The 71,083-nt window shown below is 34.3% G+C and overlaps 8 protein-coding genes across 11 annotated transcripts in view; 5 read left to right on the forward strand and 3 right to left on the reverse strand.

Annotated features, from left to right (window-relative positions):
* The first annotated feature begins 8,550 nt into the window (after positions 1–8,550).
* On the forward strand, positions 8,551–11,080 carry LOC111887459 (eukaryotic translation initiation factor 3 subunit H). Of its 2 annotated transcripts, none has more exons than XM_023883635.3 (12): positions 8,551–8,707; positions 9,020–9,197; positions 9,271–9,387; positions 9,489–9,592; positions 9,676–9,742; positions 9,825–9,958; positions 10,038–10,086; positions 10,171–10,242; positions 10,319–10,420; positions 10,514–10,581; positions 10,651–10,803; positions 10,898–11,080. In XM_023883635.3, exons 2-12 carry the CDS (start codon positions 9,105–9,107, stop codon positions 10,950–10,952), a joined length of 1,014 nt encoding a protein of 337 aa, XP_023739403.1. In that variant the 5' UTR covers positions 8,551–8,707; positions 9,020–9,104; the 3' UTR covers positions 10,953–11,080. The 2 variants fall into 2 exon arrangements, with proteins under 2 accessions (XP_023739403.1, XP_023739402.1); XM_023883634.3 differs by having other exon boundaries at positions 8,571–8,707; positions 9,008–9,197.
* A 13,892-nt stretch (positions 11,081–24,972) lies between these two features.
* On the reverse strand, positions 24,973–25,748 carry LOC111887460 (heavy metal-associated isoprenylated plant protein 45). Its single transcript, XM_023883636.3, has 2 exons — positions 25,547–25,748; positions 24,973–25,411 (listed from the first exon to the last, which is right to left on the reverse strand). Exons 1-2 carry the CDS (start codon positions 25,686–25,688, stop codon positions 25,140–25,142), a joined length of 414 nt encoding a protein of 137 aa, XP_023739404.1. The 5' UTR covers positions 25,689–25,748; the 3' UTR covers positions 24,973–25,139.
* Positions 25,749–27,599: 1,851 nt separating this feature from the next.
* On the forward strand, positions 27,600–29,967 carry LOC111887461 (probable E3 ubiquitin-protein ligase BAH1-like). The gene is made up of 6 exons (XM_023883637.3): positions 27,600–28,364; positions 28,482–28,723; positions 28,831–29,085; positions 29,176–29,313; positions 29,402–29,460; positions 29,739–29,967. The coding sequence occupies exons 1-6, from the start codon at positions 28,154–28,156 to the stop codon at positions 29,842–29,844; spliced, it is 1,011 nt and encodes a 336-aa protein (XP_023739405.1). The 5' UTR covers positions 27,600–28,153; the 3' UTR covers positions 29,845–29,967.
* Positions 29,968–34,511: 4,544 nt separating this feature from the next.
* Positions 34,512–35,329, forward strand: LOC111887477 (blue copper protein 1b). The gene is made up of 2 exons (XM_023883651.3): positions 34,512–34,747; positions 35,019–35,329. Exons 1-2 carry the CDS (start codon positions 34,579–34,581, stop codon positions 35,327–35,329), a joined length of 480 nt encoding a protein of 159 aa, XP_023739419.1. The 5' UTR covers positions 34,512–34,578.
* Positions 35,330–35,625: 296 nt separating this feature from the next.
* Positions 35,626–37,399, reverse strand: LOC111887455 (annexin D8). The gene is made up of 4 exons (XM_023883630.3): positions 36,921–37,399; positions 36,428–36,652; positions 36,241–36,330; positions 35,626–35,981 (listed from the first exon to the last, which is right to left on the reverse strand). The coding sequence occupies exons 1-4, from the start codon at positions 37,359–37,361 to the stop codon at positions 35,766–35,768; spliced, it is 972 nt and encodes a 323-aa protein (XP_023739398.1). The 5' UTR covers positions 37,362–37,399; the 3' UTR covers positions 35,626–35,765.
* Positions 37,400–39,616: 2,217 nt separating this feature from the next.
* On the reverse strand, positions 39,617–42,823 carry LOC111887464 (putative pentatricopeptide repeat-containing protein At1g13630). Of its 2 annotated transcripts, none has more exons than XM_023883641.3 (2): positions 42,032–42,823; positions 39,617–41,685 (listed from the first exon to the last, which is right to left on the reverse strand). In XM_023883641.3, the coding sequence occupies exons 1-2, from the start codon at positions 42,489–42,491 to the stop codon at positions 39,644–39,646; spliced, it is 2,502 nt and encodes an 833-aa protein (XP_023739409.1). In that variant the 5' UTR covers positions 42,492–42,823; the 3' UTR covers positions 39,617–39,643. The 2 variants fall into 2 exon arrangements, with proteins under 2 accessions (XP_023739409.1, XP_023739408.1); XM_023883640.3 differs by having other exon boundaries at positions 39,617–41,724; positions 42,032–42,668.
* Positions 42,824–60,022: 17,199 nt separating this feature from the next.
* Positions 60,023–69,428, forward strand: LOC111887443 (uncharacterized). Of its 2 annotated transcripts, XM_023883613.3 has the most exons (10): positions 60,023–60,173; positions 60,642–60,902; positions 60,977–61,181; positions 61,290–61,380; positions 61,457–61,602; positions 61,688–61,752; positions 67,858–68,036; positions 68,119–68,223; positions 68,318–68,500; positions 68,621–69,428. In XM_023883613.3, exons 2-10 carry the CDS (start codon positions 60,674–60,676, stop codon positions 69,299–69,301), a joined length of 1,884 nt encoding a protein of 627 aa, XP_023739381.2. In that variant the 5' UTR covers positions 60,023–60,173; positions 60,642–60,673; the 3' UTR covers positions 69,302–69,428. The 2 variants fall into 2 exon arrangements, with proteins under 2 accessions (XP_023739381.2, XP_042751650.1); XM_042895716.2 differs by lacking the exon at positions 60,023–60,173 and having other exon boundaries at positions 60,577–60,902.
* A 431-nt stretch (positions 69,429–69,859) lies between these two features.
* LOC111887475 (syntaxin-132) overlaps positions 69,860–71,083 on the forward strand; it is a 2,052-nt gene continuing 828 nt past the window's right edge. Inside the window, exons 1-7 of the mRNA XM_023883650.1 lie at positions 69,860–69,877; positions 70,127–70,279; positions 70,380–70,428; positions 70,498–70,586; positions 70,676–70,749; positions 70,822–70,925; positions 71,005–71,030. Of these exons, the coding sequence (XP_023739418.1) occupies positions 69,860–69,877; positions 70,127–70,279; positions 70,380–70,428; positions 70,498–70,586; positions 70,676–70,749; positions 70,822–70,925; positions 71,005–71,030 (513 nt within the window). The remainder of the gene's footprint in view (positions 69,878–70,126; positions 70,280–70,379; positions 70,429–70,497; positions 70,587–70,675; positions 70,750–70,821; positions 70,926–71,004; positions 71,031–71,083) is intronic.

The raw sequence follows: 71,083 nt of genomic DNA on the forward strand, positions 1-71,083 counted from the left end.
TACGTTAGAGTGTAATTTAGCCTTAGCAATCTAAATGAAAGTTGTATAATACGTTAAACCATGAGCATGCATAAAAAGAACGCCCAAATCTGACTTCGTATGAGGAAGTTATGATTTTTCTAAGTTTCGACTCAGCGCTATGCAGCCCGAAATACTCGATTTGAGATCGAGCGGTTTTTAGCGGAAACAATTTAAACGAGAATCAAAGATCTCGTTGTTGGTATCGAAGCGATGAAAAGTTAGGCGAGAACGGACGTCAAAAGAAGAAGTTATGAATTTATAACGAAGTTTTCCTGTCCGGGCATACTAAAATAAATAATAAAAATAAAGTCAAAATTAGCCGACGAAGTCTAAACAAAAGTTGTAGAGCGTAGTCTCACCTTCGCGTGGATATAAAGAACGTCGAAAATGGAGTTCGTATGAAGAAGATATGAATTTCCGAAGTTTATTAAATAATTAATATTTAAATTTAATTATAAACCCCGGTATTATCCGAAGGGGGAGTCACCGGGCATATCCGAAGTACGCCCAGCGTACTGCTTTACGCCCAGCGTACAGCGAAGCATGACGACCTTCGCACTCGAGTTCTTCGGATGACGAACGCAATGACGATTTCGGACCAGTACGTCCTGCGTACTCCGAGGCTCCAGCCTCCTATAAATAGGATGCGAGGGTTCCGGGCTTATTTGCTCATTTCTCCTCGTTTTTGTGCCGAAGCTCTGCGTGTAAACCCCCGAAGCCATCCCGACACCCCGGATCTCATATCCAAGTTAAGAAGGAAGTTTTACGCTCCCGAGATCCCGAGAAGTGCGATTCCCGAGCCGAAGCTCTGCCCACGAGAAGTTCGATTTTTGTGGAGATCTTCCAGATCTGCCGAAGAATACTACTTCTGCAAGTCGTAGTGCTATCCGATCATCTTCTAATCAAGTGAGCGTGTGGTCACTTTCTTCTAACACATAAATATTAAGTATTTGCTATGAAATACGTGCTACGTGTATAATATTTTGTTGTTTATTTGAGATGATTGTGGAACGGGTGAATTATATAAGTTTTAATGAGTTAAACTATATACGTATTTTGTATCTAAAGATATGTTGGGTAGAACATGAGTAGATGAGGTTGTTGGTAGGTGATAAAATATGGGTTGGACCATGAGATAAAAGAATAAAGAGATAAACTTGTTTTAGATCTGGATGTACGGATCAGATCAAAAGGTTAGTTTTAGATCCGAGAGTATGGATCAGATCAAGAGATTAGTTTTAGATCCGAGAGTAGGGATCGGATCAAGAGGTTAGTTTTAGATCCGGGAGTACGGATTATTTATTTTTGAATTACGTGTTCATTCGATAAGGTATCATGTGTATAGTCCCTTTTAGGAACGTGATTTTAAAACAAGAATTGATTAAAGTATGAAATATACATATGTATGTGAAGTATTTGTTATTTTCTGAAATACGTGTTAGATATATTTGATGATATACAACGTACGAATCATATATGGTTCAATATGTGTTAAGATGTATATATATGATATTATTACTTAAATCCTTGTGTTAAGTATACACTAGTTAGTCTTTTTCCTAAACGGAGATAGTATCGGGAATTGATTATAAGTATTGTAGGTTTGCCTAGTGATGGGTTAAGACCTAAATGGGATGTTTAGTTCAATTAAGTTTGGACATTGGGTAGTCTCTTATTAAGAGTACATGCGTTGCGAGATTGATGATCGGTGGAGTACGTCCTACGTACAGAAGTACATTTTATGTACGAAGTCTTTTTCAAAGCTCTGTGTCTTGGGTGCTGCTTGTGCCAGGGTACTATTATGTTCTCGGGTACGATTCTTTCGCATACCAAAGTACTATAATGTGCCAGAAGTACTATCATGTACAAAGTCTTTTTGACAATTTTGTGTGTCGGTTACGGGAGCGTACGGGAGTACTCTAGTAGTATTTCCCAATACTTTTATTTTGAGAGAGCTTTGGAGTCAGCGTTTCTTTTATGAAGTGATCGACCGAGCTTCATATGTTAGCGTTTTCTTTCACGAAGTAATTAAGGGAACTTTGTAGACTGCCTAATAAAGTGTGTCAGTTATAGACCACTGCTAGGTATGTTTGGTGTTATATTGCTGGATAGGGTGCGTCTGGGGGTTAAATACCTCATGTATTCAGGCCACTGCTATGCAAAGTTCGATGCTGGGATAGGTAAAGTCTGGGGGTATAATACCTCATGATAGTCAGACCACGCCTAGGCATTGTTATCTAGATAACTACCCCTGACTTAAAATGTCTTGTGGTTCTTTGTTTTACTAATGAAAGTTCGTGGTGAAACTCATTATGTTCCCCTCATTTGATGTCTTTATTGATCCTCGTTTGCTGCTAGGGAATTTCCGAAGCAGCTTCGTCAATTTGTTGTTCATACTGATTCCTTAGGCTAGATCTCGTAAGATCATAGTATAGGGTCAGTATGTGGGGATCGACGGGATGGGATATATTGTTTTAGAAATATAATTTATATGTGTTTATAATATTAGTGATTTTGCAGGATCGAGATATACTTTATTATCACGTTGTTTGAACTAAGAGCTTTCATACTCCGTGTTCCTTAGGTGATTGGGTTCACCAGGGATATTCGAACTAAGTATTCATTAGATATTTGAATTTAGTGTTCATCAGAGATAATTGAACTAAGTGTTCATTAAGTGTTTGTGAACTAGGTGTTCATTGGGTAATATTGGAACTAAATGTTCATTAAGTGTTTGTGAACTAGGTGTTCATTGGGTAATATTGGAACTAAGTGTTCATTAGGTGTTCTTGAACTAGGTGTTCATTAATTATTGTGAATTGCGTGTTCACTAGAGGTAATCTAAGAACCTTGGCAGCACTAGACATTGTGTCAGTTCCTTAGGGCAATCCTTAGGAATGAATGTGAGAAGGGTAATTGGTTCTTAGGATAAATCTTTAAGAAATAAATGGAGATAATGGAGGTGGGTATTTGAATTGATTGTTTGATAACTAAATATAATAATTATATTATTGTGGGTTGAAAACCCTATATGCTCACCAGGCTCCCAAGCCTGACCCACTCAGTTTTCTTTGTATCACAGGTATCGATACGAAGATATATTTCACAGAGAGATTAAAGGAGATGTAAAATCTTTAGTGTAAATAATGTAAGTTATGTTTATGCTTATGTGTATGTATCGGAACATGACATCCCGAGATTTTGTTATATAATGAAAATACATTTCTCTAAAGAAATGCTTTGATAAATCTTTATCATATTTTGGGAACAAATTCCGCAACTGTTTTCATTAAAAGATTACTCTGATTTTAAAAACAAAGCATAAACAAATCGGTCTTTTCTGGCCGTGAAATTGTGGATGTCACACCTCTTCATCCCCGTTGTCCAGCAACACAAAACCTAAAAGTCACTCAATGACGGAGGGATAGGTATTATAGACGGAGAGTTCCATCGACCAACGCCAAAATAAGATCGCCACCACCATCGATCAACCCAACTTCCTTCTCCTTCTTCTTCACCGCCGACCACTTCTGCCTCCTTCCTATCACCATAGATTGAGTTTTTTTCTGGTGATTCTGGATTGCTTAGAGTTGCTAGGAATCTGGAAACTGATTTCCTTTATTGAATATTTGTCGATTTTGGGTTTTAGTTGACTGGAGATTGGGGGGAGACATTATTTTCTGCATTGAGCAAAGCAGGTGGAAAAGCTTTCAGCAACATAGTTATGGGTTACAACAATGTTGATGTCAATGTAACAACCAAGTACGGTGTTGCTATTGGAAACACTCCTATGAGTTCATGTAACGTCTGTGTTTCTGGGCTTGCCATTTTTAGCAATGTAATAGTCTAGGTTAACCTTTGTAACTAATTTTGAAATAATAAAAATGTATTATTTGTGAATTATGTGAATTATGTGATTTATGTGTTTATTTTCTTGATTTTTATAATTTAATGAATTAAGAATAAAATAAGCGTCAAAATTAAAGTGTAAGATAAGCCCGATATCTTTGCATAAAGTTGTAGTGGTCGAAACAAGGATTCCGGAGATATAAGGAATGCCAAAATCCGAGTTATAACGAAGAAGTTATGACCTGTCAAAGTTTCGCGACCGAACCGACACGACGCCGAGTGACGTAAAATATGAATTTAAGATAAAGCGATATTTAGCCTTAGCGATCTAAACGAAAGTCGTAGATTTCGTTAAACCGAGAGTGTGCATAAAAGGAACGCCCAAATCTGACTTCGTATGAGGAAGTTATGATTTTTCTAAGTTTCGACTTAGCAATATGCGGCCCGAATACTCGATTTGAGATTGAACGGTTTTTAGCCGAAACAATCTAAATGAGAATCGAATATCTCGTTGTTAGTAGCGAAACGATGAAAAGATAGGCGAGAACGGACGTCGGACGAAGAAGTTATGATTTTATAACGAAATTTTCCTGTCCGGGCCTTCTAAAAATAAATAATAAAAAATAAAGTCAAAGTTAGCCGACGGAGTCTAAACGAAAGTTGTAGTGCGTAGTCTCACCTACGCGTGGATATAAAGAACGTCGAAAACAGAGCTCATATGCGAAAGTTACGGAATTTAGAAGTTTGACGAGTCAAATTACGCCCAGCGTAATTTGAGTACGCCCCACGTACTCAGGCGGATGCAAGCTGCCTGACCAATACTCGAGTGCCACAGATCGACACATGCAGTGACGTCAAAGTACGCCCCGCGTAACCAAGTTACGCACCACGTACTGAGTACGCCCTGCATAATTTGATATTACGCCCCGCGTAATCCCATACCCTTAGCCTATAAATAGAACTCGAAATCAACCATTTTCTCTTGTTCAAACTCTTCCCTCTCTCTAAGTTTTGCCTCGATTTGCGTGCCAATCATATCCCGAAGCCCCGATATCATTCCCGAGCCCCGAAGCAAGATCCGAAGCCTCGAGGATCCCGAAGAGCGTTATTCCCGAGCCGAAGCTCTACCCGCAAGGAGTTCGATTTTGGTGAAGATCTTCCAGATCTATCGAAGTATACTACTTCTATAAGCCGTAGTGCTGTCGGATCATCTTCTGATCAAGTGAGTGTGTAGTTACCTTCTTCCAACACATTATTATAAAGTATTTTATATAAAATACGTGTTATCTGTATATATTTTGTTGTTATATGTGTGAATGTATATTCACTCTCTTCTATCTCATAGATCTGAGTTATTCTCTATGAAATACGTGTTATGTGTGTGTGCCTCATCTGTTATGTGGAATATGTATTGATTAAAGCATGCTATACAGGTTTTAAACTATGTATAAAAATGTATATTTTTATCTACTAATATGTTGGGTAGAACATGGGTAGATAGTTGGTGTGTAATAAACAGATGAGAGGCCTCGATGTTGTTTTGATTTAGTCATCTAGCGGAGTTTAAATGACGACCACAGACTTTTCTAGACAGTCATGTGGAACACTAGCAGGTTCGCCACCTGTAGGTGTTAATGAACTTGGGTGTTCATTCGCTGTACTCCATCCCCCCACGGTTGCCTTATTTGACATATATTGCCGGGGAAACCCCCGAATGCATGTGTTGTCGCCCCGATGAAATATTCTTAGACTAGGTCCCTTGTGTTAGTTATTTTAGGGACATAAAGTGAGAATAACGGGAATGGGTAATTGGGTTATCGTTGGTTGATGAAAAAATTAATTTAATTATTTATTGTGGGTTGAAAACCCTATATGCTCACCAGGCTCCCAAGCCTGACCCACTCAGTTTCTTTGTATTACAGGAAGTGGCGCAAGGGCATGAGATGGATAATCATCAAGTTGTTTTTGTTTACAAGTCTGTATATGTGTATATTTGTTGAATGACTTGTAATGTTTATCGTTTATGCTTTATGGTCTGTATCGGAACATGACATCCCGAGTTTTGGTTATATAATGAAAATACATTTCTTTATGAAATGCTTTGGTAAATATTATTTTATCATACTTTGTTTTTGGGAACAAATTCCTCATCTCTTTTAAAATCAAAAGGATTTACTCTGAAAATGTTTAAAAAGCATAAATAAAACCGGTCTTTTCTGGCCGAGATTTTGGGGATGTCACAGTTCATACTTCATAATCATATCAATAATATAAGTATAAGTTTTTATTATCTTCACAAAAACAACAATCGAAATTAAAACTTCAAAAATTATGATTTATGCATATGGTGTACTTGCAGAAACCACAACAGAGTTAGCAACATCACTTTCACTTGCTGCTTCAAGATGGATAGTTGAAGCTGATGGGTTCATGAGATCTGTCCTATACGATGGATGGCTTCTCTATTTATAAAATCCCATATTTACCCTTCACCAAAACCAAAACATTTTCTCCTGTATTGAATTGTTTAAACAATTACTCTTTATTAATTTTCTGCAGGTTTTTGGGGAATTTGCTTAAAGGACAAATTGTTGGTGTGATTGGAGCAGGTCGTATTGTATCTGCATATGCTAGAACGATGGTAAGGGTTGGAATTTACCATCTTACCCTTTTGTGATTAAACTAAACTTGAAAAAGTAAAACATTTGGTTAATTATCAGATTGAAGGATTTAAGATGAACTTAATTTATTATGATTTCTACCAAGCAACACGTCTAGAGAAGTTTGTTACAGCTTATGATCAATTCTTGAAAGAACCTGTCACATGGAAACACACATCATTAATGGATGAGGTTCTTCAAGAAGCTGATGTCGTAAGTTTTCCATAATTACTCCATCATATTTATTTTAATATTTAGATCTATTTGATGTTTCGTTTTGCTATGATCAAAGGGTATCTAACCTGGTTAAACCCAAATCAAGTAGATGCGTTTTGGGATGAGAACTCACCATCTCCATCAGCATGCCCAAGCATTGTCAATGCAAAACAACTAGGTAAGTAGAAAGAGTATATAAAAATTTATAAAAAATGCTACTTTTTATATATAATTATTATTAAATACGTACACGAATTTCGATTATGTAGTAATTAAATGTTGATATTTCCTTTGTGATTTGTGTATTTTCTACAATTCTTGGTTATGAGTTTCGGTGCAATTCACAAGTCCGCAAATTTGTACAATGGACTTTAGTTTTTTCTTTTTCATTTTGTAATGACTTATTCTTTCAGAATTACTTAAATAATGAATCAATGATTGATCATACAAGAGAAGGACTTAGAATTGAGTTCAGTAACAAGTTAAATTGGAGAAGAGTAACAAGTTACATTGGAGAAGATTAAGTATAAACAAGTCGATTATTTGAACAATTGAAGACGATTAAGTGTATTTGTTCAATAATTATATATTTGAGAATGTTATTCTTAAGAATCATATTCATTTTGATAACATTATGTTTGAATATTGACAATCATATTAAAATGTATCAGTATGTAAGATTATTTATAAATTTGTATTTAAGTTCGGATGTGTATGAATATATTAGAATGTTGTTATTTTTCAATTTTAGATTCAAGAATTTTTTTTATTCTTTTTTAATATTCTAATAATAACATTCTAAAAAACAATATAATAGAACAACATTCTAACAGAATAACATGCTGACAATTAAAATTGAATTAATTAAAAAATCAGAATTCAAAATTTTGATAATAAAAAAACTATTAAAATCCGAGAATTTCCTTTTTATATTCGTGTTTCTTAATTTGAAAGTAATGAAAATGTACATTTTTACCATTCTTTTAATTAAATGGTATTATTCTGTTTTTTTTATAAATTTAATAATATGGATAAATGTCTTTTTTAAAATAACTAAAATAATTGGTCTACAATCATTCCGACATCCATATAATATTCAGTTAGAATACAATAAATTATATATATATATATATATATATATATATATATATATATATATATATATATATATATATATATATATATATATATATGAGAAAAGTGAATATACCCTTAAGGGTATATAAGCTTAGGTACCCAAACTCACCATACTACGTTGTTTTGTATCATATAATACATTCTAATTGTCTAATGTTCTTATAATTTAACTTCTAACTTGATTTACTTCTAAGATTTTTATAAATTACACATTTATCTTTCTCTTACATAATTTTCATTTTCATTTACAATATATATAGCCTAATAAGTGTTCGCCAAAAAGATGTGATGTAAGAGAAAGATTATACGGAAATTTCGAATATCTTGAAAGTAAATCAACTTAAGATTGAAGTTTATGAACATTATAATGAATATATCAAACAAAACGACGTATTATGATGTGTTCGGGTACCTAAGCTTATATACCCTTAAGGGTATATTCACTTTTCCATATATATATATATATATATATATATATATATATATATATATATATATATATATATATACACACACGAAACCTGCAATTTTTTATAACAACCTGAAAAACGAACCAAAATGCAAAGAATAGTATTTTCAATAGTTTCCTAAAAATATATATATGTATTTTTTTGTCATAGAACAAAAATATGTTATTTTTTTTTTTTTAATTTTAATTTTTTTTAATTATGTATTTCCTTTTCGAAAATTGACCAATATACCCCTTTTAACCTAATGACACAAACATACGCAACCCTTCTCTCCATCGACAAATCGCCTCTTTCCTGTGAAGCCACCGTCGAAGCGCCGCACCCTACCGGAGACCTTCGACACCATATCTACAGGTGCGTTTCTTCTCGATGCTGTCGCTCTTTCTTCTTTTCTGATGTCTCCTTTTTTTTCATTTCCTGGTTTCGTTTTTCTTCAATTTCCTATTTGGAATCATGTTTCTTCACTTTCTACATTTTTTTTTTCTGTTATGTAATCTTATGCTTTCAGTTCAACCTTCGTTTTTTTCTACTTTCTACACTGATTATTAGTTGGTTTGTATCAGATTTTTTGAAACAAATTGCTTGTTTGTTTATATTAGATCATCAGATTAGCCTATGAAACTTTATCAAAATATCTCAAACTTTATCGATTAGGGTTTTTTTCAGAATCCAAAGGAGCAAGGTCTCTCACTACAAAAGAGGTCTTTACACTGTATCCCGCGGCTATATTCGTTGATACAACATCATATCAATGGCAGCAGCTCCATCTCGTTCCTTCTTGCAAGTAGCAGCCACCGAGGAGGCAGTTGCTCCGCCTCTAAGAGTTGTCCAGATCGAAGGACTGGTATAATTGCATTACAACTCTTTTCTAGGAGTATAATTGTAGATCAGACGATGATATTATCGTGAACAAACAGGTTGTATTGAAGATCATCAAACACTGCACAGAGTTTTCACCTTCTCTTGTGACTGGTCAACTTCTTGGCTTAGATGTTGGCAGTGTTCTTGAAGTAACCAACTGCTTCCCCTTTCCAGTATGTAACATGAAACAGTTGCTAATTTCTTTACTAAAATTCTTCCATAATACCATTATTTAACTAACACATAGTAGAATTACATTAAATTAAATTAATAGATGAGGGAGGAAGATGAGGAGATTGAAGCAGATGGTGCTAACTATCAACTTGAGATGATGAGATGCCTGAGGGAAGTCAATGTTGACAATAACACTGTAGGCTGGTAACTTCTTTTTTCTTGACACATTTGAATTCTTTCTTTCTTCAATAAACCTGCTAAAAAATGTAAGATGTGTATCTTTAAAGGTACCAATCAACTTTATTAGGCTCTTTCCAGACTGTGGAACTAATTGAGACCTTCATGAATTATCAGGTACACACACAGCTACACTTTGTGATTTTTATTTGGTTGCAATTGCATAAAATATTCAAACACAGGTATTTTATAATTTTAGGAGAATATCAGACGATGTGTGTGCATTATTTATGATCCTTCTAAATCCAACCAAGGTGTCCTGGCTTTGAAGGCCTTGAAGCTTTCTGATTCTTTCATGGAGCTTTATCGCAACAATGAATTCAATGGAGAAAAGTATGTCCATTTTTATTATCTTTTTATTATTCTTATGTTGTAAATTTAGACTCACTTATTATTATTATTTTTTTTGAAGGTTGCGGGAGAAGAATCTCACATGGGTGGATATCTTTGAGGAGATACCCGTATGTTCATTTTATTATCTACTTTACTTTAATAATTAATATTAAATATTAAATTAAATGTTGTTTGTTATGATATGTAAACAGATCAAGGTTTCAAATTCAGCCCTTGTGAGTGCATTCATGACTGAACTGGAACCAGATTCACCTGTTACTCAGGTATTTTATATTTATATAATTATATTTAAAATATAAAGAAAGAGTAATTAATTTAACATTTATATTTATATGGTAGTGTGATTATGATAGACTACAATTGTCAACAAATCCGTTTATGGAAAGGAACATGGAGTTTTTGATTGAATGCATGGATGATCTCTCAATGGAACAACAAAAGGTTGTCTTTTCTTTTTTCTTTTTCATTTCTTTATTTATGTAATAATATTAGCAAAAGTGACACGTGGAAAGTTTTGTATTTTTTATTTCTCAGTTCCAATTTTACTATCGGAATTTGTCACGTCAGCAAGCCCAACAGCAAACATGGCTTCAAAAGAGAAGGTAGGTTTTTATTTATTTATTTATTATTTTTTTTGAATATTTTGAAAAATGTAAAATGTTATTTTGAAGGTCTGAAAATATGGCTAGAAAAGCTGCGGGAGAGGAGGCGTTGCCAGAGGAGGACCCGTCGAACCCTATTTTTAAACCGCTTCCCGAGCCATCAAGATTGGATAGCTTTTTGATAACAAATCAAGTTTCCAATTACTGCAATCAAATCAATAGGTATTTAATTTAATTTAATTTAATTTTTTTTAATATTATTTGATTTGAATGTAATAAGTTTGAAAATTTCATATTATTTTTATGCACTATGCAGCGTTGCAGGGCAGAGTTTCAGCAGATTATATTTGATGAAGGCGTTACATGAGTGACAACAACTCATGGATAATCAATCAATCATCAAATGAGTTAATTACTTTTTTATGTAGGAGAATTTTGAAATGTAAAAACTACTTGGAAATATTCTATTCGCAATTTCAATCCCTACTTGGTTTATTTATGACTATTTGTTCTCAAGAATTTGGTATGATATGATATATTGATGGTAGGAAGCTTCGCATTTTACGTGTGCTTAGGTAGCTAGGCCTTTTTGATAAATCTGTTGATCCATTTTTTTAAATAAAATTATTGTTGCATCTGTGGTACCATGTTCTTGATGAGTTCTATACATAAGAGTATTGTAACAAAAAATTGCAATGTATAAGTAAAGTTATGCCAAAGATAATGTTAAACTTCTAATGCTGGTGCTAATTTTTTTTTTTTTTTTTTTTTTTTTTTTTTTTTTTTTTTTTTTTTTTTTTAATTTAAAACAACGGAATTTATCTAAAATTACCAATTAATTAATATTGATTTCAACAATAATTTGTTTTATATTATTATCAAAAGTAGGGGTGCAAACGAGTCGAGCTGAGCCCAAGCCTGCCCAGGCTCGGCTCGGGCTCATTTAAGTTATACGAGGCTCGATTCGAGCTTTCTTTTACTGAGCTTAACTCGAGCTCGTAAAAATTATACAAGCTCGGCTTGGGCTTGGGCTCGGCTCGTTTGTCGGTTGATGTGCCTAAATAAGCTTAAGCTCAACTCAAGCTCGTTAAGAAGCTCGTTTACTAATACCTGAAATCCATAATTTTCCAAATATGCTTTTATTTTAATATAAGAAAATAATAATAAATTATATTATATAAAGGCTCGTTTAGGCTCGCGAGCCTAATCGAGCTTAGTGACATAGGCTCAAGCTCGAGCTCGGCTCGGGCTCGTTTAAAATCGGTTTCGAGTCGAACTTTTAACGAGCCGATCCCGTGTAGCTCGCGAGTAGCTTGGCTCGTTTGCACCCTAATCAAAAGTTACCTTTAATTTTTTTTTGTGGGTAGTAAATTGGTAAATTCTATATGCAGAAAATGTGAAAATAGTCTAATAAAATAAACTTAATTTAAATTATAAATTTTGTTTTAAATTTATAAATCCTAACAAAATAAATTGATTATCAGCACTAGATAGTGTAACTAATCAAATATAGTATTAATTAAAATAAGTAAAAGTGTCGAACTCAAGAAAATCGAGGTGTACTAAATAAATATATAAAACAAAATAATTATGAAATAAACAAAATACTAAACTTGTCGAACAAATAAATAAAAGTACTTTCATTTACAATTTGAATCTCCTCATCATTATGTGCAATTCATTCAAATGTAATGAAATTTAATAGACGTTTACGAATTTCTAAAGTGATTAACTCAATGCTAATATCATTATGATTTTAAGTTATCTACGAGCAATATTCTTAAAGGTAACCCTAAAAAGTGAGAATCATATCTCAAAAAAAGATTTACTTTCTGCAGTGAAAAGACTTACCATTATGTATTTGATTATGTAACTACTAATCATAAAAGGGTATGTCCATGTATGATTAGACGAGTAGAAAAAAACCATGTAGTCAATGTTATTTGTTCATTCTCGTAATTGTGAAGTGATATCTATGAGCCCCTCGATGATTTGGTGCTAACATCTGAAGTGATTGACCCAACCCTGACTAAATTGATGTGTTTGATTTAGAAGTCAGATGTGACCGTCGGAAATCATTAATTGTGAAACAAAATGTTGAGCATTGAGATTGACCATTATCCATGTCTCATGTTCACAAATATATTTAGAATGAAGGAATAGTTGATTAATTGTCTTAAGGACTGAATTTTGACTCTAATCAGAGTTTGACTGCTGCATTGTATGACTACTCTTGGTTGATTGTTAGTGAAATATTTTGATTTAAAAAGTTAACGATTTGTCCAAATCGAAAACTGTTGGAAATAATGTCAAAATAAAAATTATTTGGAAATGAAGGATCTATAACAACAGATACGAAATCAAAAGAGACTAGAATATAGAATCAGAAGTATGTCGATATAATAGTCAAACCATAGGTTAAAAATTATATCTTTTGGTATTTTTTTTTTAAATTATACAATCCTAAAAGATAAGAAATCTCATGTAAATAGATATGGTTAAAGTTTTTTTAAAATTAAATTTCTTAAAAACTCAAATCCTTTATATTATTGCTAATATAAGTGGAAAAATGAAGTAATAAAAAAATTTGGAAGGTGTTTGAGATAGAATCTCGTTCTATGAAGTTTTTGTCACTTTTATTTTTTTAATAATATACATGGGATGTCATTAAATGACTATAAGAACATTATAAAAGTACTTAAGAAAATACTAAGAGAATTTATGTGAGTTAATCAGGTTAGAAGAAGATCTTTACGTAAAGGAGCTACATAAAAAGCTAACTTCAAAACACACACACACACACACACACACATATATATATATATATATATATATATATATATATCTTATAATTGGATTATGATTTCATTATGAATAAAGAATGAATTTTATTGGAATAAGCTCCAAACAAAATGTTATTGCACATTCTACTAAAAAATAAAAATACAGTGCTACTTCAGAAACTGCAATTAAATATGATTGGATGAATGACTTCATTGAAAAACTAAGCTGAGTCCTTCCATTCAAGGATAACCTAGAAATTTTTTGTGACTTCAAGAGTGTACTTAATCAAGCTAAGAGACTCTTAGTCACATCAAAACACCAATAATATTCTCTAAGAAATTTTACTATATTTAGAATAAAGTTATATATGGAGATGATCGTATTCACAAAATTCACAAAAATTAAATTTAGTCAAACTCACTAATAAAGTTTTTCTTTAAGCTAAGCATGAAAGGTCATGCTTGAGTTGTAAGATTTCGTTATTCTAGAAATAAGATTAGATTTGGATTTAGTATTTGGATATTGAAAGATTGTGACAAAAACTATTGTATTGTTTTGATATATTGGGATATTATTTTCACATTAATACTTGTTGTGTTTTATATTAACATGTTTAATCAATGGATAATCTAATTATTCTAAAGGTTGATAGTGTTGGATTGAGGTGTCTAAGTCAGTAACTAAATTAGTATATTCTTGTAATTATAAACAAAGTCAATTTTGGGTTGCCGTCATAACTAGAACATTGTTAGAATGACATTTGTAAAGAAAGGATAATTTATTAGATTAACTAAATGGAAATTATGAGGAAATAATTTGTTAATATATTATATGATTAATATATTAATAGGAAATAGAAAATTGATTTGTTAATTTATATCATTAATAAATTAATATGAAATCAACTAGAAATAACTAATTATTAATCAGAATTAACCTAGAATTAATTTGAGATTAATTGGAATTAAATAAAGCTCTATTGGTTGAATTATAAGTGTTCATAATTGTGCAAGGAATGAAGATTCTGTTGAATAAGGTCTCTAAGTTAGTAACTAAATTGATATATTTTTGAAATTAGAAGAAAAGTTCTTTTTGGGTTGCCTTCATAACTAGAACTTGATTAGAATAACATTTATAAAGAGAGCATAATTTATTAGATTATTATATGATTAATAAACTAATTAGAAATTATGAAGAAATAATTTGTTGATATATTATGTGATTAATATATTATTTGGAAATAGAAAATTGATTGGTAATTTATTCTGATACTCTTCCTTGAAGGATTCTCTGGCCAAAAATCTCCTCTCTCCCTTATCCTCTTGTCTTCTAGTTCTAGGGTTTGGGTGTGAGCCATTAGAGGCACCATCCTTTTGGTGCTAAGCTTTCCAAGACCTACACTACAAGGAGATTGAAGTGGTTTGTTTACTACAACAAATCAATAGGTATGTAACTCTACAATTTCTAATTTTGAATTACATTAGGGTTATAGTAAGTTTAGTTGTTCATTGTATGTTGCTATCAATGTGTATGTCATAGATCTTTTATAGGATGCATGTACTCTATCAAAATATTAATTATTTTCCGCATTGTACAATTTTTGTATCCTATAAAACCCATCAGATTCTAGAAGCCATATAAGTGGTGAATGGAATTAGGAGGGATTCTAGGGTTTCCAGAAGCCTACTGGTAGTAAATAAGGAAAAGGTTTCAATTGAGATTAAATATATTATTTAATTATTCAAATATTTCTTTGTCCTTAAGTTATCTAAACTATAAATAGGGCCCATTGGGACCTTAATTTCGTTCATACTCTTCAAAGAAGGATATTTTGGCTAAAATTCTCCTCTCTCCTCTTGTCTTCTAGTTCTAGGGTTTGGTGTGAGCCATTAGAGGCATCATCATTTTGATGCTAAGCTTTCCAAGACCTACACTACAAGATGATTGAAGTGATTTGTTTTCTACAACAAATCAAGAGGTATGTAACCCTACACTTGATAATTTCGAATTAGACTATGGTTATAATAGGTTTAGTTATCCATTGTATGTTAAACTGTGACAACCCGAAACTTTTATCTTGTGTACTTAGCTAAATTCAATTAATGTTAAACTTGTTCTGTTGACTTCTCGTGATGTTGATTGGTTCATTTTAGAGTTCTAAGCTTGAGTAAGTCCAGAGTTGAGTTTAGGAATGAGTCAGCAAGCCATAGGGTGACAAAACCGGGCCATACACACCCTTAGGGGGAGTGTACGACCGTACACATGGGTGTGCGGCTGCACACTCACCTCTTGGCCGCACAATCACTTCTAGGCAGCACACCCACCCCTATATAAAGGGTAGACCCCTTTCCTTTCATTCCTTTAACACCTTGACAGCACACAACGCCATTTCTCTCAAGCTTCTTCAACCACAAACCCTCCAAAGCTTCAAGAACGTGAGTAATTCATCCTCTAACTTGATATCCATGAAAGACCACTCTATCTAAGCCATAAGGGTGCAATATTCGTCATGTTCTTCGTGTTTGGAAGTGAGTGCGGCCGCACATCTCCTTTAAAGTGGCCGCACACTCTTAAAACACCCTCCAAAGTGAGAGTTTGACTTCCATACTCGAGATAGACATGACCCTACATGGTATACAACTATTTATAGTGAACTAAGTATACCGAACCTTACATGGTATACAACTATAAACATTAAGGGGCTGAAGTGCTCTAAACTAAAAGTATACTTTTAAAATATAAGTATTTTTACAAAAAGCATACAAGTATACCTACATACCATAAACATTATCATAAGTCGAAAAAAACAAAAGTATATGGATGTTGGACATTGCGGTTAAACCTAGGCAGTTATGTAATCATGTCTAGGGTCAATATAGCCTGATCAACTATATTCATTCGAGACATGACCAACATGTTCTTGGGAGTGACTGTGACGTTGCAGCAGGCCTAAAACTTACCAAGAACAAAAACATTCAACATAAAATACTATAGGAGTATTTTAGCTAGAGCCACATTCAATATATAGATTCACTCCAAGTTTTGCTACCACTTCCTTCTTAAGCGATAACTTACTTGCATTAGTAACCTTTTTGTGCTTATCGCTTGGTAGAACGCTTTTATTTTCAAGATGAGATATATCTTGTTTCATATATCTTAAGGACTTACCATCCTCTTCTTCCTGATTGTTTCTAGAACAAGATGCCTCCCCGAAGAAGACCCATCAGAAGGAACAACGACATCCCACCACCGCCACCTCCACAATTCGATCCTACCATGTTCCAGGCAGCAGTTACCGCCGTCATGGCTGCAGCAATCGCACAAGTGAACTCTGGTGGGGCTGGAGGTGGAACCGACCCCCAACGACAAGACGGAAGTCAGGGACATCAAAAGGAGTGTTCCTACAAGGACTTCATGACCGTAAAACCCAAGTCCTTCGACGGAAATGGAGGTGTTATCGCTCCGACTCGATAGTTCGAGAAGATCGAATCCATCTTCGAAATTTGCGCCTGTTCTGATGTAAACAAGGTGAAGTTTTCCGCCTGTACTTTCACCGTCAAAGCTTTGACCTGGTGGAATGGTCAAGTCAAAACCCTAACCCTACCAGCGGCTAATGTCATGGGTTGGGAAAGACTGAAGGAACTCATGCTTGTGGAATACTGCTCGAGGGGCGAAGTACAAAAGTTAGAGCATGGACTCTGGAATTTGAAGATGAAGGGTTCCGACATCGCTGCCTACACCGCTAGATTCTGTGATCTGGCTCTCCTCTGTCCGGGAATGGTCACCCCAGAAAGCAAGAAAATCGAGAGGTACATTTGGGGACTGACACAACCAACCAAAGAAAATGTCTTGGCTGCTAGACTGACTAAATTTGAAAGTGCCAAGGATCTGGCGCAGACTCTGATCGATCATGGAGTTGATCTAGATGAGGCATCAACGGTCGCCGAGCCACAAAAGGAGAGAGGTGAGAAGAAGAAGAAATTTTGGAACAAACGTAAGGGTCAGTCACCACAAGATCCCTCCAAGAAGCAACAAACAGTGGCCGTCTACGTTGCTACTACTCATACTGTTGCTCCAACCACCCAAGTTCCTACTGGTGGTTATTAAGGGAAATCACCTCTATGCAACAAGTGTACCCTTCATCATCACAGACCCTGTCGTGAATTGAACTGCAACAACTGTGGAAGGAAGGGACACACGACCTGATACTGCAGGGCACCAGCCCAACCAACTAATCTGACTCTTGGAGCGGGTGCCAGCCAAGCCTGCTATGGATGTAGGGAAGTTGGACACTTCAAAAGAAACTACCCCAAGGTGGCACCGGGCGGCAATACAGGAAGGGTGCTGGTGATGGGACAGGAGGAAGCGGTCGTTGATCCTACCGTTGTTATGGGTACGTTCCTCCTTGACAACTCTTATGCATGCATTCTTTTCGATTCGGGCGCGGAGAGGAGTTTTGTTAGTCCTGCATTAAAACACCTAATCAAATGTAAATCTCAACCTTTAACTGAAACACTCACCGTCAAGATGGATAACGGAAAGAAAGAGAGCACTAACAACATATTTATAGGTTGTACTCTTACTCTAGGAAATCATTCCTTTCCCATTGATCTTATGCCTGTATCCATTAAGAGTTTTGATGTCATTATCGGCATGGATTGGTTGAGCCCCAATCGTGCTGATATCCTTTGCTACGAGAAAGCCATCCATCTCAATCTTCCCTCTGGTGAAGCTCTCGTGATTTACGGTGATAAGCCCAGTTCGAACCTTCGTATCATTTCATGCATCAAAGCTCAGAAGTATCTGCAGAAGGAATGTCATGCATTCCTAGCTCATGTTGTTGATGAAACAAAAAAAGTTAAAGAACTCGAGAGCATCCCCGAAGTCTGTAACTTTCCTGATGTCTTTCCTAAAGACCTCCTGGGAATTCCTCCTGAGCGCCAAGTCGAGTTTCGCATCGACTTAATCCCCGGAGCTACTCCTATAGCTAAGTCTCCTTATCGTTTAGCACTGGCGGAAATGCAAGAGTTATCCAGCCAACTCAATGAGCTGATCAACAAAGGATTCATATGACCGAGTCCCTCACCCTGGGGAGCTCCGATCCTATTCGTGAAAAAGAAAGACGGATCCTTCCGAATGTGCATCGACTACCGAGAATTGAACAAGCTGACTATCAAGAACCGTTATCCCCTACCCAGAATCGACGACCTCTTCGATCAACTTCAGGGAGCCAGTTACTTTTCGAAGATAGATCTAAGGTCAGGGTATCATCAGTTGCGGGTTCACAAGAATGATGTACCCAAGACAGCTTTCCGAACTTGCTATGGACACTACGGGTTTGTAGTAATGCCCTTTGGTCTAACCAACACGCCGACCATATTCATGGACCTGATGAATTGGGTGTGCCGCCCTTTCCTAGACAAGTTCGTGATCGTGTTCATTGACGACATACTTGTCTATTCACGGAGCGAAGATGATCATAAACAACACCTGAGACTAGTGCTAGAAACACTAAGGGCGGAGAAACTATAAGCGAAATTCTCAAAGTGTGAGTTTTGGATCAGGAAAGTAACTTTCCTTGGTCATGTGGTTAGCGAGGAAGGCATACACGTAGCCCCTTCCAAGATCAAAGCGATTGAGAATTGGTCACCACCAAAGACACCCACAGAAATCCGCCAATTCTTGGGTCTCGCTGGCTACTATTGCATGTTTATGCAAAATTTTTCCAAAATCGCTAAGCCTTTAACCACCCGGACACAGAAAGGTGTAACCTTTAGTTGGGGAGTCAAGCAAGACACTTCATTTCAAACATTGAAGCAGACCCTATGCAGCGCACCTGTCTTGTCCCTGCCCGAGGGGACAGAATACTTCGCTGTCTACTGTGATGCATCCAATCATGGCCTAGGCTGTGTGCTCATGCGGCAAGGAAAGGTTATCGCCTATGCCTCAAGTCCGTTTAAAACACATGAAGTTAATTACACAACTCACGATCTAAAGTTGGGAGCAATGGTCTTCGCGTTAAAGATCTAGAGACATTATCTCTACAGAATCAAGTGCACTGTATTCACCGACCATAAAAGCCTACAACATATCTTTGATCAGAAAGAGTTAAACATGAGACAACGGCGATGGGTAGAACTACTCAGTGATTATGAGTGCGAAATACGCTACCATCCGGCAAGGCCAATGTGGTAGCAGACGCCCTTAGCCGAAAGGAGTATTCAGGGCGTAAGGTGAAAGCACTAACAATGACCATTCATTCCTATCTATCCGCACAAATCAAAAAGGCTAAGCTAGAAGCCTTGAAACCAGAGAAAGTGGCAGATGAAGCATTGCGGGGAATGGACAAGAACTTAGGGGTCAAGGGAGACGGAGTGTAATATTTCATGAATCGGATCTGGACCCCAAAGTACGGTGGGTACAGAGAGCTTGTCATGAATGAGGCTCACAAGACAAGATACTCCCTTCACCCAGGTTCAGATAAGATGTATCTGGATCTCAAACAACTCTATTGGTGGCCAAACATGAAAGCGGAAATTGCAACCTTTGTGGGCAAGTGCTTAACTTGAGCCAAGATGAAGGTGGAGTATCAAAAGTCATCATGTTTACTTCAGAAGCCAGAAATACCTGAGTGGAAGTGGGAAAGGATAACAATGGATTTTATCACTAAGTTACCCAGATCTCCGAGTGGGCACGTCGCCATGTGGGTAATTTTCGATCGGTTGAAAAAATCCGCCCACTTCCTGCCAATCAAAGAAAACTTCAAAATGGAGAGACTCACGCAAATCTACATTCGAGAGATAGTCCACCTTCACAGGGTACCTGTATCCATTATCTCCGACCGAGATAGCAGGTTCACCTCGAGATTTTGGCAATCGCTACAGAAGGCTCTTGGAACTAAGTTGGATATGAGCACGACTTATCATCCACAAATAGATGGATAGAGTGAGAGGACAATTCAGACATTGGAAGATATGTTGAGAGCCTGTATCATTGACTTCGGCATCTCATGGGACGCTCATCTCCCTCTGGTTGAGTTTTCTTACAACAACAGCTACCATACCAGCATCAAGACTGCGCCATTAGAAGCCCTATATGGCCGTAAGTGCAGATCCCCTCTGTGTTGGGCTGAAGTGGGTGACACGCAGCTAGCCAAGGGTCAAGTCCCTGACAACACGCTCACTGGTCCTGAGATCATCCGAGAGACAATTGAAAAGATCGTGCAAATCCAAGAACGACTGAAAGCCTCACGAGATAGACAAAAGAGCTACGTCGATAAGAGACGAAAACCCTTGGAATTCCAGGTTGGTGACCGTGTCCTTTTGAAGGTCTCACCATGGAAAGACATGATACGTTTCGGGAAACGTGGAAAGCTAAACCCTAGGTACATTGGGCCATTCGAGATCATTGCTAGGATCGGTCCCGTAGCATACAAACTTCAGTTACCCTGAGAGCTCAGCAACGTCCATCCTGTCTTCCACGTGTCGAACCTAAAGAAGTGTCTGTCCGACGAGACACTTGTGACTCCTCTCGACGAGATCGAGCTAGACGAAAGTCTACATTTCGTGGAAGAACCTGTCGAAATCATGGTCCGAAAGGTCAAACGCATGAAGCAAAGTCGCATCCCTATAGTGAAGGTCCGCTGGATTGCTAAGTGGGGTCCTGAATTCACTTAGGAGCGCGAGGATTCGATGAAGCAGAAGTACCCTCATCTCTTTCAAAGTTCATGATTGTACTCTATTCTTGAATTTCTGGACGAAATTCCCTCTAACGGAGGGATGATGTGACAACCCGAAACTTTTATCTTGTGCACTTAGCCAACTTCAATCAATGTTAAACTTGTTCTGTTGACTTCTCGTGCTGTTGAAGGGTTCATTTGAGAGTTCTAAGCTTGAGTAAGACCAAGGTTGAGTTTAGGAATGAGTCAGCAAGCCATAGGGTGACAAAATTGGGCCATACACACCCTTAGGGGAGTGTACGGCCGTACACATGGGTGTGCGGCCGCACACTCACCTCTTGGCCGCACACTCACTTCTAGGCAGCACACCCACCCCTATATAAAGGGTAGACCCCTTTCCTTTCATTCCTTTAACACCTTGGCAACACACAACACCATTTCTTTCAAGCTTCTTCAACCACAAACCCTCCAAGGCTTCAAGAACGTGAGTAATTCATCCTCTAACTTGATATCCATGAAAGACCACTCTATCTAAGCCATAAAGGTGCAATATTCGTCATGTTCTTCGTGTTTGGAAGTGAGTGCGGCCCCACACCTCCTTTAAGGTGGCCGCACACTCTTTAAACACCCTCTAAAGTGAGAGTTTGACTTCCACACTCGAGATAGACATGACCCTAGCCTTATTGCACCTTGGAATTGACATTTGGACATCTTCATGTGGGGTGTATGACCGCACACACCCTTGTACGGCAGCACACTCCCGTGTGCGACCACACACTCATCCTAGGGCCGCAAACCCACATCTAGAACCCTTAACTTGCACTACAATTGAGTACAGACCTAGAACACTACGTGGATACAAGTATGGACCTTGAGAACACTTCAAAGGCACCATCTTTCATGAGTGTACGGCCGCATACCCTTGGGCCGCACACCCATGGCCACACACACACTCAAGATGGCCATACACTCCCCTCATGCAACCCTACAAGGTCCTATCACTTAGTGCAAGTAGTTCCAAGTCTCTAGAGTGGTTTTCCATCACATCTAGTGGTGAAATACCTTTATTTGACTCTTTTATGTGTCATTACATGTTAATTAGGATCAAATCGTGTTCAAGGCTTCACTTGAACACCCAACTTTCCGTATCGATCCTTCAATCAAACCACTTACCTGAGGTGAGTTCATACCCCTACATTTTCCGTGTTTTTAATGTTTTCAAGGGGGAATACAAGTCAAACTCAAAGTATTTTATTAAATTTTAAACTTATTAATACAGTCCAACGATTTCCACGTTCAATGACATATTCGGATACTTTATCCCTTTTTGTAATATGTTGAGCATAAGGGAAACTTTTAATTGGGAATCTAACTTCATAGCTTTCAGGAAGGTTTTTACAAAGCATTTTCCACATCAACTCTAATAAACTATAATGGGTATAGTTTGGGAGAACCCTCTAGGCAGTTTCTACCAAATCATATTTCATGGATGAATATGTATAAACTATATATGGCAGATTTAGTTTATGTTATATATTTTCTCAGGAGTATAAAGTACATTTATTTAAGGATAATTACTATTTTATACTGTCTCTAGCTTGTAAACTAGATTATACAGAATTGAGGCTCTACTTCAACACTATACCCTTAGGTGTACAGGGATAAATCCTTTTACTATAACTAGAGTCTCCTGGAGGGAGAATGTGAGATTTGTGAATAGATCTATTTGAGACTGACAATCCCACACCTGAACTGCTAGCTACAGTTAGGCGGGCACGCCTGGAGTGAACAAATGCCATTTATCCGAACGCCTAAAGAACGTTATAAAGGTCTCTAGGTCATATCAAGTATGGTTATACGACTCGCAAATAAGTATAAACTAACTTTGGTTTACGGACTCTACTCCTCGTGGTTTTATTTTGAGTAATAAAACTACTTTCATAAATACACTGATAGTAATCAGGGATTTCTAAACTTGCATCTCTACCTCTAGGACGGTTAACCTGTTTTTAGGGAAAATATGGGATTTTCCCAGGATAACACCAACATTTCTAAAACTGATGGTTTATTTCCTACTAATAGATACTCTTTCAACACTACTTTTCATAAGAAAATATGGGATTTTCTTGAAGAACATTTTTCAAAAGAATCAAAGAACATTTTCCACCAAAACTAAATACTTATGAACTCACCAGCTTTATGTTGATATTCTTTCAAACTGCTTGTATTCTCAAGAAATCAGTAGACAGGTACTTCTTGGATTTAGAGGAGCCGGAGCAATAAGAGTCATTTTTTTTTGTTTTATATTCTACATACTTTTGGTGTAACTAAAACAAGTTTCAGACTTATGTAAACATTTTTCATATATATATATATATATATATATATATATATATATATATATATATATATATATTCATTGTAATGGTTGTGTTACAATGATTGTTATTGTACGTTGGTTGTGATGCTAAACATGACGTCCTCCACCCCGGAACGATTCCATCGTCCTGGTTTCGGGGTGTGACATAAACTGATACCACTCTCAAGCTCACCTAAAATAAATCACATAAGAATTGAATTAGTCAAACAATTAGCATAAACAACTGAAAATAAACCACATAAAGTATACCTTCAACCAATGTTGCGATAACTTTACCTGCTTGTTTTTTTTTCTTAAGTTATCTCGTCATTTGTTAGAAGATCCAGTAATATTTAACAAATGAGAAACCACATCAAAGAAATCATTAATCGCCATTTTATTCTTTGCAACAAACACTAGGTCTAACTATAACTGATGAGCAAAAAAATGAACAAAGTGTGCAGATTTTGTGACATTCATAATCAAAGTGTTCAATCCATTGAATGCATCACTCATGTTACTAGCTCCATCATACCCTTTTCCTCTAATCCTAGTAGGACTTAAATTCCATTTTGAAAGCATATCATAAATGGTAGCCTTTAGTGACAAAGCTGAAGTGTCATTAACATTTCTAAGGCCAACAAACCTTTCTACAACTTCAACTTTTCTGTTAACAAAATGCAAAACCAATGCCATTTGTTCTTTACATGACATATCACGTGACTCGTCTACTAAAATTGAAAAAAATGATTTTCAGGATCTCTCCGTAATAACATTTAAAATTACATATGAACATGCTTGCACAATATCTTTTTGGATTTCACTGCATTTCATTTGAGTATTTTTTGAGGCATTCTTTAACACAACACGATCTACAACATCACATTGATCAGCTAACCACTGTAATAGTTCAAGAAAGTTACCTTTATTATTCGAGTAGTCCTCGTTATGACCACAAAATGCTAACCCTTGTTGGAGTAGGAACCTAACACAATCAATTGAAGCATTCAAACGAGTATGTTATTCTTTTTCTGTTACAGTAGTTTGTTTCCCAAAAGCAGACCTGATGGATTGTATTTGGTTCATCAAACTTTGAAACTTTTGGACAACAATAGTGTGTGGAGTTCCTTCTTTGTGTTTATCTATTCCTGATTTTCTATTCCAAGCTTTGAATCCAGATTACAAAATGATCTGATCTACCTTGATTTGGTATACTTGATTTGAATCGATAACAATATAAACAAAAGCATCATTCTCTTTTATACTATATTCTAACAAATATTTATTATCATCAAACCAAGATAAATCTTTGTGTTTTACCTCCAAAATCATGTGGTTGCACCTTATGATTTAGAGGTTGGAAAGGCCCTTTTGCAAGTCTTTTAATTTGGTCTCTTTGGTTAACATAATAAAATTCTATAATTGGTCGTTCAAATGGATCAAGGTGTGGGTAAGTTTCGTTTTCTAACGCTGTCTATCAAAAACCATTTGTACTCTTGAGTTTAAATCAAGGTGTGGGTAAGTTTCGTTTTCTAACGCTGTCTATCAAAAACCATTTGTACTCCTTCAATTCCAAATTTCCAATGATGCTAATTATAAATTTATGAAGATTACTTAGGAACATATCCAACATCCAAACAAGTACCTATATAGCATGCTAGTTGCTACCCTCGATAATAAAAAACAACTAATGTTTGCATTATATATGGCTCCCATGATCAATTAATTCACAGCAAATTAGAAGGAATATGATCTGTTGAAGACCTTCTTCCATGCGGCTTTCCAGTTTATGGAGAAAGATGTATGTCCCTTGATGATACTAAGAGGAGAGGGTGGTGCTGTGTGTGATTGGATTTGGAGCCCAGCGCCATTAATGCCATCCTGCTGCTGCTTCCAGAATCGAGCTCCTTTTCTCTTGGCTCTAATGGTGGATAGCACATCCTTCTTGTTGCAAATGCCCCATACTGTCACCTTTTGCTGATCATAATCCACATTTACCGAGTAAATACCTGTACGCATATCGATCAATTATTACTTCAAAATCAAACAATAAAAACGTGCATGCATGACCACGTATTTGGCCCATTACATTTGCATGCATTTAATAGTAAATATCGATTGGTAGCTAACCCAATATCACCTACCTTTGAAATGAGCCAAGGCTTTCTTGATCTTTTTGCCGCATCCATAAGAATAAAGCGGCACCATGATCTCTACAAATTGCGCCTCCACATCCTTAACCATCATCGGGACTATTTGAAGCTCCTCTTGCATCTCCATCTCCATTGTCCCCAGTTTAATTTCTTTGCTCAAGACTTTACTACTTATGTGTGTGTTTTTACACTCACTATATATGTATATATATATATTATAACATGCATCATGAGATGCAGATCCAACATGTGTATCAGAAATTAAAGAACAAATAGAATAATCTTTTTCACTTTTGGTGGGTGGATGAGTAGGATGAGTGTGTGGATATGTCATCTGCTAACCTTTTGATGTGTGCATTGTATTGGACATTTAGGCTGATTGTCAATCCATGAGAAATTGCAAAATGCTCCCCATGTGATGTTACTATTAACTAGTTAATTACCCAACTATATCTAATTCTAACGCAAACCTTTTAGGCTTTAGTTAACCTTAGCTAAACATCATAGCTACTAACCTTAATGAATTAAATGAGAATGTTTCAAAAATTAATATCGGTAAAATGGAGTGTCTATATGGTTTAATTATTTATAAGTAATGCAATTTCAACCAAAAAAAAAAAAAATTAGATTTTATGTATCTGATCAAATGTACACCTAGTAAATAAAGTAGGGCAACTCCAGTTGAATCCAACTAAATAGCTTATTAGTGAATCAACTAGCATATTAGGTGAACCAATTGCTCAATGTCTATGAACCAATTACTTAAAAAACAACGCAAATGGCATACCCAACTCTCCAACAACAAATTAGAAAAAAAAACAGTTTTTCTGCCTCTTGCTTTACGACATTACAAATCGTAAAAGCTTGGCTTCTTCTCCCACTAGCATAAATGTTAATCTTTAATGCTCTGATTGTTTTAGTTTAATTTAGTCGTTCAAATTGAGAACCTAAAGTTAGTCAATTAGTTCTTTAATCTTATATATTTTATTAGGATTTTTTTGTGTTACCCCTAACAAAATTTTCTGGGTCCGCCCCTAACCACCACACCACTTTAAAAATGAAAAAATAATAAAATAAAAAATGATTTGTTTCTTCTTTTCTTAATCAAAGTTGAGCAATGTTGAGAGGGTACGTAGCTTGAAGGCGGGTGGTGTTCAATGGGCCATTACGACGTTAAAAAGCTCCACTTGGGCCAAGAGGCCCATAGCGACTAGTGTTTATGGATCTTCTTAGCCCATTTAAGAACTTGCTTTAAGAACTTTTCCTAAGCCAACGACATACACTTTTTTATTTTTTATTTTTTCGTTTTCCTAAAACCTTAATTATAACCAATATGTTGGCTTTTTTTAGCATATATTGATCAACTTTTTTCAAAACCACAAATCGATTTTAATTGTCCCTTTCATATTATCCTTTTTTTTTTTTTTTTTCAGTTTTTTATATGTCAGTTTTATTTTATTCCGGCATATATATCAGTTTTTTAATCGATTTTTGAAGCCTTAAACCTGCTACAATAGTCATTTGGGTACTTATTTATTGTTTAGATTCCCATTTGGTAAATCCTCTAAAATATTGTGGTTCCTATTATTAGAAACAATACAACAAAAATATAAAATTTAATCATAATGATATTCATAAAAATAAGATAGGTTCAACTTTTGTTAATTTATAATACCTATCAAAGTTCTTTTAAATAAAATGTTTATTTCTTTAGGATCTTCTTGAAATAAACATGAAACACTTTAAGCAAACTGGTCCATTAGTTAAGTTTGCAATAAAATTGTAAACTTAGTGACTTAACTAAAAAAACATAGTTTTAAAATCGAAATTTTATGTAAACTTAATGTTTTTTATATAATTTTTCATTTTACAAAACATAAGAAAACTTAGTTATTTTTGTTAAAAACCTCATTTATAATTCTTAGTTTAATTAATATCCTAAAATTTTAGTTAAAAGAAGTAAAGGACAAATTTGTGTATACATGTGAAACCTATGTGGCATCATAAATCATACGGGTGTATGACATGGCAAAGAGGCAAACATACTCTCTCTTCTCCTTTTTCTCTTTCCTTGCCTCTTTGACTCTTTCTCTCTTCTCCTTTCCTTTTTTGGCATGAAGCATTCCCATTGATTGCAGAACTGTCTTGGAGGGTTTTTCCATGCCATTTTCATGGATAAACCGTTTGACTTGACTTCCTTTTTTTAGCATACTACCCATTTTTTCATGGATAAACGGTTTATCCATTTTCATGGATAAACCGTTTGACTTGACTTCCTTTTTTTAGCATACTACCCATTTTTTCAATGTTTTAAAAATATCCAGATCAATGTACAAGTTTTACTCCGCAGTGTGCACGTTAGTAAAGCATGAAGCATTGACATTTTGGGTAATGAGAAAGATTTACCACCTTCGATCATCTTTCCCTTTATATTCGCTCTGAACATTGTGTTAAAGATGGTTTGATTGAAGCTCGTATCAGTGGATATTTGGTAGAGAAATTGATTAATTATCGATCGTTCAGCAATGTGCTGATCACTTCATGAATGTGCTTTTTGATATATAATAAGGTGGGTGCTAATTGAATCGACTTGGAGTTATGGGGTTCGAAGAGACGTTTACAGCTTATTTAGTGGGAGATAAAAGGAAGGATCCGAAGAACAACATGTGTCACTTTGAGTACAAGAAGCTCAAGAATGATTTGAACTTTTGCAGGCATCATCGACATATTGAAGCTTCCATTGATTCTCATGGCGATGAAAATCCTGAAGATGATCTCAATCAGATTCCTCCACATGAACCCTGCCATCGTAAGTTTCCTACATCATTATCACATCAAAGAATTAGAAATGAATTCTCAACTCTTAATTAAGATTTGAAGTAGAAGATGAATTTGAAACAGTTCTATTGGATTTATGATGTAATAGGGTGTGAAGGGATATTCTCAGAGTTAACGACTGAAGCTACGAAGATGGCTGATTATATTAGTTTGAGAGTCAGGAAACTTGTTCATCTTCACTTTACTCCTGGTTTCCGAAGATTCTTATGGTGCTTGTTTCGTTATTTCAAAGATGATCAAGAAGCACTCCTACGTAAGGGATGGATCCTAATCCAATTTATGATTATGAATGCTATCGCCCTCAGGAAGATTCTCAAGAAATATGACAAAGTAAGCCCATATCATTTTGGAAAACCAAACATGTTGTTTCTTCTTCTTGAATCTTGATTATATATTATATGTATGATGTATCTATATCTATCTATCTATCACAACAGGTGCATGAATCTGCAAGTGGTATGAACTTTAAGTCCAAATTACAAGCAAAACACTTGGATGTGATGCAATCACCATGGTTGATTGAATTAGTAGCTTTCTATATGAATCTAAAGGGTTCAAACAGTTTGACTTCTGATGAGCTTTTTGGTCAACTCTCTTACGATCTCAATATCTCGGATGAAGAGTCTTTACTGACATTGACGCTTCTAGGTTCTGAAAAGCTGGAGTATAGTCTCACATGTCCTATTTGCTTGGTATAAATGTTTGAAAATTAAATAAACATGTTAATTAACTTCAAATTCCAATTATATCTTTTATAAAATTATGATCAATTGTTGATTCAGGACATTGTTTTTCAACCATATTCTTTGAGTTGTGGACACATTTTTTGCAAGTCTTGTGCTTGTTTGGCAGCTGGTGTATTGATTATTCAAGGGTTTAAGTTTGCAAATCAAGATTCCAAGTGTCCAGTTTGTCGAGAGGTTAGATAAAGTTGGATTTTTATATATGATCATATTATGTAACAAAATATAGATTAATGGTATTGTTTATATATCTTTGTTACTGTAGAGTGGAGTGTATGCTAAATCAGTTTGCATGTCCGAACTAGGTTTGCTCTTACAACGAAGGTAATCAATATCTTATATCTCCTTATTACTTTACGATAGATATGTAAAAATGGAATGGATGGGTAAAGTGTTTTAGAACGGTGGAATATATTATTACTAATAAAGCACTAGCCAAAAACTAGAAGCAAAGAAAGATTACAAAGCATAGGAAGAAAACGAGGAATATATTAATGTTTTCGGTTATATTATTTTGTGGTTTGTTATAGACATTTCTGAAAAATGTTTCTTTTGCTTGAGATACAATTTTAAAATTTTTATAACAGGAGAGGTATTTGTAGGTATAAAGATGGATTTAAGAAGAGACGAATGGAAGAACGAGAAAAAATATTGATTCAAACTAAAGAATATTGGGAGTTGCAAACAAGTTATGTGATGGGATTATGACATTTGAAGTGTTGGATTTGTTGGTTCTTTTTGCAAGATTTATTTTGTATTCAAAATCTAACGTAATAAATAAATAAAGATTTTTTTATACATGTTATTTTTTGTATTCTTTTTGGCGTATTACAATTTTTGGGATTTTTGAATTAATTTTTTTCTATTTGTCATTATGGTGTGTTTTTTTAATCATATTAAAATTTCATATAAAACAATGCCATCTATTAATAAAGATTTATTTATTTAATAATGATTGTGTACGCACGATTTTATAGTAGGGGTTGCACGAGAGAGTTAGGGGTTGCACGGTAGTAGAAAAAATAAAAATTTTGAAAAATTTCGAAAATTTTTCCACTGCGGCCAGAAAAGTTAGGGGTTGCCGGTGCCACCGTGGACCACCCCTGATTGTGTATATCAACTAACATATAATATAGAGTTCAAACAATAAGCCATTTAGCTCAAATGTCAGTTCCAATTATATAAAAATGTCATGTGACACTAAAATCACCAACATTCGTCACTTTAACTTGCATGATTAAAGATGATTAAAGATTTTAAGTCCTAAACTGAAACCAAATCAAACAATTAAACATCACACTTCAATAAAAATAAATTTATTGCTATGGCATCAACTCTTTTTACTCGAAATTGTTATTACCTCTTTTAAACTTTAAAGTATCTAATTAACACATTATCCTGTTACTGGAAAATTAATTAATTTTATGTATTAAACGTCGAGATAAGAAAATGACATATTGTAATTATTTTATTTTTTGAAATAAAACTATGACAAGTCTTTATACAAAAAACAAAATTAGTTCCAATCAGAGCAATGTACTTTCAAAGTACCTTGTTATAGTTGGGAACCCCACCCTTAGATTTGTTCATTAAAAAGCCATCTAAGTTTTGCGGTCGATGATAGTTATTCTTCCAAAGTTGAGTGACATGATGACTTGACGAACATGTTGTATTTAACGACATTAAGTTTAAGTTTTTGTTGCATCGATATATATATATATATATATATATATATATATATATATATATATATATATATATATATATATATATATATATATATATATATATATATATATATATATATATATATATATATATAATTCGAAAATGTTTTGATTCTTTACCTTAAAAACTGCCTTTATTCTCAACTTTCAACAAAATTTTCAAATCAACAGGTATTCTAAAAATGACATCGTTTAACTATTGAGAAGGCTAAAGGCAAAATAGTCAAACACATTGGTGAGTATCTAAGTTAGACAATATGATATAAAACAATGGTGTGCATAAAAAAATCCTTAATTATACTCTAAAATAGCAACCAACTTTAATTTCTTTGTTTATTATAACATCCTAATTTAAAAGTTGGTTACTATTTTAAAGTACAATGCCTTAGTAAAATGATGGTGAATTTTAGTTTTATTGACCACCGGTCTTAGATTAAAAGTTGGTTCAAGCTTTCTAATGGAGGTATAATCTTATATTATCATCTTTTTCTTATAATGTCATCTAGGTTTCAAGTAGATTTTGTCGATTAAAATCTAATATTTTGATTACTGGATGTGAAATTGATTTAACCTTGCAATAGTTATATTTATATGTATTTTGAAGTTCAAGTATGTTACACTGTCTAATTGTTGTTGTTTTGTGATGACAATATATAAGAGTAAAGGATAGTTGCTATAAAATGTGAGGTTGTTTTCGAGGCAATCGTGTAATACATAGATCTCACAACTAGTTTTTTTTATGTATATCAAAACCTTATATATTTTATAGAAGACCAAGTTATGAAGTAACTAATATAGCTTGACGGGTGGCTTGATATTAACGATACAATGTAGATGGAAATCATTGTTGTATTTATGTTCTGTAATTATCTTTTCCATATTATGAAGCTCTTGTACATTTATATATTGTTAATAAGATATTCTCCATCTGTGTGATGACTTTTCCTAAACCCTACATGGTATCAGTTTAAAATCGATATCTCTCTTATTATGGTCATCATCGTCGATTTCCTCTCTCCATTATGGCCTTTCTCGATAGTCATGACACCAACCTTCTTCTGTCCACTCTTCTCCATATGATCACAATTAAATTATTCTCTTATAACTACCTTCTATAGAGAAATGAAATACGTTTGTTAGTTTCTTATCAAAAACTACCTTCTATAGAGAAATTAAATTATTCTCTTATAACTACCTTCTATAAGTACCATATTGGCATTGTCTTGTTACCACCTACCACCATATTGAATATAATGGAAAACCACCATTTTTCTTGCTTTTCATTCCTGGAAAGAAAATGAATAATACGTCCTCATCCTTCTTCAACCATCCTTTTTAAAGAATTTATGGCTAAAGCACTCAATCTCAAGACCGAGATACACCTAGCCTTACCTCCAAAAAGGCTCTCTTGGTTTTTAAATATGGCCTCTAATTCATATCTTCTTGTGATCAACCATCTGCGATTTTTCACCTTGTTAGTGATCTAGACAACTCTTACTAGTTCCTATACGATCTTAGCTATACATTTGAAACTTTTTCAATATCCCATCACAAATTTATGGTTCTTTCTCTGAAGTCGAAGGTTAAGAGGTCTTCCTCAAGTCCATGCACATATTTATGGTTCCCCAAGCAACCTTTCCTACAGGACAAAACTAAACCATCAATCCCTCAATCTCAATGATAGTGGTAGATCATCTTTAAGTTGTGGTACTTTCTCTAGAGGTCGTGGTTGGAGTCTCCATTGTTAGGGTTTAGAGCTTCAAAATGACATTTAAGGCCCAACTCAAAAAAATATAATGGTGATATGAGTGCAGATTCATGAAAACATAATTAAAACCAAGCTAATGATCTATTTCAAAGCCCCTAAACATTATAAATATAGAATTTTGGAAAACCCCAAGTACAAGATCAAATTTAACTAAAGGAGATGAATGAATTATACATGTAAAGCCTTCGAAAGGTGATTCTTGCTTCCAAACTTCATCCTCACTTTAAATCCACTTCCAATTTCTTTATAAGTTAAAAGAATTACCATGTTATATATGGATGATGAGATTCCATTTATACATAGCTAATTCCAATAGACTTATTGCAGGGTCTCATTGGCGTGCATCCAGTAGGAATTGAACCTACAAATTCACCAATTGTGAGTTAAGTTCTTTAACCATTCGGTCATGGATGCTTAGCGGTTCATAGTGAATGAATCTATTTTTTTTTCTAACTTTCAAAATTGTTTAGAGAAGCTTTTGTGTATTTTTTACTCTATCAACAAAAGTCCCTTATTTTCTTATTTTCTCAAATATCTAAGATTCTAATTAGTACCCAAAAAGATAAGAATTCCTATCAATATGGTCCCTTAAATAAGTCACATTATAAAGAAACTTTCTTCTAATTTATATACTTTAAATTAAATTAATTTGCGTTATTTAATTTTCACATAAATTGGTTTTGAATCGACTAAAATGGGCAAAAAATTTAGACTATGAGAATGTAACAATTACTCACCTTTTAGAATGATTTTGTCCTTTTGAAGATTAAAGGTGATGACTTTCCAACTTTAACTAATTTAAAACAAACATATACTCTCCTATCACTAGTTTATAACCAACATTAATATCACTAGTTCGACTTTTTCCAATTAATATCATTAGTTCGACTTTTTCCAAAAAAATTAAGGTTGCCAGATTTTCTAAACGATGTATTTTGCTTTATTAGATCTTATGCAAATATCATAATTCCTATATTGATAAATGTTTCATATGTTTTAAATAGTTTAATTAAACATCTAAATATCGTATTTGTCCGGTAATTACTGAAAGTTATTATAGCACAATAAAAGAATAATAAAAAAAAAAAAAGAAAAAACATCTTCAAGTGAAACTTGGGCTTATCTCCTAGTTCGGGCCTATCTCCTCACTGATATGATCTATCAACGATTAACGGGGTGTTTGGATAAATAGTTTTTAACTTATTAACGTATTGCTTATTTGCTTATTGCAGTGAGAATAAACATTTTTTTTAAAATGTGTTTGGATTAGCTTATTGCGGTGGAAATAAGCAATAAGTAATAAGCATCTTAAGTGTTTGACAAACAAAGCAGCTTATATGAGTAAAATGACCAATAAGCAATAAGCATTTCCCTCTTGTTTATTAAAATTAACTTATTCCTACCGTAATAAGCTGATTTTTAAAGACTCATATCCAAACACTTAAATTTGCTTATTGCGGTGGGATTAAACAATAAGCAATAAACAACCTATTTTTTTCTTATCCAAACACCCCTAAATAAGTCCGTGGTTTCTTAAACATATTTAGTGCGCCATGACGCCATCTACTTTTCTCCCGGGGTTCTAACCTTAATCGTTATGAAACAAATGATATTTTCTATAATCTTTTGTCTTATAATTATAATATTGCAGAGTATCTATTTAGTTGCCCATTAGGTCGTATTAGTTATTGGAATTTTACAAAATGTCCTTTTCCCACATCATAGCATTAGAATATGGCCTCTTCAAGTACTACAAAGTAAAACCAAGAAAATGACAAATAAAAGCCGGAAAAGAAAATATCGAGTATAACAATCTCATTGTATACGGTATATATGTAGATATTTACAAGAAATCTAATTTATTATAAATAAGCACTTTTACATATTTGTAAATCAATATCAAGAACAAAGATAACATATTTCCATACACGAATCTCAACACAAGCAATGGCCACTTTTACTCACATTGTTCTTCTTGTCATATCGGTTGTGGTGCTACTTCCGTCGACCACTATGGCCGCCGAATATGTGGTGGGAGATGATAGTGGTTGGACCATAAATTATGACTACCAAGTGTGGGCTAAAGACAAAGTTTTCTATGTTGGCGACAAACTAGGTGAGTTGTGTATCATAGTGTCACTATATTTGTTTACATTAGAACTTTATTAGAATACTAGTAAAATGCTAGAAAATGAAAAAAAAACACATTGCAAAATAGCAAAATTTGGGGTTGTGAAGTCAACCAACCCAATTTATCTTAAATTTATTGCTCATATTATATATCCAACTATAAGATTGAATAACAATATTGTCAAAACTCTCAACGCTTCTTTTTGGTATTGAAAAAAATGTATCTCAAAGCTAACAAATATTTTTGTTGGATTCAGTGTTCAAGTACCCTGTCAATGTACACAATGTGTACAAAGTGAATGCTAGTTCCTTTGTTACTTGCACTGTTCCGCCACCTAGCGCGGCCCTTACATCTGGAAATGATGTTGTGACCTTGGTGACACCAGGCAAGAAGTGGTACATTTGTGGTGTGGAAGAACATTGTGCTGACTTTAACCAAAAGTTGGTCATCGATGTCCAACAAGGATCAATGGCTCCGGCACCCGCACCAAGTAGTGCAACCAAATTCGGGGCTAAGACTTTCATGGCCACGATCATCTTTGGTTTTGCAATGATAGTCATGGTTTGATTTTGATATATACATTTATTGATTTACTACATGTAAGAATAAGATTACATGGTCTTTTTCTAGGCTATTCGTGAACTTAAGTATGGACATTTGATTTGCCCCCCCTCAAAGAAAATTATTATTTTTGGTTTATTTATGGATTTTTTTTGGGGAAAAAAATCTAATACAATTAATAAGAACTTAGATAAATAGTACATGTTTATTCAATTTGTCTTTGTATAACCATATATATAATTTTAATTTGTGTATGTGTCATGATAATGATAATAATAATAATGTTATATGATGAATTAAAGTGAGCTCATGAAAAGTAGAATAGATTCCAACTCAAATATAACAAAAATTTCCTTCTAGTACTATCATACCAATATGGATATATAAATAATCATATGAATGAAGTACATTACCCCTAAGTAAGTCGAAATGTCATAATTTTTCATAAGTCATTGTTACTTTTCATAATCAATCCGACAAGCAAATCTCTATAATCTCCGATTGGAATGCTCTCTATTATGGCATCTCTCAAATCCATCTCGTATATGTTCTTGTACAATTTTCTTATATTCTTCATATTAGTTTCACTTTGACTCGTGATTATACGTTCTAAACTGCTCTCATCGGTAGTTTTTCCTTTTATGTTTGCTTCTAGCGCCTGAAATTACAACTTAACAAAACCATAAATATAAAAAAAAATACTTAAAAAATTTGTTTTATATGCTTTTTTATATATTGAATAAACCGAGGAATTAGGATTGCTTGAAGAAACATAAAGTCATGAATCTAAATCTTCTTTATATAGTTATTTAATTCCATATTTTATTAGGATATAAGTTATTTTAATATAAACTACCTTTCTTCAGGATCAAAGACTCTTTTAACTTTTACATGAAAAAAAAAGGTAAATTGATCACCTTTGCATAATATTTTGGAGGGTTTCTTAGGAATTTCACCACAAATCGTAGGGCCTCTTCAAACTCCCCATGATATTTATTTTTGAAATGCTGCAAAAAAAAAAAACAAATTAATTAATCATCATGTTTCAACTATTTTGATATAGTAACATAAATTTTCATGTAAAATAGTAGTCAAAGATTTGACCTTTGTATAGGAATGGCCATAAATATGCTTATATATTGAAAAAGTGAGTTTGAGTTGTGGAATGCTTCTTTTACTTAGGATTTCAAGGACAATTCCCTCATCAATCTTGAACCCTCCACTTGTTGCTTCTCCTGTTTGGAATAGTCTTTGGGCATCACACTTACCAATGTGTACACTAACATCTGCACTATGAGCCTTTTGTGATGCACTCAATGCCATTAAAATCTGCATAACAAAAAAAAAAAGAAAAAAAAACAATTCTAAGCAACCATTTCTTATATGAGTTGTTGCACGTAAAGTTGTACTTTATCAATATGTACAACTATTCATGCATAGAGTACATATGTCGATGCACAAGAAAAGAAGGATCAAATTGTAATTAACCATTTCTCAGATGGGTTTGTACCCAATGTGTAAAATATTGTACTTTTCAAAAAGTAAAACATTTATTGCACAATATACAACCATTGATGCACAAGTCAAGAAACCATACCTTTTGGTAAGAGTGTGGGGGTTCAATGCTCATAATGTCTTGATCCAAATGCCTTCTGAATTTACTTTGATAAGCTTGTTGAATGAGGAAAAAATGGCTTGATTTCCTACCAACATAAATCTCAATGAGAGCCTTGTAGTTGACACAATCCCTTTCTTTGAAGATGGCATTTTTAGCTACAATAGCATCGCGTTCATGTGGATTAATCATCAACAATGACAAGATTGTGCACGTTTTTGATGCCCCACCATCAATCTTGTTATGTAGATGATCAAATAAGTCTTCATTATACATCTCCATGTACTTTTCTCGGATCTTTTGGCATTCATGTTGGGTTGATTGACTCATGAAAACCCGAACCAAGAGGGTAATATTTCCCAAATTGCCATGAATTTGTTTGCAAATATCTTCAATTGAGCTTTGGCTTATTGATTCTTCCATTGTTGGTTTAAGGTTCAATTCAATGTATGTGTTGTATATATAGAAAAAGCATGACTTGGAAGGCAAGGGTGTGGTCTCATGGAGTCATGGTCCACTAGCATAAATGGTTACTTTTCTTTTGTTTTTTTTCTTGAGAAAGTTGTGTACTTTTCCCATGAGAAAGTTGCTCCATTCCAAGTGTGGTCAACTATGATTAGTATAACAAGAGTTGCTGAATTTGATTATGTTACATATACGTTGTATATTTTATTTGATTAATCTTCAAATGAATTTGTTAAGCAAGAGGGAATGCAATAATATATCTTAATTCTAGTTATATATTTTTATCATACCAAATTTCAAACTTCCAATATTTTAATATTTTATAGGCTAATCCAACAAAAAATGAATAATGTGATTTCTTGAAAATTTAAGTGCCTATTTAACTACGCATTGTCATTTTTACTATAAACATATTTATTTTAATGATTTACTTGATTACAAAATAAAGGGAAAAGTAATACAAAAGAAGGGTTTGTCTTTTATTTCCTTTTTTCCATTGTGTAGAGACCAAGTGTAGGCTGGCAAGTGATATGTGAGTGTACTTTCGTTTTGTTATGCAAAAGTGCATCAAGAAGCTTTTGTATTTTAGTGATTTAATGGATTTCCTTGTAGACATTGAGTATGAAATTGACTAACCTCATCATAACTTAAAAAAATTTACCAAGTGGTAGGAATTTGTTAACTTAACTTAGAGCTTTAACTTTATATATTATGTTTATGTATTATTAAATAAATTATATACAAAACACATCAATAAATCAAAAGGAGTAAAAAGTACATGTAAATCAAAATTAGATCAAGAAAAAGTTAGGTATGAATGAAGTATGAATGGGTTGTGTGTGATGATAGTGTAATCCTCGAAGGACATAATAAAGGTTACCTTTAGGTGAGAAAAGGGAGATGATGTGTACATGGAAATGTAATAACATACATGCTTAAAAGTTGAATAAATTATTAACGTGTCAACTGCAACCCCAATGATAATTGTTTTTAGTAGGGGTGAGCGCGACGCTGTTATTGGCCAAAACCTCACCACTAACCGCAAATACGGTTAATTCATTTTCAAAATCATTTGGTGCGGTTATTTTTGCGGTGTGGTTTTGTTTTTTTTTTGTATTTCGGTTATTAACCGTATGAATTTGGTGTGGTTATTTTTTGTGGTTTTTAACCTCAATTTAGAGTTCAAACAGTTTTAAGAATTCAAACATATTACTTGTAATAATAAATAACCATAAGGTATAAGACTACTAACTTAAATCACAAAAGACTAATATCTTAAAAAGATCAAATCACGAGTAATTAACAATAAACATCTTAAAATTGTCACATTTCACCATCTTTCAAAGTTAAACATAATAGAAAATCAACACTTTTGTCTCCTAGAACTCTATCCTTATTTTATCCATGAAACTTATCTTATTTTTAATATTTAATATATTAATAATTTATAAAAAAAAACTTATAAATATATGTGGTGCGGTGCGTTTTTTTTTTGTGGTTTTTAAAAACTAATAACTGCTCCGCACCGCAAATTTGCGGTTTTTGAAAAATAGAAAACCTCACCATCGGTTTTTATTGTGGTTGCGATTTATACGGTTAATTTTAGTTGTGGTGCGGTTTTTGCTCACCCTCGTTTTTAGAACTTTTAAAACATTACTGGTCTAATGTACTAATATTATATATAAAAAAGCATGGCTCAGGTCCCACATGAACCACACTATGTCTCATGATATTTAGGTGCACATGGATGACAAAACCTTCTCTTTCTTGTGTTTATTATGATCTCTCTCTCACATAGATGTGTATGAAAAATACACCATGACACCATTTAACAGAAAATTCGATGCACATTCATAAAAGAAAATCCAGGAAAAAAAAATCTAATTTCCATAAATATGTCAATTACAATAGTTTTTTTTTTCTTTTTTGTGTTTGGAGGAAAACAAGATTGCATTGGTGTATCATCCAAAGATCAATTATGCCAATAAATTATTTTGTCATATTACCATTTTACCTTTACTTTTCCACTTTTTAATTGTAATTTGAGAAGCGTTTAACAGAGTGCTACTAATGGTGTTAGAAACAAAGACCAAAAGCTTTGTGTAACCCTGAAATTGAGATCAAAATTGATAAAATAATTCTTTTTTCAACCCAAATAAAAAAACAAAAACCACATGCTTACTTAAGAAACTAAAAAGAATTGCACATAAACGTCAAACTAATGTAAATTCATTTCACTTTTATATATGATTTTGTAACCCCATGCTTACATAAGAATCTATCCCACATTTCACCATATTAGGTAGCAACTCATGTATCGAATAAACATCACCCACAACATGAAAAGCATAAATCATCACTGTATAAACCCTAATATCAGGAAATACACCATTGTTAAACATCATCCTCAAAAAACCCTTTGCTTCATATGTCAAACATCTTTTACACAACCTATTAATCACACCACTATAATCCCTAACACTCACTTCAAACCCCATTTCCACCATTTCAGAGAACACCTCCATTGCTCTATCCACATCACCCTTCACACAATGTGCTTTAATAAGAATCGTATAAGCAGCCTTCTTCAATTCAAAATCATGCTCCCTTAAATACAAGAATAACTTATCAGCATCATGTAAATCACCATACACACATAACCCATTCATAAGAATGTTATATGTAACTGCATCAGGCTTAAGATTATGTGACATCATTTCATCATGTAGCTCAAACGCCTTTTCAATTTCTCGAGCTTTACACAAAGATTGAATCAAAATGTTGTATGTAACTTCATCAGGAGAAATCCCATTTGAGAACATATGATCGAGTTGTAAAAGAGATTCTTGAAGCTTTTTTTGTTTACAAAGACTTTTTATAATTACAGTGTATGTGACATGAGTTGGATCTACACCATTATCTTCCATTTCCTTTTTCATATCAAACACTTTTTGCATATTTCCCTCTTCACAAAAAAAGTTCATAAGGGTGGTGTATGTTATCGCATTAGGTACTAATCCATGATCCTCGATGTTATGAAATGACCTCATTGCCCCTATCAAATCCCTAGCTTTACAAAATCCATATATTAAAGAATTAAACGTGACAATAGTGGGATCGATTCCTTTCTCTATTATTTGATCAAACAATTGTTTACTCTCACGATTCATACCGAGTTTTGCATACTTATTGATCATAATATTGTAAAGAACAATATCTTGAATATCAATATCATCACTACTAATTAACATATCAAAGTGCTTTCTTGCTTCAAAAACCGATCCTCTCCCACAAATCCCCAATAAAACAGCTCTATGAGTGAAAACATTAGGAAAGATTCTATTGTTGCTCATTTCCATGTATACTTGAATAGCTTTTTGGATCTCCCCTTGTTTACAAAAACCATGAATGATGATTGAATACATAACAACATCGGGTTTTAAACCATCTATTTCCATCTCATAAAGCAAACACAAAGCTTCATCAACACGCCCAATCTTACATAAACTACTTACCAAAACACTATATGAAATAAAGTTTAGTTTACACCCATAAGAAACCATTTCATTTTTCAAGTTTATGCTTTCATCAACTTTTCCTTCTTGACAATTCCCACATATGAGTAATGTATATGTGATACTATTAGGGTTCTTCAAACCTTTTGAAAGTGTTTCTTGAATCATCTTTGATGCTCCATTGATCTTACCAAGAACATGAAACCCTTTAGCAAGTGTGTTGTATGTTATTGAATCAGGGTTTACTCCATGTTTGACCATGTCATTGGTCAACTTCAATGCATCTTGAATAGAACCCACGATGCATAATCCATTTATAAGAATATTGTAACTATATGCATCGGGTTTTACTCCAAACTTTAACATCAAACAGAAAATCGATTGAGCAATATCAACAAATCCCATTTTGGAGAAACTTGACATGACTGTGTTAAATGAAGCAACATGAGGTGAGGAATCTTTGACATGAAGAAGGGTTATTGCTTCTTGCATTAAGGATTGTTTACATAAACCATCTACAAGGATGGAATTTGTTTGTTTGGTTTCTTGGATTCCACTCTCTTTGATGTCATTGTACACATCCCACATGCTATCAGAGTGTCTTAAGTTGTGTAATAAGCTGTTGTAGGTTAGTATTGAAGGTTGAATGTTGAAATCTTTCATTTTGGCTATAATGCAAAGGGCATCATGAACCATGTTGGATCTAGAGTAAGCAAATGCCAAAATGTCCCAAACAATTGCATTTGATTTCCAATCCTTGAAGTTAACTGAAAGTAACTCACAAAGTGAAGAAGAAGAGCCAGAGCCTATCAGAAGAAACAATAAACATGCATATTGATTTCCATGTATAACATTTTCAATTGATAACAATTTACAAAGATTTGAAATGAAACAGAAATTGTGATTATAAGCATTGGATTGAGAAGTAAAATTTTCAATTCATAGCAATTTACTAATCTGTTTTCAGCTGTTTGCCATCTACGACCTCTTTTGTCAAATGCCTAATGATGCCTCAATAAGAGAAACATTATCATTGCGCACATAATTTTGAATTCCGAAGTGATTTTTAACTATTTCTATGTACAGAGCAATAGAAAAACATCAGAAAAATACCTTCTTCTTGAAGCATTTGCATGAAGTTAGAACGCAGCAACTTAAGCCTTCGCTGACTAGCCAGCACATGAGCAATAACGAGCTGAGAAACTCTCGAATGCTTAAACCCATACTCATTCTTCAATAATTCAAACAATTCGACAGCAGAATCTGGGTCGTCGTTTCGTAATTGATCTATAATTTCATCAACCTGAGTGGAATTCAGGTCAGAAACAAGGGTTTTAAACCGATGTTTCACACCGAGTAATTTGACACCAGAGCTACCCAATACTTTAAACAGGGAGAGGATACCAGAAGGAAAGGAACCGTTTGCAGCTGGTGAAGTGGTTGAAGGTTCTAGTTCAAGGGATTCCGCAGATAACAATGATGAAGATTTAGTTAAAATGAGGGTTGCAGGACTTAGCGAAGGAAAGGGAAGACGAATAAGTGATTGGCATTGATGTCCAATACGATTGAGCATGAATCGATTGTGGTTCAGTCGAAAGGGGGTATTTCTGGCGCCAATTACATCATAGGCACCGAGAATCTGCGAATGAATCAACAAAGAATTAGGTTTTTAAGAAGGAAGTGGAAATGGTTTCAGTAAAAGTGTAAAACCCAATAAGGGCAAGGGGCAACGTTTAATCTTTTCGGGGTCAATATCATAAAACTTTTACATTCTCAAAATTAGCCCTCAATTATTTCTTTTGTTGTTTAAAAGCCATTATTTTTTTGAAAACGCTAGTCACTTTTAATCTTTAGTACTTTGTATGTCACAAAATGTCTATGTGGCGGTTTTTGCTGATATTTCATACTTTTCATTGAAGCATGCTGACTAAGCTTGCCACGTCAACATCAGTATTGAAAAAAAAAAAGGAGAAAAGATAGTAGAGGAAGGGTCGAACACAAACCGGTTTTTTTCTGAATCAGACCAGTTTAGAAAACCGGTTCGATTCTAGTCAACCAGGTCAAAACAGTTCACCTGGAACTCGATTTGGTTTCAAACCGGTCCACCACAAAAAAAGCCGAACATATATAAACCGGTTCGGCGCATATAAGGTTTTTTTTTTTATTTTTTTTTATTTTGTACTTTTTTGTTTTTGGGCTAATAAGTGTAAAATAAGAAATTGTATTGCTTTGTTTTGAGATTAACCAAAAAAAAGAATTTCACAATAGTTTTTTTTTTTTTTTTTAGACATTGTTATTCTATGAGAATAACTAAAAGAATATGTTGTTTGCTAATATGAATACGTTCAACCTCACACAAGTATCGTCATTATGATGTATTCTTACTAATTCTTATTCATTTTTGTTATTACACATCGTTTTTTACTCATTTTCATTCTTACAGAATACGATCCAATAATCATTCTGACATAATGAAAATAAAAAAAAAAAAAATCTATAATAACATTATAGACGATTTAATTAGTAAGAATACGTGATAACTGATAACTACAATAGTTATGTAAGGTTGAACGTATTCACATTACCAAATAACATATTTTATTTGTCATTCTCACATAATAGCATTGTCCATACGTCCGCACAATAGATATTCATCCATATTTGAACCTAGCCTTATATATATATATATATATATATATATATATATATATATATATATATATATATATATATATATATGTAACACCCTGTTTTAAAATATTCATTTATGGATTTCAGAAGCCAAAGCTAGGGGGTTTTGGTCATTTATGGGTTTTGAGTTTTATTCGAGAAGGTTTCGGGTCGGGGTGTGTTGTTCTACGCTTCGCGCCACCTTTTCGTAGATATAAAGTTCATCGGAAACGGATCTAGAATGAAGAAGTTATGACACTTTGAAGATTTTGGCAATAATGGCCCTTATGGAGAAAAGTTCGCATGGAAGGCCATGCATGCATTTTTGGAACACGCGTGGGTACGCCCAGCGTAGTGGAGCAAATGATCGCGGGTTCTGAGAGGCGTACACCCAGCGTACGAGAGGTACGTCCAGCGTACACTCAAAGCCTCAAAACCCTATTTTTAGGGTGTGCCGCTATATAAAGAACATAATGGCTCCAACCCTAGCCTCCTTATATGTCCCTCAACCTCAGAGAAACCCTAGATAGTCGTCCTTCCTCCATTGTTGTGGGTGTTTGACCTTGTGGAGCTTAGTTTGGCAAAGAAGAGCTTGGAAGAAGAAAGAAGAAGTCGACAAGGAAGGATTTGGGTGGTTGGAGCTTATAGATCTGGGATAACATCATAATTTGAGACACTCTGAAGGTAAAAAGCTTCCAACTTTCCTCTTAGAAGCTTAGATCTAGCTATATGGAGCTTTGGACCTTTTTAGGTCCAAAGATTGGGCCTTTATGGTAAAACTTCGTCCTTGAGCTTGGGATTGCCACCCTCATAGCTAAAAGTGTCCCATGAGTAGTAAAGTTGTCATCTTGATGGTCCATTTGTGTTCATGCATGAGATATAGCCCTCTTATGGAAGTAGAATATCATTTTTGGGGTTTGGGTTGGTTTGGACTAAGTAAAGTTATCAAGTCAATGACTTTATGGATTAAGACGTGAAAAAGGACCTAGATCTGAGTTTGTAGCCCCTGGAGTGGAGGAATAAGCACTTAATGGAAAAAGGTCTTAACAGGAGGATTACGTTGAGCGTATGTGTAGGTACGCCCATCGTACTCACCATTGTGCCTGTACGCTTAGTGTACGCAGATGTACGCCCCGCGTAATTTGTCTGTATGGGCCATGTGTTATTGGGCCATGCTTTGGGTTCTTGGGCCTTAGTGGGTCATCAATAGTCCGATATTATGGGCCAAGGAAATAGTTGGGCTTAGAGTAAGGCCCAATAGAGGGATTGGGCCCAATTTAGCAAATTGGGCCATCAGTGGGCCATTAGTGGGCTTGGGAAGCTTACATAATGTTGGGCATTAGTCTTAGGCCTTAGATATGGACCAGGTTGGTTTAGGGGTAGAATGGTCATTTTACCCCAGAAGGGTTATTGTATTGGACTAAGTGATGTTTGGTTTTGGTAGTAAGGAAGTCGAAGGGTCAGTAGTTCGGGAATTGCCAGTCAGCAGTCAGAGGGGTATCAACAGGTCTCAACAGGGCAAGGTGAGTTTCCCTTTGTGTGAATGGGTCTACGGCCACAATCCTGGCCCATGTAGTTATGAGTAGGAAGACCTGGGGGTTAGCCCTAGGCACTATTTGGTAGTATGATATTCAGGACCAAGGTCCAATGTCGGGCGGGTGAGGGGTATCACCAGGGTTCAACAGGGCAAGGTGAGTTTCCCTTTGTGTGAATGGGTCTACGGCCACAATCCTGGCCCATGTAGTTATGAGTAAGAAGACCTGGGGGTTAGCCCTAGGCACTATTTGGTAGTATGATATTCAGGACCAAGGTCCAATGTCGGGCGGGTGCCCAAGGAATGGTTTGCATGATAGAGTATACTTGTTGTCTGTGTGATACTTGTATGTGCTTGGTAGGAAGGTGAGTGTGGGCGAGGTCCCGTATCTCACCATTAACAGAGTTTGGACGGGGTTCCATATCTCAATAGTAGCTAAGAAGGGGCGAGGCCCGAGTTAGGAAAGGAGTGAGTGCGGGCTAGGCCAGTATCTCACTATCAGCAGGAGTGTGGACGGGGTTCCATGACTCATCAGTAGCAGGACAGGGGTGGGGCCCAAGATAGGCAAGACCTTAAAACAGTAATGCGGTAGGGTATGTTTAGCTTATGTGTTATGTGCCATGGTTATATGTTTGCATGTGTTTAGCGGGCGGGGCGTAGAGACAGGCGGGGCCTAAAGTAAAACAGATCTGTATACCGAGCGGGGCTCAGAGACCAGCGGGGCCTGATGTAGCGGGCGAGGCCCGAAGTAGCGGACGTGGCCTAGTGCTTGCAGTATGTGATTATGTATGGTATGTGGTAAATTGGGGAACTCACTAAGTTTTGTGCTTACGGTTTTCAGTTTTGGTTTCAGGTACTTTTGGTAGCGGAGGGAAGAGCTCGGGGTAATCGCATGACACACACCATTGTTTAGTCAGTCTGGGATGTTTTACTCTGATATTAAGAATATGTTTTGAATTAACACTCTGATTTTATGTTATGATTTATGTTATGGATTGACAAATGTGGTTTAAGTAACGTTTTTCAAACGAATTTTTTAGCCATGATTTTTGGGCCGTTACAATATATATATATATATATATATATATATATATATATATATATACACACAATATATATATATATATATATATATATATATATATGTATATATATGTCAAATTTTTTTCTTTTGTTTCTTGTTTAATAATATCAGTGTTCTAAAAGGCGCGCGATGACGTGAGGCGTGACTTCGCTGTTACGATGGCGCGTGGCAAGACATGATATGGCGCGCCATGGTGCGTTATGACGTGTTTATGGCGCGTGTTTTTTTCGTTTGAGACACCGTTTTTTGCTATTTGTTATGTCTTTTCAAATTGGAGATACAAGTATTGTAGTTTTTGTTAACTTTTTGTTATTAGTTATTGATCTAACACTTCTAAAAAGTAATTATATTTAATATAAATTTATATTTATGTGGTAATATAATTTTAAATCAATACAAAATCGTCGCCTTACATCACACATTGAAAAATATCATGGCTCGCCATTGCTCGTTAAGCTTGAGGTTTGGCCTTGCCGCCGCGTCACGCCTCACGCCATTTAGAACCTTGAATAATATACATACTTTTTGATGTTTCTTTTTAAATTTTTTTTTTTGTTTTAAATTTGATGTTTGTGTATATGAAAACACACACACACACACACACACACATATATATATATATATATATATATATATATATATATATATATATATATCAATTTTTTTTTCTTTTGTTTATTGTTTAATAATATACATACTTTTTGATGTTCTTTTTAATTTATTTGGTTTTAAATTTGATGGTTGTGTATATGAACAAAAACATAATGTATGCACAAAATGGTTCAACTTGAATCAACACATTTTTTTGGAGCAATTTTCAACCTTTTTTTTTTTTTTCATTTTTTTGTTTTTATATTGGAAATACATAATACAACTTCAAACATAAAAACACAAAACATCCAAATTGTCAAACTAATACATCTTCAAGTATAAAAACACAAAACATCCAAATTGTTAAACTAATACATCTTTAACTTGAATCAACATATTGTTGTCGTCGTAGTCTTCATTCCAAGTCCGTAGTCATTGTATTTATTTGTCATCCTTCGTGTCGTTGCGCAATCCTCTCTCATACTCGAGCTCTTCTAAGGTGAGTAGCAACGACATTTCCATCGCTACTTCTTCCTCATGTACTCGTGCTCCGGCATGCAACGATGTGCCTTCTAGTACTTCAATGTCTTGTATCCGTTCCACGCCATCAAGGTAACATTTCAAGCAAATGCACACTTCCACCAACAAAGGGTGAGTTTTGTTCTTCTTGGTGATATAACCCTACCACTAATAGAAAAAGCCGATTTCGAAGCTACCTTAGAAGCTTGGGAGCTTAGTAGATCACGTGCCATAGCGACTAGAATCGGAAATTGGGTTTCCTTTCCTTTCCACCAAGCCAACATATCAAAAATTTCAAACTCTTGAATACTCATTTTTGACAGGAAATCAGAACCAATGTACCTTCCGAGCTCACTACTAGGGGTGTTAGACCGAACTCGTTTGGAATTTTCATTCCTCAAAGTATTATAGAGCCTAATTGTTTCGTTATTTTGGTGAGAAGTGGATCCGAATGCCTCCGTATTTTGCATCATGTCATGAATGTGTGTTGAACCATACTTTGTTAAATAAACTTCAAAAAAATTTAAAAACTTTGAAACTTTCTTTGATGCATAATTCATGTCATTATCCAATAAACCGAAATTGTAACAAATATTTCTCTCCCCCCCCCCCCCCCCCACACACACACACACATACACACCACACATTTAGAGTCGGATTCAAAGCGGCGGAACAAATAATAATGGGAGACATTTCATGAAAATATTTTTTTTAACTTTGCTTTCATCGGTTTCATCATATTAGCAAACATTGTGCTAATTGTCTGAAACATTAACATTTTACCGGTTTTCGGTTCAGTGACCGGTTCGGTTTGTGAACCGGTTTTTTTGCCCACGCCTAGGTCAAACAGGTGACTAATTGTCTGAAACATTAACATTTTACCATTTGAACTATAGATCAAATCGTTTATTAAATGCATGACTAATTTACTTAACTTGATTCTGAAATTTAAAAGGAACGGGAATTTAATTATGTGAACACGTGACCAACTATCACCCATTTTAATTTTTATACTTCTTTCAGCCCATATATATATATATATATATATATATATATATATATATATATATATATATATATATATATATATATATATATATATATATATATATATATATATATATATATATATATATATATATATATATAACATATTTTTATTAAGGAATAACTACAATAACGTCCTTATATATTGAGCTCATAATCGATTTCATCTTTATATTTTTGTATTCAATTAAGTCCCAAAAACCGGTAATCGTATTCAGTTTAACCCTTTTTATCCAGTTAACAGGTCATCCAACTTTCAAAAATTATATTTTTGGCCCAGATTTTAAAATTAATTACATATTTAGTCCAAAATTTACACTTTTGTCCCAAATTTTCAATTTTATTAAAAATTTGGTCCAAAATTTATCTTTTTTGTCAAAATCTTCGGATTTTGTTATGAATTCATCATAATTTTAGTTTTTTTTTACTAACTTTTTTCTCAAAAATTTGTTTCAAATATGTTTTTTCTTTATAAAATCATATTTATACAAAAAAACATTAACGGTTCAGTTTAAATACATTACTTCAATATCGGTTTTAACGATTTAGTTTAACTGACCTAATTTATTTTAAAAATGGTGATTCGTTCCACTTCGGAAATAGACCTAAACCGAACTAGTTGAACCGTCTCCCTCCTCGACTTTCAGTCAAACCGATTCAAACCGGTTTTTAGAACATCGGTATTGCCTTTAACTTGATTTAAGAATTCCAATCTATAATTAGTGCCATCTTCAATTAATATTTATAATATTAAACATAATGATAAAACATCGCATTCTTTTGTTACGCCCTTTTTAATATATTTAGTTTATGTTGTCATTTTTTTTTTCAAACTTCTTTTCTCTTTCGTTTTCGCCAGCCAAACACAATGGATGAAGCACACTCCAATTATACATCGTTATGATGATTTTCGTATTCGCTTGCACCATTTTGAAGCTATGAGCTACATAAAAATCTTTAATTGTTTTAAGGTGTAACTTATCAAATTGTTTATAAATATTTTAATTTATCCCATAGTCTTGGAGGCTCCTTCCTTCTTGGAAGGAAGTGCAATAAATCTTTGCATCAATGCAAGAAATGCCTTTGTTATCTGTACGAAAAATTTCTGATGAATCACCTGAAAATTACCCAATGTTGTGGTCACAATCTTTTAACAATTCAAACCAGACTAATAAAAAAGGCAAGTTACGCTAAATAACAATAAATTTTACTATTCTTATCAAAAGTTCTTAGTAGATATATAACTTGTTCGACACGTTATTTGTCAATATTATGTTAGCTTGTCAAAATTATGAATATATATTTTTTTTAAACTATTAATTTAACCTACTTCTAAATTACTCTTTAAATCTATCAATATCCACACCAAATTTGAAAATTCTACCTGAGGAAGATTTTTATTTTTATGGATATGGTTAACACATGAAATTCAATATATATTCAATTAGTTGTTTTGATTAGCGTTTATAACTTTTACTTAATTAGTCCACGTATCTTGTCGCTATCGCCAACATACTTCTTTCGAGATTTTCCTTTGATTATATCTACTCTAATGAAAAGTTTTTTTTTGTCACATGTCACACTCTCATTCAATTTGTCAAATGTCTTTTTGTGATTATTTTGAATTAATTTTTTTTTCCACATGTCGTTTTATGAGTTTTTTTCTATTTTATTAAATTCCACATAAATTTTAATGTAATGATTGCAATAAATGTAGTAATTAATGAATATCAATTTCATTAAAGAACTTACCTTTTAATCTCAAAATTTTAAAATTAAAGCTCATTAGTTTCTTTTATTTATTTATTTAAATTATTTGTTTAAATTTAAAAGATAAAAAACATTTCAATTATAATAATTCATTATTATTATTTTTTATTTTCTTATAAATTCAAACTTCTCAAATACTTTGACCTTTATATTTAACATTTTTTAATATAACTTATGTAATACATGAGTCTCACAACTAGTATTCAATAAATAATATTCGTGTCACGGGTTTATTGATTTGGTTACCACTCAAAAAGCTCTCTTTAAACATAAAGAATATGGTTCCACAAAATTACTTGGAAATCTAAAATAATAATAATAATAATAATAATAATAATAATAATAATAATAATAAAATAAATAAAATTGGTTGGCATCAAAACCTCGTAATATCTAGATTTGTATAAGTCAATAATCGTATTTTAATTAAAAGTTCGCCATATTTAATGGCATAGCATGTTTTTATTTAAATATTTTATATTGGATATGTAGTAATTTATATACAAGTGCACTTGTGAAAACCAAGTAAAAGAAGGGAAATTCGAATTTGAATTTTTGAGATAAGGTTACTGTTAAATGTGACTCGAGCATTTGGACCATGCTCATGGAGCGTTTGGATCATATTCATGGAGCATTTGGAGCACGTGGAATTCAATGGAACATTTGAGGTTCATGGAGCATGTGACAAAGGAACAAATCATCTGAGAAAGAAATGGATCGTCTGACAAAGGAACATATCAAGTGTCAAAGGAACAGATCATATAGAAGAGGGTTTGGAGCACCTGAAGATGTTTGGAGTACTTGGGAGTGATATGGAGCAATAAGGGGACCTTTTTGCACCATATGATGAAATGATGGGCCAAAAAGGATGTTGTTGCGCCAAGGGCATTCCTTCTTGTGCCATTATGCTCCCTCTTGCGCCATGGATAGTCCCTCTTATGCCATGAAGAATCCTTGTTGCGCTAAGTAGGTTCTTGTTGCGCCAAGCATGTCCTTGTTGTGCCAATATGGTCCTTGTTACGCCAAGGTGATGATGTTGCTCCAACTTAGAAATTCTTGCGACACTCTTGATGCCTGTTGCACCATCATGGTGCAAGATGGGTCATTTTGGTTCCTTGATGAGCCATGGTATCCCTGATGAGCCAAGTATGCTATGAAGTCCTCTATGATGTTAAAGATCGTTCAAGGATGCTCAAAAGTTGGTGTTGCTCTAGGATTACACCATGTTATGCCACCATGATAGATGTTGGGCCATTAGTGCTCATGATGCGCCACTTGTACATCATGATGCTCCACTATGTCACAATGTGGTCCGTCATGTGTGTTGCTGATGCTTATGAGTTGTATGACATGAAAGAATGTTCTAGAAGATGTTGCATGGCAAAATATGATTGATTGTCAACTTTCATGGCCCTATGGGCCAATGGGTTTGGCCTATTAGGGTTTTAAGTATGATCTCTCAAGTATAAATAGGGATGTATGCAGAGTCATTTGTCTTGTGTCTTGTGTCTTGTATCTTGTATCCTTAGTGAGTAGGAAAAATCTTTGATGAATTGTACTTGTAACCTCTGTTTGAGAACTCTGAAATAAAGAATACTCTCCTCCTACCCGTGGATATAGGTCACCTTGACCGCACCACGTAAATACTATATCTTTGTGTGCTTATAGTTTTGCTTGCTATCCACATTACTTCCTAACAAGGGTTATCAGAACTTGGCAAGTGGCATCAAATTTGTTTTGAGTCTTGACAAGTATTGCTTGTTTTCCCTAACAAGTGGCATCAGAGTTGCGGTGTGTATTCCTATGATTGAAGATGGCATCTCACAGGTTCGCTTTGGAGAAGTTTAATGGTTCGAATGATTTCACTTTGTGGAATGTGAATATGAAGGCTCTTCTGGTTCAACAAGGATGTGCGGTGACACTGGAAGAAGAAGCGAAACTGCCAAAGGACATGGCGGCTGAAAGGAAAGGTGGATATTCTTGAAAGAGCGCATAAAACTATTCTATTGAGTTTGACAGACGAAGTACTGAGAGAGGTAGTGGATCAAACAAGTGTTGATGGGATTTGGGAGAAACTGTGTAACAAGTGTCAGAAAAATTCTCTGACAAACAGGCCATACCAGAAACAACGTTTGTATACTCTTATGATGTCAGAAAGCACCTGAATGAAGGATCATCTGGACAACTTCCATAGGATCATCTTGGACCTACAATGTCACACCCCTGAATCGGAACGACGGAAACGTCCGAGGGCGGATGACTTCATATACAGTATCATAACAATTGAATATGAATGAATCATAGCAACAAAAATGTCATACATTGAGATTACAAGTTTACATTGTTTACAAAATTTGCTTACTCAAAAGTTAAATACAAATAACTGAAAAGTAGGAACCATGATACATCGACGCCGACCCTCAAAATGTTTTTAAATACCTGTTTACTGGTTTTCTGAGAATACAAGTGATTTTGAAAAGTGTCAACTATTAAGTTGGTGAGTTCATAAGCATTTTGTATGAAACAGATTTGTAACTGTTTCGTGTAAAATGGTTTTGTATACTTCCAGAAAATCCGATATTTTCTTAAATATGAACTGTAGTCTTAAAACCCTAAGACCATAAATGTAAGTAATGTTGTACTAAAAGATAATATGTAGTTTTATCTTTTCATAAAACTGATGAAGTGTAAGCTTCCCATAAACCGAGTAGTTTTGTTAATCCCTGTGTGAGTTATTATAACCATGCTTAATATGACTGATATGCCCGAAAGATGTTCTTCAGGCGTCGGAATTGGTAGACATTTGTCACCCTAGACTTTTCGGTCTAGTTGTAGCGAACAACTGAGGTTTGGGGTTATCAATCCCGTATAGATCTATACACAACTATCTCGCTCTCCCTTCAGGAGACTCTAGTTATAATGCAGGACTTAAAGTGTACACTAGGTAGGTACAGTGAAGAGAATGTCTCACAAGAGCATCAACAGATTTACGTGAACTATGACTCATTTTTCTTGTAAAATAAAATAATTATACCTTTGAATAATTATATAGTTCTTCTGAAATGATAGTATGGTTTTGTGACTCCCAAACTATACCATTTATAGTTTATTATGAATATTTTGTTAAGTCCATTTATATAATCAAATATGCAAATACATGTAGGTTATCTTGTCTAGATATTTTAAAAGATGATGACATATAAACTTACATCCAAACACAAGAATAAAAACATTTAGTATGTTGAAGACAAATTCTAGTATTTGACTTTTCTGTCTTTAGAAAAATTATAGAAAAATCATCGCGAGTCGAAATCTGGATCTGTAAACTCTTAAAACTTACAAAATGAGTCTAATTTGTCCATAATATTTTTCCCTGACCTTAAGTGGTTCCTAACCAGAGTGAAAATGCTCATTTTTACAGACTGGTCCGAAAATGTTCTGAAATGATAGGCAGTTTTATAAAAATTACCATAAATTGTAGAAAAATCGCATGAACGCGTACGAGTAGTCCTTATAAAGGTATATACCTGGAATATTTTCATATTGAACAATTTTGAAATATATGAAGTTTAAATAGGGCAAAACAGCCGGTGAACAGACCACAACTTTTCTGTAGAAAGCTGATTTTTAAGTTTAAATATGTTTTAGTGACATAACTTGTATTGTTTTATATCGTTATGCATAAGGCTTTAAGTTGAACCCTCTCTATTTTGAAAGGGATAATGAGTTGAGAGGGTAACGAACTTTTAACTTTGTTCACATTTAGTCATTATTTTTTTTTTTCGTGTTTGATTTACTCCTGAATTATTTGAAAATTTTCACATTTTACCCTTATGACCGGTTATACCCGGTCAACAACCGGTCACAAGGGTAAAATATGAACATTTTAAATACTTATGGGTAAATCAAGTATGAAAAAAAGTTCAGTGACATAATATGAACTAGTTAAAAGTTTGTTACCCTTTCAAGTCATTATCCATTTTTCTAATAATCTCTTAGTTTATTTTGCTTATTGGTGTAACAACCCAAAAATACGACCCAAAAAATTTCATTTTATAATATAACTAAAACCATAATCTAAGTGTCATATCATAAAAACCATAAGTGATGTATCCCAACCATAATAAAAACAACACTGTGCGGAAACTGAATCATATCCATGTCATATAAAAATCAAAAACTAATCAACTCCCAGGCTAAAAGCTGAAGCTGTGGTGTGTGCGATGCCATCATCCCGAGCTCTTCCCTCTGCTAGCGGAAGTACCTGAAACCAAAACTAAAACTGTAAGCATGAAGCTTAGTGAGCTCCCACCCAAACTACCACATACCATACAATACACATAAGCACATACTGGGCCTTGCCCACTTCATCAGACCGCAGTCTGGAACTAGCTGCGTCGAACCGAAGTCCGGAACTGACTGGGACCTTGTCCCCTGCATCGGACCAGAGTCCGGAACTGACTGCATCGGACCGAAGTCCGGAACTAACTGCATCGGACCGAAGTCCGGAACTGACTGATCATGGCATAGCATAAAACATAACAACTATTATAAACACATAAACTGCATACTGCATCGGAACAGAGTCCGGACACACATAACACAAACATGCTTGAATCACAAAGACATCAAGCACTCTAGCTACTGCGTCAGACCAAAGTCCGGGACTACTGATAATTAAACGGGCCGGCATTGTGGCCGTAGACCCTTCCTACTGAAAGGAAACTCACCTCGTGAACTGGCTGCCGAGTGAATAGCTCTGAGGGCTAACTGCTGCTGCTCCGGTATCTCCCCGGCTGCAAGTCCATAAATACACTCAATTAAATACTAAACACTGCACTGGGTAAAATGACTCTTTTACCCTTGGTCAAAGTCAACTGTTGGTCAAGGTCAACTCTCAGTCAAAGTCAACCCACGGTTGACCTGACTCGCCGAGTTGGGCCGCCAACTCGCCGAGTCCTTATTCTCACTCCTCGACTCTACTCGCTGCTACTCGTCGAGTATGGCATCGACTCGACGAGTACTCTCCCGATCCAAGAATGCAGACAATCTTCATCCGACTCGCCGAGTCCTATGAACAACTCGACGAGTTGTTCTTGAGCTTAAGAAGATTGCCTTGGACTCGCCGAGTTGTATGAACAACTCGCCGAGTCCCTCCATTACTGAGTCTACCCTCAAACTCGCTGAGTCCACTCCACTACTCACTGGTCCCACTCGACACCTCTCAAAAGGAAGAAATCGGGGACTCGCGACTAGACTCGCCGAGTCACCGCCATGCAACTATTCTACACTCGATTCTGCTCGAATCCAATACATCCAAATGATAGATCTGAGTCCAATAAGCTGATTTACCACGTAAAGTTTCCAACTTTACGTGTACAAACGCATGAACAAGAGAATAAAGGCTAAAAGGTGCTTAAAAGGGGTAGATCTAGGGTTAATATGCAAAATAGCTCCATAAAGGCAATAAATCTGTGCTCTACAACTCCTAAAGGAACAGATCTAAGGTTATCTCGGCATAAGAGAGCTTCCATAACAACATAAAGCTTTGAGAAAGGCATTAATAAGATCTAGAAAGGGTTTTAAGGCATAAAAGAGAGGGAAAACTGAAGAATACCTCAAAGAGCTCTTGCTTTCCCTTGAATCTCTGTTCTGGAATCCTTCTCTTTGCTCCTTTCTTTTTCTCCTTCTTCAAGCCTTCACAAATGCACACAAGATCACTAAAACAAACACTCAAGATCAAATTAGGGTTTTCTCACAGCTTTAGAGGGTGAAGGAGGCGAGATTGGGGGCTATAAGGTGGCTTAAATAGTGGGCAACCCGGGGATTTAGGGTTTCTCCCAGACGGACAGACTCGCCGAGTCCAGAATGTGGACTCGCTGAGTCGCCAGCTAATCACGTGCTCGAAATCCCGACCCTACTCGGCGAGTCAGGCTATGAACTCGCCGAGTCCCTCTTGCAAAACTTCAAAATAAATACCAAGGAATTATCATACCGGAGACAGGTCGTTACAATTGGTAACAATTAATTATATTAATAATTTTGATTTCAGTCACTATGATTTGTTTTGTGTTGTGTTGTGTTATGTTTGTAAGGAGTATTATATAATAAAATGCATATCACATAACCATGTTGTAGTTCATCGCTTTATTCCTAGTCAATGAGATAAACTTTTAACTAGAGTTTCTTTACTCACATATAATGAAACGCCAACCCACCAAAAAATAATCAATAGAGTTTCACAAAGGCAAAAAGATAGATATACGAACAATAAAACGAAAAATAGATCGAAAATCAAAAGGAGCATGTTGAGAAGGTACATACAGAACCAACATACAAATAGAAAAAGTAGATACAAGTAATAACTATTAACTAAGAAGAAAAACATCGATAGAACAAGTTGAAAGTAAAAATAGTGAAAACTAAGCAAAATGCACAAACAATGTAAAAGCAACTAGCAGCTAGACTACTCATCTCCACGACCCTGATCTTATACATCCTAATCAAAGCTTGTGTCTTTGTAAAGAGAAAAACCTCATTCAAATTTAACATTACATTATCTTCACGCTTATTGATCATATGTTCTCTCGTACTCGCACAATCTATAACGACCGTCTCCACCATTTGGAGTCAAAACTGTTGCCTATGTCCTAAGTATATTTCTAAAACCACATCAATATTTATTTCTTCAATTTCTATGTGATTAAAGTCACTTCTATTGTATTTCTAAGTATTGTTTCTTGTACATTACACAATAAAAGTATATCGCACGATTACTACAACATCATCACTTTTGTGACCTTCATATTCAACATGTGCTCATTCTTAATAACATTTAGGACCATTTACAGGATAATGGCTTGAACAAGTAACAAACTTTCACTTTTAATTACATTAGTCAGTTAAAGTCATAAGGGTAAAATGTGAACAATTTCAAATAATCTAGGGTAAATCAAGCTCGAAAAAAATTCAGTTACTAAATATGAACAAAATTGAAAGTTCGTCACCCTCTCAAGTCATTATCCCATTTTGAAAATATAAACAACCACAAGATACCTTGTCATTGACATTAACAATAACAACAAAACGAAAATAGATGTCTGCAACTGCAATGCGGAGGATAGTATGTTTGTATTATTTACCTTCCTTTGCTTTTAGGCTAGTTATCGATATATTACTTTGTTTAAAGTAAGTTTTCAGATTCGATATTGAAAAAAGACAAAATTGCAAAAATGGTCCCTGTGGTATGCAAAATTTTGGGGTTTTAGTCCAAACAGTGACTTTTTTGGTTTCGTAGTCCTTTTGGAGTGGTTTGTATGTGAAAATGGTCCCTCCGAAAATTGAAATGACTATAATACCCTTGGGGTATTTATTTTTCATTTTTCTTTCATTTTTTTTAAACTTAATATTTATTTATTTATTTTAACAATTAAAAAAATAATAGAGGACCCACCCCTCTCTCTCTCTCTCTCTCTCTCGTTCTTGGATACCAACAGCAAGGGAAGAGGAACTGGTGGCTGCCCTCACCTCTGTAACTCCTTTCCTCCTTCATTTTCTTTCCCGTCGATCAAATAGCCCAAACACCCTGCGTTCACTTCGTGTGCTACCCACCTCCACAGCCGACAACAAAAGGGGAAAGCAACCGAGAGGAGCAACGGAGCAACCATATTGCCATCACCTTTGATGCTTCAACCATCTTCGAGCTTGTCACCGCCTTCAGCTCCTGCGCTTCTTCTGTCTCAGAAGGAAGGTGCGAATTGCATTTAGGGTGAGGATATCGTTCTCCAAGCTAATTGTTCCGTAATCTGTTCATGAAATTAGTAATCTTTCTAAACAACATCGCACATATTTGCTTCGAATTTCAGTCAGAATTCGTCTTATAGAAGCAAGATAAACACGAAAAAATCGTTCTAGAACAACAATGGGAGTAGCAATTGCAGCTTTTTGGAATTAACATTGAAATTAAAGGAGTGAAAACAACTAGGGTTTATTACTCTGTTTCTGTGCTTTTCTTCTACTTCTTCTTTCTCTTGAGCTCAAAGACGTTTTAAATCCTCCTTTTTCAGATCCTTCGTCAAATCGATTCAGCCAACTGGAGGATAAGCTACTGGGATGATAACTGTAAACCTTTGGTGATTACTTACACAATTTTGATCGAGGCCACCATTTTTCATGGTGGGATTACTGAAGCAATGAATGTGATTTAGGGATTTTTTATATGAATGTGATTTAGGTATTTTTTGAATGTGATTTAGGAATTTTGATCAGGGCCACCATCTTCAACCCGATATGAATGTGATCTAGGGAATTTTGAAGTGATTTGGCTATGAAGGCGATAGGGATTCTTGGTTGTAAATGAAGAATGAGAGAGAGAGAGAGAGAGGTGGGCCCTTTTTATTTTTTTAATTGCTAAAATAAATAAATAAATATTAAATTTTAAGAATAATGAAAGAAAAATGAAAAATAAATACTCCAAGGGTATTATAGTCATTTCAATTTTCGGAGGGACCATTTTCACATACAAACCACTCCAAAAGGACCACGAATCAAAAAAAGTCACTGTTTGGACTTGTTTCCTGAAAAAATGCAAACCACAAGGACTATTTTTGCAGTTTTGTCTTGAAAAAATTATGAGACCTTACTTTTATTGTTGTATTAGAAAATTTGGATGTTACAATACTACATTATTGAACATATTAAGGTTTTAAGTGCATGTGGTAAAAAAAACTATTAAATGATTTTTTTTAAACAAAGTTTTTTATTTGTTAATTAAAATGATTTTGCCATGGTTTTTTTTAATGATTTAATGGTTCAATCAAATGATAAAATAACCATGTGAGTACTGAGTGAAACACTCTTGGAGATGTGGACGCCGGCATCCCATTATTCAAAGTTCTACTCTGGTTATTGCCCCATTATTCAAAGTCCCTCTCGTTTTTACTTTACGTCAGATCAAAATCATTATATATATATATATATATATATATATATATATATATATATATATATATATATATATATATATATATATATATATATATATATATATATATATATATAATATGATTTTTTTAAGTATTTACAATTTTAACTATTTTATATATTCCTATTATTTTGTTGTATTTATTTAAAGGTTTTTATAAATTTATTTTTGTATATAATAATTTATTATTTTTTAAAACTTGAAATTTTTTAACTATAGCTGAATGGGTAACCTCGTTCAATTGAACGACTAAATATTTATAATCATTATTATCGTTCTAGTTTTAACGATTAAATATCTATAATAATTATTATTGTTTGACAATTTAATTGCAACGTTGATTAATTATTTATAATTTTTTTATTTATAATAATATTTATTAAAAAATTATATATATATATATATATATATATATATATATATATATATTTGTGTGTGTCAAATGTCAAATAATAGAGGAGGGGGATAAACAAAGGATAAGAGGTGGCGGATTAGTGGGAGCCTTTATGTAATGATGCATAATCCTATATTTGTATAGTGATTACTAATTAGTTGTGGTGCATGCGCGTAAGCTGGCTCGAACATCGTCATTAGAATGACCATTCTTTAATTAAACAATAAAAACAAAATAATGATACCCATAAATAACAATGTCTTAAAAACTCTATGAAAATAAAAAAAGATTTTTCATTTGAAGTTCTTTTATATAAAAATAACCCCAAGAAAAAAAAGACAAATCCATTGTTGATCTCATAATTGTTCTTTAATATAAATAAAATTCAACAAAAGCATCTAAAATGAATGTCGTTTGAACTTTAAACTTGTAATCATCATCGTGGCACTTAATGTCAATAAGTAGACGTTAAACACCCGGTCAAAAGAACATTAAACAAATTTTAATCCTTAATCCCCACGAATTCATTTCAAAACCCCAATTCACCAAAAACACAAACACACTTCCCTATAAAAACCACTATTCCTCGCCCACATTCTCCAATTCCTTCTCCATAAACGCCATTCTCGATACCTTCAAAGCTCCTTCAAGCTCTCATTCTCTGTAACTTTCTCTAATCTTCCTTTCTTTAACTTTCCTTACATACATTTTAAGGGTTTCTTGTTTTACCTTTCTTTGTTTTCCTGTTTCATGAATGTCGTTTTACTTTTGGGTTTTTCTCTGGAGTATTAATCAACCCATTTGTTCAAAATAAGATCTTTCCTGTTTTACGATTGCTATTTTGTATGTTTGTAAAGTAATGATCTTGTTTGATTGGGTCCACAAGATTTCACATATTTTGCGAAGGGATTGTAGCCGTTTAACAAAACATTCAAACGTTTGAAAAATATTTGAAAATGGTATTTTATTTATATTTATTTTAAGGCTAACAGAATATAAAGATTATGATTCTTTCCTTGGATTTTTCTGTATGGTATTTAGCTTTTGAGCTCTTGCTTATTTCTTGTTGATTTCATTCTGGATTTGTTGCTTATAATTTGGTTTTCTGAATATATATTCTTACATTAACAGTTGTAGATTGCTATTGAAGTCAAAAAAAAAAAATGTCAAAGCTTTCACCTTTTGCTTTGGTGATCCTTGTGATGTGTTCTTGTTTATCGGCTTCCATGGCTGCTGCTTCAGAAAACATGAAATACAAAGACCCAAAACAACCACTAAACATTCGAATTAAAGACTTGATGAAACGAATGACTTTGGAGGAAAAAATCGGTCAGATGACACAGATTGAAAGAACTGTAGCTTCCGCTGATGTAATGCAGAAATACTTCATCGGTAATCAATCAAAATCCCTACTTTTTCGCTTATTCGATTAAGAATTTCATCTTTATGATCCATGTTGTTTTCAGGGAGTGTATTGAGCGGCGGAGGGAGTGTTCCGGCGAAAGAGGCGTCGCCGGAGACATGGATTAACATGGTGAACGAATTCCAAAAAGGATCACTTGCAACTCGTTTAGGTATTCCGATGATCTATGGAATCGATGCTGTTCATGGCAACAACAATGTCTACAATGCCACAATCTTTCCTCACAATGTAGGTCTTGGAGTAACAAGGCAAGTTTCTCGTTCCTCAAATCAAATTTACTCTTTTACCCTTTCTAACGATTAACAACAGTGGTATTCAAGGATATTTTAGTAATTTCACTTGTAATGATGACACAGGGACCCTGTGCTCATCAAGAAAATCGGAGTTGCCACTGCTCTTGAAGTTCGAGCAACTGGAATCAACTATGCATTTGCACCTTGTATCGCGGTAAATGATCAACAAACAACAAATTACATAAATTTAAACAAATTTAAACGCTTTTTTTTCATGAATCGATTGACAGGTTTGTAGGGATCCGAGATGGGGTAGATGTTTTGAAAGTTACAGTGAAGATCCTGCAATTGTTCGTCAGATGACTGAGCTTATTCCCGGATTACAGGGAGACATTCCGGCTAATGATCGGAAAGGCGTACCTTTTGTTGGTGGACAGTAAGATTCTCACATAAACCTCATGGGAATTTGAACATTTGATCGTATCGATTTGTTATCTTCATGAATTCATCTTTGATTACAGGAAAAATGTTGCGGCTTGTGCTAAGCACTATGTCGGAGATGGTGGAACAACGAAAGGCATTAACGAGAACTGTTGAAAATATTATGAATAAGTATACAATCTTATATTTATTTTTTGTGTATATGTGTATTGGTTAAATATGATATATGCAGGGTAAAGAAAGAAAGGCGCGGACCTAGATATGGGTCGGGTTATATCCGGTTAACAATAGCAGGTATAAAAGAAGAGAGAGAGTGTAAAGAGGGCAGATTCAGCTACCTTCATCCTGTTCTTCTGTCTCGTTTTCTCTCTTGTACAAGTTCTGTCAATTAGGGTTTTGTGAAAGGATCGAAGTGTTGAGTCGTAGATCTGATATATTTTTTCCTAATTGTTCTTTGTGTTCTATTGTGCAATATTCAGTTGTTCATCTCAGATTATCATCCTAGATTAGGGTTTGAGTGTTTTGTTACGAGAGTAGAATAGGGTATTTGTAGTGAGGTTTTTTGATGTATGTTCTTGAAAACCTTCTGTTTCTTTGTCCTTAAATGATATAAGAAATGAAGATGTTGGGAAAAATGTGATTGTAGTTTTATAACATGGTATCAGAGCTTGAGGTTCGTCGTTCTTGTTCCTGACGCATCTTCTGGTGGTTATTACTACGATCTGTTGTCATCGCTGTCACGAGGTTAGTTTTCTGGTTGATTAACCTGGTTTGAGTTACTCTGTATTAGACTTAGGGTTTCATTCTTTTACTCTTCTTCTAAGTTTTTTTGAGATCCTGGTACTGCGAGATTTTGTGTTGTTCTTGCAGATTGAGTCTCCTTCTGGTGCTGATCTCTGAGTGAAACTGAAAATCACAAGTGTGTCCGTTATCGATTAATCCCTCTAATCTTCTCTTTGGGGTCGGATTTCATCACCGATAAACCCGTTGAGTAAAAGATTCAGGGAGTCGATTCTTAAACAAGAAATTTGTCTTAAGCACTGTGAGGTTTTCTTGTTCCCTTTCCTTTTCTTGTTTGGTTATAGATGTGTTGGATCTAGTGCTCTTGTTACATCGAATTATTTGGTGTCTGGAACTTGTTGTTGATTCTATTTGTTTCTTTGCTCGCCTTATGTTTGGTTGTCTTGGGCCCCGACAAACTGTGGTGACCATCTGGACTTTAAGCCAACATAAGTGTTGTTTTTTGCTCTTTACTTGTTGACATTTTCTTGTCTTGTTTGTTCCTTGATTGGTGTTATTTTGTGATCTGTTATGGCTGGAGATACACCTGAGGGAAGTGGTGTCCCTAAGGATTCTCCTGTTGACTTTGATGATCCTTTATACATACATCCTTCTGATAATACAGTTACTTCCATAATAACTATTAAATTGACTGGTAATGAAAATTTCCGTTTATGGCGTAGTGCAATGACTAGAGGTCTTAAAGCTAGAAACAAATTGGGTTTTGTGGATGGAACTATTGTTCTTGAAAAAACTGATGAAACAAAAAAATCTAAATGGGAACGTGTGAATGCTGTTGTGTGTAATTGGTTATTAGGATCTATATCTGAAGCAATATATGCTAATCATGTGTATTCTGATAATGCTAAAGACATTTGGGATGAGTTGTTTGAAACCTATAATAAGGCTGATGGTTCTGTAATTTTTAATATTCATCAGCAGATAAACACCTTAAAACAAAGTGGTTCTTCTCTTTCAGACTATTATAACAAACTTGATTGTTTATGGAAAGAGTTTGATGGGTTGACTAGTTTATCTGAATGTGTTTGTGAAGCTGCAAATAAACTAAATGATCATTCTAAAATGATGAAATTAATGCAATTCTTAAGTGGTCTTGATGATATATATAATCAGGTTAAAAGTCACATTCTTTTAATGGAACCATTGCCTAATGTTAAAACTGCTTTCTCAATTCTCTCTAGAGAAGAGTCTCTTCAAAAGAATGGTTCATTGAGTTCTGTTGTTTCTTCAAAACCTCAAGTATCTGTTTTTAATAGTAAGGTTACTGATTTTAAAAAAGGTCAAGGTCAAAATAGATTCAGAAATCAAGGGCTACAGTGCAAGCACTGTAATCTTAAAGGTCATACAATAGAAAAGTGCTACAAATTGATTGGATATCCAAAGGATTTTAAACAAAGAATTGGAAATAATAATCAAAATAAATCTGTTTCTGTGAATTCTTCTTCTGTTGGTTCAAACAGCAATTCTGTGGTTGCTTCTGAGTCTGGTTGTGGTAGTGAATGTCACTATCTTACTAGTGAACAATATTCAAAATTTCTTCGTCTCATAAATGAGACTCCTGACAATAAGGATGTACCTGCTGCTGCAAATATGGCAGGTACAACAACTACAACAACATATTGTTTTAATTCTTTTGTTACTTCAAATAAATCTCAAAGTTGGATTGTTGATTCTGGAGCAAATCAACATATGATAGCCTCAGAATCACAACTCCAAGATACTGTGGATGTGTCTAAACTTAATCTACTTGTAAAACATCCTAATGGTTCTTCTGCTAAAATAAATAAGATTGGGAATGTTCAATTGTCCTCTAATCTTACTTTATTTGATGTGTTTGCTGTGCCAGACTTTAATGTTAATCTTTTGTCTGTACATAAACTATGTAAGGATAATGGATGTGAAATTACTTTCTCTGAACATAATTGTAAAATTCAGGATTCACTATCAAAGAAGATGGTGGAGAATGGTAGAGAATCTGGGGGATTATATTACCTAGATCACATTCCCTCAGGTAATTCAGTAAATCTGATTAATTCTAAGTGTTGTGTCTCAAAGTTAACTTGGCATAGTAGACTAGGTCATCCTGCTGATCAGGCTCTGAATATTTTGAAAAATAAATTGAAACTGGGAAATGAGTCACTCCCTCCTTGTGATGTATGTCATAGGGCTAAACAGACTAGGGAGTCATTCTCACTTAGTCAACATTGTTCAACTCAGTTGGGTGAATTAATTCACTTAGATGTTTGGGGTCCCTATAGACTAGCTTCTGTAGAAGGGTTTAAGTTTTTTCTGACTGTTGTGGATGATTTCTCAAGGGCTACTTGGGTTTTTTTGTTGAAATCTAAAAGTGAAGTTTTTGATTGCTTTAAGGTTTTTGTAAATATTTTGATGAATCAGTTTAGTGTCAATGTTAAGGTTGTGAGATCTGATAATGGTACTGAATTTGTAAATAATCAAATGAAATATTTTTGTATTGAACGAGGTATCATTCATCAGACTTCCTGTGCTTACACTCCACAACAAAATGGAGTTGTGGAAAGGAAGCACAGACACATACTTAATGTTGCAAGATCTCTTTTGTTTCAGTCAGCTGTTCCGATAAAATATTGGGGAGATGCTGTTTTAACTTCAGTTTTTTTGATAAATAGAATGCCTACATCAGTTTTACATGGGTTATCTCCTTATGAACTTGTTTATAAAAGAACACCTAATTTTGATTATTTGAGAATTTTTGGTTGTCTTTGTTTTGCTGCTAAACAAAATGTTTCTGATAAGTTTTCTGAACGTGCTGAAAAGTGTGTTTTATTAGGATATTCTTCTGATAAAAAGGCTTATAAGCTTCTTAGTCTTGATACTAATACTTCTTTTATGTCCAGGGATGTGAAATTTTATGAATCTGTTTTTCCATATAAGTTGAAGTCAGCTAATGTTGACAAAAATTTTTCTGATTATGGCCCAAATGATCCATTTTCCTATGATGAATTTGATACAAATGAATACTTAAATGATTCTATTAATCTTGATGAGCTGAGAGTAGAGTCACAGATGGATGGTACTGATGCAGCCATTCACCTGGATGATATCAATTCTAATAATGATGTCAATCGTAGTGGCGAGGCAATTGTGCCTCCTTCTGCAGATTCTGTTCCTTCTTCTTCTAACATTTCTGAGGAAAGGAGTCAGTCACCCTTAATCCCTTCTGTTGAACAGTCTTTAGGTCCTTCTAGGTCTAGACGTGAGTCTCATATGCCTGTAAAGTTTTCTGATTACATTGTTGAAGGAAAATATAAATATGGTATAGAAAGAACTGTTAATTATTCCTTTTTAGACAATAATACTAAATGTTTTATTTCAAATTTGAATAAAACTGTTGAGCCTAAAGATTATAAGGAAGCTTTAACTGATCCGAACTGGGTTAAAGCTATGAATGAAGAGATGGAAGCTCTCCATAGAAATAATACTTGGGAAATTACATGTTTACCTAAGAACAGAAAGCCAATAGGTTGTAAGTGGGTTTTTAAAATAAAATATAAGTCTAATGGTGAAGTAGAAAGATATAAGGCTCGTTTAGTAGCTAAAGGGTATAATCAAAGGGAAGGAATTGATTTTGAAGAAACTTTTTCTCCTGTTGCAAAAATTGTGACTGTAAGAATAATTATTTCTTTATCTGTACACAATTCTTGGCCATTATATCAGTTAGATATTAATAATGCATTCTTATATGGTGACTTAACTGAAGATGTTTATATGTCTCTTCCTCCTGGATATTTTTCTGTTGGTGATTCTAGGGTTTGTAAACTTACAAAATCTTTATATGGTTTGAAACAAGCTCCTAGGAAGTGGAATGAAAAACTTTGTTCTGCCTTGTTTATGTTTGGTTTTAAGCAGAGTATAAGTGACTACTCATTATTTGTTAGAAAATTTGAAGGATCTATAACTATGTTGCTTGTATATGTAGATGATATTATTTTAACTGGAAGTTGTGAACATGAATTGCAGAAAGTTAAAGACTTTATGAAAACTCAGTTTTTAATTAAAGATCTTGGAACTTTAAAATATTTTTTGGGAATTGAGGTAATAAAATTTAATAATGGTTTGTGTTTAAATCAAAGGAAATATTGTTTAGAATTGTTACATGAGTATGGTATGCTTGGGTGTAAATCAGTAAATACTCCATTGGAAACAAATATTCTGATAAAGGCTGATGAAAATAAAAAAGAAAATTCATTATTGGAGAATAAAACTGAGTTTCAGAAAATTATTGGTAAATTGATATATTTGACAGTTACTAGACCAGATATTTCATATGCTGTTCAAGTACTCAGTCAGTTTATGCATAAGCCTAAAAAATCTCATCTAAAAATTGTTTTTAGACTTTTAAGATACTTAAAAAACAGTCCTGGAAAAGGGGTGTTTATAACCAAATCTGATAAATTTGAGCTTAAAGGGTTTGTAGATGCTGACTGGGCTAAATGCATGATTACAAGGAAATCAGTGTCTGGATATTTGGTTTATTTTAATAACTGTTTAATATCATGGAAGAGTAAAAAACAGTCTACTGTTTCTAGATCCTCCACTGAGGCTGAATATAGAGCTTTAGGATCTATTACTTGTGAAATAATTTGGATATTAAAAGTTTTGTTTGAATTAGAAGTTAAAGATTTAATTCCTGTTTCAGTTTTTTGTGATAATGAGTCAACTATCAAATTAGCTTTAAATCCAGTGTTTCATGAAAGAACAAAACATTTTGAAATTGATTTGCATTTTATTAGAGAAAAGATTTCTAATGGTGTGATAAGGTTGGTTAAGATTTGTTCATCTGAACAAACTGCAGATATTTTAACTAAATCTTTAAATGTTAAGCAGCATGATTTTCTAACTAAGAAAATGGGTGTTGTTGATGTTTTTAAAAGTGAAAAATAAATATTTCGATTGAGGGGGGATGTTGAAAATATTATGAATAAGTATACAATCTTATATTTATTTTTTGTGTATATGTGTATTGGTTAAATATGATATATGCAGGGTAAAGAAAGAAAGGCGCGGACCTAGATATGGGTCGGGTTATATCCGGTTAACAATAGCAGGTATAAAAGAAGAGAGAGAGTGTAAAGAGGGCAGATTCAGCTACCTTCATCCTGTTCTTCTGTCTCGTTTTCTCTCTTGTACAAGTTCTGTCAATTAGGGTTTTGTGAAAGGATCGAAGTGTTGAGTCGTAGATCTGATATATTTTTTCCTAATTGTTCTTTGTGTTCTATTGTGCAATATTCAGTTGTTCATCTCAGATTATCATCCTAGATTAGGGTTTGAGTGTTTTGTTACGAGAGTAGAATAGGGTATTTGTAGTGAGGTTTTTTGATGTATGTTCTTGAAAACCTTCTGTTTCTTTGTCCTTAAATGATATAAGAAATGAAGATGTTGGGAAAAATGTGATTGTAGTTTTATAACAAGAACAACACAGTCATAAACCGCCATGGATTATTCAGCATTCATATGCCGGCGTATTACGATTCGGTTCTTAAAGGCGTTTCGACCATTATGATTTCTTACTCGAGCGTAAATGGAGTCAGAATGCATGGGGATCATGAACTCGTTACCAATTTCCTCAAGAACACCGTCAAATTCAGAGTAAACCCTAGTTTTTATAAGTAGTTATCGTTCAAATTGAATAACAAAGATCCAATCGTTTGATCATTTCATGATTTTTCAGGGATTTGTGATCTCAGATTGGCAAGGGATTGATAGAATCACAGATCCACCTCATGCTAATTACACTTTTTCGATCTTAAAGAGCGTTGAAGCTGGCCTCGACATGGTTAGTAATTAGTAATTAGTTCTCCATCTTTGAAATTAATTACAGAATTAGTCGCAAGATTTGGATTACACTTACACTATTTGAATGATTACAGATCATGGTGCCATATAACTACACAGAATTCATCGATGGTTTGACTTATTTAGTCAAGAACAACTTCATCCCCATGACACGAATCGATGATGCAGTTAGAAGGATATTACGGGTCAAATTTGTAATGGGTTTGTTTGAAAACCCGTTAGCAGATCTCGCCATGGCCAAATACCTTGGAATTCAGGTATCCCGTTGACTATTGTTTTCAATTTTGACTTTTGGCTTTTTGACATTTTGACTTCTGAATTTTGATTTTTGACTTTTGACCGATCTTTTTGATTTATAAATTGATAAAACACAACAGGAGCATAGAGATTTGGCTAGAGAAGCAGTAAGAAAATCTTTAGTCTTGTTGAAAAATGGGAAATCCGGCGACCCGCCGCTCCTCCCCCTCCCCAAAAAGTCAACCAAAATACTAGTTTCTGGCAGCCATGCCGACAACATAGGCAACCAATGTGGCGGCTGGACCATCGAGTGGCATGGGCAAAGTGGTAATATCACAATCGGAACCACCATTCTATCCGCAATCAAGAACACGGTTGACCCACAAACCGAAGTTATCTATCAAGAAAACCCGACGCCCGAATTCATCAAATCAAATAATTTTTCGTACGCGATTGTTGTAACGGGTGAATACCCGTATTCTGAAACAGTTGGGGACAGTTTGAATCTAACTGTCCCCGAACCGGGCCCCACCACGATTACAAATGTATGTGGGACCCTGAAGTGTGTTGTGGTGCTTATTTCGGGTCGACCCGTTGTAATCGAACCGTATGTTTCTACAATGGATGCTTTGGTGGCGGCTTGGCTTCCAGGGAGTGAGGGACAAGGTGTTGCGGATGTTTTGTTTGGTGATTATGGGTTCACGGGCAAATTGGCCCGGACCTGGTTCAAGACTGTTGATCAGCTTCCTATGAATGTGGGTGACCCGCATTATGACCCGTTGTACCCGTTTGGATATGGGCTTACAACTCAACCGGTTTAATTAGGTTGTTATTTGAAGAAATGTAATGTATGTTCGTTTAGGGATTATTACTTCGTATTTGTTTATTTTTATGTCATTATGTGTACTTGGTACAAAAACGATTACTTAATTTATGGTCTTTTTAACATTTTGTCCAATAATTTTTTAATCATTTATGGTTTTAATTGCAATATCTTTTTAAAATGTTAATGTTTGGTGTCTTGTTTGATAGTTGTTGAGAGTCTGAATTAACGAAGTTAGATCCAACCTTTTATCAGTGTGAGTAAAAAAAACATATCTATTAAGCCAAAGTTTTGGATAGACTCATTAAGTCACTATGTCTATTAAGTGAAAAACGATACAACAGAAAATTGAGCAAAACTATGCATTCACGATTCTCGCTCTTGTAGTTTCATCCCCCCACAACACTCTCTCTCCTCATTGATTTGTATCTCTTCTCTTATGCATGTTTCTCTTTTTCATTCTTTAATCACGCAATAAACCCAATCTCAAATTCAAATCAACGATAACGAAACTATCAAACAAGACCAATTTATTGGAATTGACCTCAAATCCGCCATGAACGACCTCTTATGTGTAAGTTTTTTCATCGTAATTCGAGTTCTTTTTTGAGGTTTCGATTTTATGTGCATTGTAAATATCACGTTAATGTTTCAAATCAATCTTCTCTTAATCGGTATCAAATATCGTTATTTACGTAAACCCAATTGATCTGTGAAACGAGGGAAATTAATTTGGGAAAATTACATGTTTTAGTGGTTAGAGATTGTTTGAGTTCGATTTATATCAGTTTTCTTTTTACCCTTTTGAAATGCTGGTTTGTAGAATTCAAAAAGCCCGCAAAGATTCAGCTATGGTGGTGGAGATATAGAAAGTGGAATGCAATCTGGAGAATTAAACTTGGTTGAATTCTTCAGAAAGGTTCAAGGCATCGAGCATGAATTTGAGAAGCTTAATAAACTTTTAAAAAAACTACAGGTGTATATTAATTACTAGATTAGTCTGAATATTTTGGATTGCATGTTAGTCATTACTAGAATATGTTAATTTCTTATAATTTTATAAACAATCAATGCAGGATGCTCATGAAGAATCAAGATCTGTAACCAAGGCTGCAGCCATGAAAGGTGACCTTCAAATATCTTTTTATAGAAATATTTAACTTTTTTATTAAAATTCCATGAACAATATGATAGCAATCAAGAAACGAATGGAGAATGATGTTGATGAAGTTGGAAGAATTGCTCGTTTTATTAAAGCAAAAATCGAGGAACTTGACAAGGAGGTTAGAGAATGAACTGTTTATACTTTATAATAATATTAATGGTCTTGAATTTATAATTACTAAATCTTTTTTTTATTTTTTGGAGTAAGAACTTAGCCAACAGACAAAAACCCGGATGTGGACAAGGAACCGGAGTAGATCGATCAAGAACATCAACTACACTGTAATAAATCATGTTACATACTTATATTATTATCTTATACTTTTTATTTTTTGACATGATCATTTTTTACAGATCCTTAAAAAAGAAATTTAAAGAAAAGGTGACAGGATTCCAGAGTCTAAGAGAAAGCATACATCAAGAGTATCGTGAGGTTGTTGAAAGACGCGTCTTTACAGGTAATTAACTTACCATAAACATGCATGCATGCATATTATCCATCTAAACGTAATTATTATTTTCTTTAATTGTTGTTAGTAACTGGAACTAGAGCCGATGAAGAGGTGAGGTATCTTTCTTTCTTAAAAACTTTTTTTAAAAATGGTAATTTAGGCAC

This window comes from Lactuca sativa, chromosome 6 (assembly GCF_002870075.4).
Source record: "Lactuca sativa cultivar Salinas chromosome 6, Lsat_Salinas_v11, whole genome shotgun sequence".
Lineage (NCBI taxonomy): Eukaryota > Viridiplantae > Streptophyta > Magnoliopsida > Asterales > Asteraceae > Lactuca > Lactuca sativa.

Coding starts and splice junctions, on each gene's coding strand:
- LOC111887464 (XM_023883640.3), bottom strand. CDS start 42,491: ATGCTCAATCGTATTGGACATCAATGCCAATCACTTATTCGTCTTCCC. Junction 41,725..42,031: donor GCAAATGCTTCAAGAAGAAG/GTATTTTTCTGA, acceptor TTCTTCTGATAG/GCTCTGGCTCTTCTTCTTCA.
- LOC111887443 (XM_023883613.3), top strand. CDS start 60,674: ATGTCAAAGCTTTCACCTTTTGCTTTGGTGATCCTTGTGATGTGTTCT. Junction 61,381..61,456: donor CATTTGCACCTTGTATCGCG/GTAAATGATCAA, acceptor ATCGATTGACAG/GTTTGTAGGGATCCGAGATG. Junction 61,603..61,687: donor GTACCTTTTGTTGGTGGACA/GTAAGATTCTCA, acceptor CTTTGATTACAG/GAAAAATGTTGCGGCTTGTG.
- LOC111887477 (XM_023883651.3), top strand. CDS start 34,579: ATGGCCACTTTTACTCACATTGTTCTTCTTGTCATATCGGTTGTGGTG. Junction 34,748..35,018: donor CTATGTTGGCGACAAACTAG/GTGAGTTGTGTA, acceptor TGTTGGATTCAG/TGTTCAAGTACCCTGTCAAT.
- LOC111887455 (XM_023883630.3), bottom strand. CDS start 37,361: ATGGAAGAATCAATAAGCCAAAGCTCAATTGAAGATATTTGCAAACAA. Junction 36,653..36,920: donor CCCCACACTCTTACCAAAAG/GTATGGTTTCTT, acceptor TTTGTTATGCAG/ATTTTAATGGCATTGAGTGC. Junction 36,331..36,427: donor ATGGCCATTCCTATACAAAG/GTCAAATCTTTG, acceptor TTTTTTTTGCAG/CATTTCAAAAATAAATATCA.
- LOC111887459 (XM_023883635.3), top strand. CDS start 9,105: ATGGCAGCAGCTCCATCTCGTTCCTTCTTGCAAGTAGCAGCCACCGAG. Junction 9,959..10,037: donor AATGAATTCAATGGAGAAAA/GTATGTCCATTT, acceptor TTTTTTTTGAAG/GTTGCGGGAGAAGAATCTCA. Junction 10,582..10,650: donor ACATGGCTTCAAAAGAGAAG/GTAGGTTTTTAT, acceptor GTTATTTTGAAG/GTCTGAAAATATGGCTAGAA.
- LOC111887460 (XM_023883636.3), bottom strand. CDS start 25,688: ATGGAGATGGAGATGCAAGAGGAGCTTCAAATAGTCCCGATGATGGTT. Junction 25,412..25,546: donor AGCCTTGGCTCATTTCAAAG/GTAGGTGATATT, acceptor ATATGCGTACAG/GTATTTACTCGGTAAATGTG.
- LOC111887461 (XM_023883637.3), top strand. CDS start 28,154: ATGGGGTTCGAAGAGACGTTTACAGCTTATTTAGTGGGAGATAAAAGG. Junction 28,724..28,830: donor TTCTCAAGAAATATGACAAA/GTAAGCCCATAT, acceptor CTATCACAACAG/GTGCATGAATCTGCAAGTGG. Junction 29,086..29,175: donor TCACATGTCCTATTTGCTTG/GTATAAATGTTT, acceptor TTGTTGATTCAG/GACATTGTTTTTCAACCATA.